This window comes from Podarcis bocagei (genome assembly GCF_964188305.1).
Source record: "Podarcis bocagei genome assembly, chromosome: W".
Classification (NCBI taxonomy): Eukaryota; Metazoa; Chordata; class Lepidosauria; order Squamata; family Lacertidae; genus Podarcis; species Podarcis bocagei.
In genome coordinates this window covers 34,403,644-34,475,732 of record NC_138131.1, presented here as the reverse complement: position 1 = coordinate 34,475,732, position 72,089 = coordinate 34,403,644, and the positions used below count along the sequence as shown (strand labels likewise).

Here is a 72,089-nt window from a genome sequence, read left to right as displayed (position 1 = left end):
AGCGACGAAGCAATGAGCTGTCAGTGGAGCTGTCAGTTGAGCTGTCAAACATGTTTGAGGTGTAGTTTGATGGCGGTTGTGTCCAGGACAACTTCGGAGGTCCAGATGGGCTCAGAGGTGGTATCTGGTCCAGTCTGTTGGGCCCAATCCTGACTCTGATCTGGTCCGGTCTGTTGGGCCCGATCCTGACCCCGATCTGGTCCGGTCTGTTGGGCCTCGTCCTCGTTGATGTAGGAGGTTGCGGCAGGAGGCGGGGCATCAAAGGTGTAGTCCTCTCCCTGGCTCTCCTGCGCCTCCTGGGGCAGTGGTGCTGCCTTGCACCTAGTGTGATGTAGTTCGGCGTTCTTTTCTCCCACCTTCACAGCAGTAGGCGAGGTTAGAAGTACTTGGTACGGGCCCTCCCAGGCAGGTTGAAGGGGCAGCTTCTGGTACACTTTAACCAGGATCCAGTCCCCCAGGTGGAAGGAGTGTGCTGGGACGTTGATTGGTAGATTCTGTCCCTCTATGGCAGCATACTTGTGGAGATGTTGTAGCTGTTTTTGGAGCTGAATGACATAATTAGTAAGTTCTGCTTCCCCCACCTCAAGTTCCAAGAGGGGAAATAAAGTGTTATAAACAGAGGGAGGGGGTCTCCCAAACAGAAGTTCAAAGGGGGACAGTTTTAACGGTCCAGTGGGGGCACTCCGAATATTATGGAGAACTAGTGGGAGTGCATTTACCCATTTTAGTCCGGTGGTACTACAAAGTTTCCCTAGCTGTACCTTTACCTCTTGATTCATGCTCTCTACTTGTCCTGATGAGGCTGGGTGGTAGGGTGTATGGAATTCCCACTTTATTCGAAGAGCTTGGGCCTCCTGTTGGACTGCCTCTGCAGTCACTGTCCAGTCGACGGGGTACTCCATACCGGGGAATGATATCTTGTAAAAGGGCCCTGGCGAGTACTGAAGCGGTTGCCTTCTTGCAAGGGAATTCCTCCACACAGGAGGAGAATTTGTCCACTATGATTAGGGCATGTTTGAACCCCTGACACTGGGGTAAGTCGATGAAATCCAGCTGTAAACTCTCATGTTATGCAATTCTTTGAGGCTGCTGTGGCTGCAGCCGCTATCCCTGGAGCATACCAGCACCTTTGGACATGGTCTATTAGTCTTCCCTTTCCCCAATGTGTCTGTTGGTGGAGGACCCTCACAAATTTTGGAGTCCAGGCTTTTGGCATGGCGGTTCTGCCGTCTGGGAGGAGCCAGACGCCACCCGTTTTGTTGGCGCCCATGGATTCCCACATTGTTTTTTCCTCTTCAGTGGCCGATTGGTACATTTGTTTGAAGTCAATGTTGGCAGGGAGCTGTATACCTTGGAACTCAGTCTCGTCCTCTGGGGGATGTAGTGAGGCCATTTGGGCTGCCCTGTCGGCTTGCCTGTTACCTTTGGAGACTGAGTCCCTCCCCTTTGTATGTGCTTTGCAATGGACGATGGCTATTGCTTTGGGCATGTGGATGGCTGTTAGTAACCTTTCCACTAGGGCGGCGTGGGAGAGCTGAGAACCAGCTGCGGTCAGGAAGCCTCTTTGGAGCCATATCTGGCCAGTTGTGTGTACTAGTCCGAAGCAATATTTGCTGTCAGTGTTGTCCTTCTTCCTTCGCTAATCTCACAAGCCCTTATGAGGGCAATTAACTCTGCCGCCTGGGCACTATATTGAGGGTTTATAGGGTTGGCTTCTAAGACTTTGAAGTCAGAGACTACGGCATATCCAGTCTTCCTTTCCCCGTTTATGACTTTGGAACTGCCGTCTGTGTAGAGTATTAGATCAGGGTTTTCTAGAGGGAGGTGGTCTAAATCTTCTCGGGGTTTCTCAGCTTGTTGGACTATCTTTGTACAATCATGGTGCAGGGTGCCATCATCTGGGAGGGTGTAGGAGTGCAAATATCCAGAGATGTAGTGATCAGGTGGGATTGCTATGAGGAATTATAACAGATATAGGGTAAGCCATCTGTGTCAGCAATGAAAGCATTGCGTTGACTGGGTTTATGTTGGATTCTTAAGCCTTATCAGAGGGAAAACTGGCCACTCTCCAGGCACTCGGCTTAAGATCCTTGTTGACCTCCCCGTCTGCGTCTCCCGGCAGGATACAGGCTAGGTCACTATCGGCGATCCCACTCAGCATGAGAGGGACACACCACTCCTCCCTCCTCCCTGCCTCCCTCAGGGAGGGGGAAAGAGACAGACAGAATTCTATTTACATCGCTTTATTTCTGTCTTTGCAGCAGTACAGAGAAACGCGTCTGCACTCATCAGACTCCAACAGTAGAGAGAGAAAACTCCACCCCTGTACTTCCAGTACAGGTCAGATGACACTCTGAGCTAACATCCGGTGCTCAGAACAGTGAATAGACTGCCCCTTCGTTCCCATGGTACAGTCCCAAACATCAACATCCTGTTTTGCTTTGCAGCCACCTGCAGCTCGCTCTCACATTGCTGCTTTTTTCCTGACATATCATATTTTGATATGATTCTTGATCAATCTACACCCCTGCATCCCTGTTCCATTCCTCTCTTCCTCACATGTCACGTACACAGCAGTTGCTTCACCAGGCAGGCATCATGGGCCATAAAGATAGTGGGCAAGTTTCTTTGAAGCAGTTTCTTATATATTAATCTTAGGATGTTAATCTTAGGGCCAGGAAACAGATCTCACATGAAGGTGATAATGATCCGCTGTCCTCCTGGTCATCCTTCTTATCATATGTACTGATTGTTTATTACCTCCGGGGTTGCCATATGCTCTTTGTAGTTCTGTTCTTTGTTTACCCCAGAAATATTTGTGCTTAATTAGTTTTAGTAGTTTAACTTGTCTCCACGTGGGTTTGTGGAAATGCTCAGAAGAAATCTGATTGGTTCTTACGAACACTCTGTAAAAAGTTCTTTTGTGAATAAAACGGCCTGGGCCAGGGGCTGCACATGGACAGGCACAGAGAGAGAGAGAGACGATTTATATGCACCCTTCCCAGAGTCTTGCTGGTTCAAGCCTCTGTGTGTATTCTTATTAATCAGAGTTCAATCCTTCCTTTACTTTGCGAACGCAACAGGAGGGGTAGTAGGGTTGCTGGGTTTAGGGAGTTGACCCGTTTAATAGTGACATTGTATGGAGTTAACAGGAGGGCTTCATAACGGTTTAGACGTGGGTTTGAGAAGTGGTGGCAGCCCCTTAGAGCTAGAAGGGTTGAGACTGCGTGGGGAACATGTATTGTGATCTTATGTCCCAACACTGTCTCTTGAGCCTTTTGAAGGAGGAGTGCAGTGGCAGCAATGGCTCTCAAGCAACTCACTGCTCCCTTTGCAGTATTGAGTTATAGACTGTAATATGCCACTGGCCTTTCTTGATCTCGGAAGGGCTGGGTAAGAACTCCTGAGGCTACCCCCATTTGTTCATGAATGAATAGGTTGAAAGGGATGCGATAGTCCAGGAGGCCCAAGGCGGGGGCAGATCGTAATTCCCTCTTAAGGCTTTCAAAGGTGTTATAGGCTTCCTCTCCCCAAACCAGTTCATCAGGATGATCTTGGCGGGTCATAGTGGACTGGGGTTTAGTTATTTCGCTGTAGCCGGCAATCCAAGCTTGGCAGAAGCCTGCCATACCAAGGAAGCCTGGCAATTGTCTCTTTGTTTTGGGGAGGGGGATTTTGGTGACTGCCTCTATTCTGTCAGTTGCTAGGCTTTGGGTGCCTATCCCCAGGATATGTCCGAGGTATTTTACTTCCTGCTTGCAGTATTGCAGCTTCTTAGGGGACACCTTGTGTCCTTTATATGCTAGCTCGAGAAAGAGGTGTTTTGTGTCTAATTTACACGCCTCCTCGCTGGTAGAACATATTAAAATGTTGTCTACATAGAGCAGATAGGTAGACCAGACAGATGTACATCCTGTAAATCCTGGTGTAATATTGCAGAAAATATAGCGGGTGATTCCGCATAACCCTGGGGTAGTCTGGTCCAGGTTAGTTAACTAGGTCCCCAGGTGAAGGCGAAGAGGAATTGACTCTCAGGGGCTAGAGGGAGACTGAAGAATGCAGAGCATAGATCTGCAGCGCTGTACCATGTAGTTCCTGCCAGGAAGGGAATTTAGAAGGGAATTTGGGTTGCCCACCACTGTCTCAGGTCCTGAACAAATTGTTCATTCACCCACAAATAGCAAAGCGAAGTGTAATAAGGCTAAACAAAGCAAAACAGGTTGTTTTGGGTTCCATCTACATAGAAAGAAGAATCCTCTGTGGGCCTGAGGTGTTTGAGATGGCCTGAGCATTGCTTGCACCTGAAGCAGCTTGCACCTGAAGCAGTCCAGGCAGCTCCGTGGGACACGATTCAAGAGAAGCTCCGCAACCACTACGCGCCAAAGCCATCCGAGATTGCTGCCCGCCATGCGTTTTACCACCGGAACCAGGCAGCGGGGGAGTCAATCAACAACTACACCACCACCCTGCGACAGGCTGCAATGCACTGCAAGTTCTGAGACTTAGACGATGCCCTGATGGATCGATTCGCCTGCGGGGTCCGGGACATCTGTCTGCAACGGTGTCTCCTCGCCAAACCAGACCTCATGCTGCAGAAAGCCATTGAGGAGGCCGTGGCCTCGGAAGCTGCTGATCCTCAAGCCAGCAGCCCACGTCTTGCTAGGAAGCCAGTTCCAGTGCATCATGAAGAGGCCAGCAGTGATGAGGCATCCTCCAGTGAAGACGATGACGTGCACCAGATAAAGCGGGAGCGCAGGAAGTTCCAACAGAAGTCCAAAGGTCAATCGGAATATGCCGGCTGCGGAGGCAACCATTCCCGTGCCAAGTGTCGATTTAGAGATGCCATCTGTCGGAAGTGTTCCAGAAGGGGCCACATTGCTAAGGTCTGCCGATTGGCTCCGTCCGGCACCCCCCCTTCACTGCCTCACAAGTCCAAGTCTTCACTCCAGTCCGCCAAGGAAAGCTGTTTCGCTCTCACCAACTGCCACTGCCCGTCTGGAACCACTATTGGCCAAACCGACTCGCCTACGCGACGCAAGCTAAACGTCACGGTGCTCATTGAAGGAGCTCCATGTGACATGGAGATTGACACTGGGTCTGCCCTGTCCATCGTGTCTTGGAGCACCATCAAAAGACTGGTACCCAGAGTGTCTAAAAGGCAACTCGACTCTCACCGTGTACACCTGAGACTACCAGGGAAACAACATTCCCGTGGTAGGCGTTGGCCGGTTCCAGATCACCTTCAAGGATTTTTCAGGCCTGCTCTGACTGGTGGTGGTCGAAGGTCAGCGGCCAAGCCTCCTAGGGCTAGACTGGTTTGATGGAAGTCACCAGCATCAACTGCATCTCTAACGCAGAGACTGAGGATCTGGTCAAAGACTTTGCTGAGGTTTTTGACGGCACTTGGGGCAATATACAGGTACGCCCATCTCCTTTAGCCTTAATCCACAAGTCGCCCCCATCAAGCTAAAGCCACGCCGGGTTCCCTTTGCTCTCAAGGCTAAGATGGATGAACAATTGGACAAGCTGATCGCCCAAGGAGTTTTGGAGCCAGTTGACCACGCCAAGTGGGAAACCCCCATCATCACGCCTGTCAAGCCGGATGGGTTGGTGAGAATCTGCGCCGACTACAAGTGCACAATCAACAAGGCACTTCAGCAGCACGCTTACCCGGTTCCTATTGTTCAACACCTGCTGCGTTCCTTGGATGAGGGTAAGGTCTTTGCTAAGCTGAACCTTGCCCAAGCCCATCAACAACTGCCTGTCGATGATGCCACCGCTGAAGCCCCGACAATCGTCACCCACCGAGGGGCATTCTGTTGCCGCCGTTTGTAGTTCGGAGTAAAGGTGGCTCCTGGGATCTTCCAAAGCCTTATGGAGCGTCTCCTGCAAGGGCTTCCGGGCATGGTACCATATTTTGATGATGTCTTGGTGTCCGCAGACTCACACCAGCAGCTGTTCGAGCGCCTCCACACCGTACTGACCAGGTTCCAGGAGGCCGCGCTCAAGGTAAAGAGGGAGAAGTGCCAGATCGCCGTTCGCAGGGCAGCAGTTGAAGAAAGAGCAAAAAGGGTTTTCTTGTGTGTGTGTGTTTCTTTGTGGCTGATTAGCTGTTCTCCCTGTGCAAAGGTCAGAGGGGGCAGGGTTTCTGTTGAGGCAGGTGATTAGCTGTGGGAAGAGCTTATCAGAGCTTGCAGGGCAGCAGCACGCGCAGTTTGATCCATCGTGTAGATTTAGGGGAGCTAGTCTCAAACGTTCGTTGGGGGAGACCTAGGGTTTTTTTGTGGGAGGAGTTATTTGTCCTGTCTTCACGCTTTTTATGATGGAGGACCGCTGTAGCCACCCCCAATGACACATTCTCAAGATGGAGGGGGAGGGAACAGCTGCAGTCGCCTGCGGTTCCTGCGCAATGTTTGCCATCTTGCCAAAGGTTGCAGGCAGCTTTACCTGTAGCAATTGCATGTTGATTGCCCTCTTAAAAGACAAAGTCCAGCAACTGGAAGAACGTGTAGCTACGCTCCAAAGAATTAGAGAGCTGGAGCTCTTCTTGGAAGCAACAGAGCACACCGTCTCCACCAAGGAGGAGACAGGGGACTCCCCTGAGAAGGAGGCTAGTTCACCAACACAGGAGCCAGATATATGGAGAAACGTGACTCAAAGAAGTAGGAGGCCCAGGGTTCGCTCTGATTGTTTAGAAATACACAATCGCTTTGAGGTCCTCTCCCCTAGCATGGAAGACGAAGAGCAGACTCCATTTGAGGATCTCTCCCTCATTACAGTCGATCAGGTATATGAAGACGAGCAGCAAAGTCAGTCCTCAGGGAATGTGCAGGCGACCTTGGAACGGACAGCTCACGGAAGAACCCCGACCAAACCTAAGAGGAGGCGTGTAGTGGTGATAGGGGATTCCCTACTGAGGGGAACAGAAGCAGTGATCTGTGGGCCTGACAAGATGTCTCGGGAAGTGTGCTGACTCCCCGGGGCTAAGATCCAAGATGTAACTGAACGACTGCAAGGAATCATAAAACCCACTGACAAATACCCCTTCCTCTTGGTTCATGTGGGAACCAATGACACTGCAAGCAATAGCCTCCAGAAGATCAAAAGAGACTACGAGGCCCTCGGCAGGAAATTGAAGCAACTAAATGCACAAATTGTCATCTCATCTGTCCTCCCAGTTGAACGACGTGGCCCAGGGAGAGAGGGAAAAATAGTGGAAGTGAACAGCTGGCTTCGCAAATGGTGTAAACAGGAACGGTTTGGATTCTTAGATCACGGACTGCAGTTTCTTGAAGATGGACTTCTGGCAAGTGATGGGCTGCACCTCACAACGGTTGGGAGAAATGTTTTTGCCAAGAATCTCAGAAACCTCATCAGGAGGGCTTTAAACTGACTAATGTGGGGGAGGGAGACAGTGCTCCTGAAGGTAGGAGTCTATCAATTGATGAAGATGATCATCCAAATGTCATAGACCAATGGAGCAAACAGCACGCAGACCTAGTGGTGGGAGGAAAAAATCCTTAAATAAGAGACACGGGGGAATGATTAATGGACTTCAATGTCTGTACACTAATGCGCAAAGCATGGGAAATAAACAAGATGAGCTTGAGCTCTTGGTACAGCAAACTAAATATGACATAATAGGCATCACTGAAACCTGGTGGGATAAGTCCCACGATTGGAATGTAATAATGGGGGGATACAATCTATTTCAGAGAAACAGACCAGACAAGAAAGGAGGAGGAGTGGCGTTATATGTCAGGGATGTGTATACCTGTGAAGAGATCCAAGATTTAGAACCTCAAAGCCAAAGTGAGAGCATTTGGGTCAAAATTAAGGGAGAGAAGAATAACAGGGACCTCATTGTGGGAGTTTACTATAGATCCCCAAGCCAAACGGAGGACATAGATGATGCCTTCCTGGAACAGATGGCCAAGCATGCAAAAGGAAGGGAGATAGTAGTAATGGGGGACTTCAATTACCCACATATTTGTTGGATGTCAAACTCAGCCAAGAGCATACAGTCAAACAGATTCCTCACTGGCCTTGCAGACAACTTCATTGTCCAGAAAGTGGGAGAAGCAACAAGAGGAACAGCCATTTTAGATCTGGTCCTAACCAATATTGATGACCTGGTTAGTGGGGTAGAAGTGGAAGGATCATTAGGCGCGAGTGATCATGCTCTTCTGAAGTTTACTATACAGCGGAAAGGAGCAGCCAAGCATACTAGGACTCAATTTTTTGACTTTAAGAAAGCCGACTTCATAAAACTTAGGGAAGTGCTGGGTGAGATCCCATGGACAGTAATACTAAAAGGAAAGGGAGTTCATGATGGCTGGGAGTTTGTTAAGAGGGAGATACTAAAAGCACAACGTCAGGCAATACCAATGAGACGGAAACATGGAAGGTGCCTAAAGAAGCCAGGGTGGCTATCTAAAGAACTTTTAACTGAATTAAGATTAAAAAAGCATGTGTACAAAAAATGGAAAAGGGGGGAAACCACCAAAGAGGAATTCAAACAAATAGCCAGCACGTGTAGACACAAAGTCAGAAAAGCTAAAGCACAGAATGAACTCAGGCTTGCTAGAGAGGTTAAAAGCAACAAAAAAGGCTTTTATGGGTATGTTCGTAGCAAAAGGAAGAACAAAGAAACAGTGGGGTCACTCAGAGGAGAAGATGGTGAAATGCAAACAGGGGACACAGAAAGGGCTGAACTCCTCAATGCCTTCTTTGCCTCAGTCTTCTCTGATAAAGAAAACAATGCCCGACCTAAAGAATTTGGAGCAAATGATTCAGCAAAGGAAACACAGCCCAGAATAACTAAGGAGATAGTACAAGAATACTTGGCTAGTTGAGATGCATTCAAGTCTCCAGGGCCAGATGAACTGCATTCAAGAGTATTAAAAGAACTGGCAGATGTGATCTCAGAACCACTGGCAGTCATCTTTGAGAATTCCTGGAGAACAGGTGAAGTCCCGGCAGACTGGAGGAGGGCAAATGTTGTCCCTATTTTCAAAAAGGGGGAAAGAGAGGACCCAAATAATTACCGCCCAGTCAGTCTGACATCAATACCAGGGAAGATTCTGGAGCAGATCAGCATGGATTTCTGAAAAATAAGTCGTGTCAGACTAACCTGATCTCGTTTTTTGACAGAATTACAAGCCTGGTAGATGAAGGGAACTTATTTTTCAGACTTATTTTTCAAACTTATTTTTCAGACTTATTTTTCAGAAATCCATGCTGACTATTGGTGATCACAGCATTCCTTTCTAGGTGCTCACAGACTGTTTGCTTAATGATCTGCTCCAGAATCTTCCCTGGTATTGACCAGATCTAAAATGGCTGTTGATCTACTCCAGAATCTTCCCTGGTATTGACCAGATCTAAAATGGCTGTTCCTCTTGTTGCTTCTCCCACTTTCTGGACAATGAAGTTGTCTGCAAGGCCAGTGAGGAATCTGTTTGACCTTATGCTCTTGGCTGAGTTTGACATCCAACAAATATGTGGGTAATTGAAGTCCCCCATTACTACTATCTCCCTTCCTTTTGCATGCTTGGCCATCTGTTCCAGGAAGGCATCATCTATGTCCTCCGTTTGGCTTGGGGATCTATAGTAAACTCCCACAATGACTTCCGGAGGCGGCGCGAAACGAGCAATGGCGGTCCTCTTCAGTCTCTGAAGAGGGGCTCCGCAGGAAAGGATCGTTCGCTACGGCACAGCGACGATCCACCAAGATAAACCACGAGCAGAGTGAGCTCGTGGCCGTGGGACTCGGCGGGCACCTGGAGCGACCCCCAAAACGAAGAAGGGACCCCGTAAGGGGCTCCGGAAGCGCGGAGGGGAAGCGGTGCTGAGAGTACATCGCTCTTTCTGCGGGAGCGAAGCCGCGCGGCTGTTGCCGATGAGCGCCGACCTTTCTTCCTTAAGCATTGGATCCTAAATCATCTACTCGTGAGTAAGAAGAGTATTAATCTGGAACTGTAAATTAGAAATTTGGCTGAAAGCGGGAGACGAGAAAAAGGAAGTCCGTCTCCCGGTAGTGCTTAGTGATCAAAGGCAAAGGATCAGACAAGCTGGAAGCAATAGAGACTTTAAAAAGGGATGTTTCATGCGTCTGGTGGAGTTAGCAACTGAAGGGAAAGGCAAGCTCTCTTTTTTCTTTTTGATTTAACTTGGAGATCCTCTCCTTTTGTGGATTCTAAAAACTTTAAAAAAAAAAAAAACCCAGTCCCGGGCTGGCAGGGGGAAGAAGGGTCGCTTTGCGGATACTTTTATAAAGTTGAAATGGATACATAAAGGCACCATTGGAAAGATACAATTAAACAACTGTATCTTGCACTTTCGGATACAATATTGCGGTAACATTGAAAGGGCTCTGCCAGGGGAAAAAAGTTTTTTAAAGACTATTGTTAACTTATTCAGCTGCAGGAACTTTAATGGCGGCTAAAACTTTATTCCTTCTTTCCTGAACTGCAACAATACTCCCTCTAGTGGATTTTGGGACTTACAAACTCCTGAGAACTAACTTTGTTTTGACTCTCTGTGGTTTGGTTATTTACTTTGAGGCCTGTCTTTCCCATGGAACATTTGACAGTTTGACCTTGAATCCAAAGACAGGTGGGGAATGAGCGGCCCTCCAAAAACAAGAGCTGCGTCGAAAGCAGGGAAAGGCCAATTTGTACAAACAACTTTGATCTCCCAGTCTCGCAGATCTTCGGTCCCTGCTGTCCTACAGGGAGCTGCACCTCCAACAACAGCCCCATCTAAGGCAGCTGACCAGCCAACGACTGAGGATATGGCAGCAGGGGGATCTGGCACTCTTCTAGATGAAATGCTACAACAATTTGCAATTTTGAATAAGAAGGTTGATGACCAAACAGCAAAAATCGACTTAGCCACATCCTCAATTACTAAACTATCTGAACAAGTGGCTAAGCATTCACAAGAAATTGGGAATTTAAAAGACGCAACATCTGAGAATCGGAAATTGGCCGAGGCTGCAAACGAAAAAGCAAGTCAAGCAATTCAGAAAGTGGATGAATTGAAAGGAGAGGTAAGGCCGCTACACAAACACATCAGCGACCAGCAGGCCTACCTGTCTATGGTGGAACTGAGAAACAGGGAAAATAATTTAAGATTACGCTCTATCCCAGAGATTGAGAAAGAGGATTTGACCGGCTTTTTGACAGCAGAATTCTCTAAATTCTGGGGTATAGAGGAAGATACAGACTTTAAAATAACAACTGCATTCAGATTGGGAAGAGTTGCCAGGAAAGACAGGCCTAGAGATTGCTTGATCATCTTAAGGACCAAGCAGGAGAGAGACAAACTACTTGACCTACATTTTAATAAAGCACTTGAGATCCAGGACAGAAGAGCACAAATCTACAAGGATATTCCTAAACAACTACTAGATCTCAGATCTAACTATACTGATCTAGCTGGACTTCTGAGAAGCAACGGAATACCTTACAGGTGGGAGTTTCCACAAGGCCTATCATTCAACTACACAGGAAAGAAGATTAAAATCAAGACGAAAGAGGACAGCCAGAAGTTTCTACACGACCACGGAGAAGACCTGCAGAAGGGAGTAGCTGTTCCTTGGCCTCCACCTGAGTCTGGAAAAGAGCCAGCACCCTCGGATTTGGATAAGAAAGAAGACGCCCCATAAAGAGCAACAACAGATTGTTACAGGATGTCTCTACAGCTGTATAGCTGGAATATTAATGGCGCAAATTCCCCGGAAAAACGCAAAAGGATTTTTCACATTTTGAAGAAGGAACATTTGGATATAATCTGTCTGCAAGAAACTCATGTGACTAGGCTTCACAGGAAAGTGTTAATAAACAAAAGATTAGGCCAAGAATTTATCTCATCAGACAGAGTTAAAAAGAGAGGAGTGGTGATCTATGCAAAAGAGAATTTATCACCAAAATTTTTGTTTAAAGATGAACAAGGAAGAATCCTGGCAATTGAAATACAAATCCAAGGAGAAAAAGTTTTGATCTTAGGAATTTACGCACCAAATGAGGGGAAATCAGAATTCTACAAGAAGCTTCATGAGACATTACTGGACTATCTGGACTATTCTAACATCATCATGATGGGAGACATGAATGGGGTGGTCTCTACCTATATGGACAAGTCACAGAACCAGAACCTGACCAAAGATGGAAGACTACCAAAAACTTTTTTCGAACTAACTGACAATATGGATTTGATTGATCTATGGAGGACGAGAAACCCCCTAGGTAAAGAAGGAACTTTCTTCTCTGAGGCTCACCTGTCATGGACAAGAATCGACCAAATTTGGACAACTAGAGGGCTGGCACCTAAGACCACAAGAGTAGAAATCTGCCCAAAGACCTGCTCCGACCACAACGCTCTGAAAATGGAAATGAGATTTACTACTGCCGACTCCTTCAGATGGAAAATGAATGACAACCTGCTAAGAGATCAAGAGATTGTAAAGAAGGCCCAAAAAGCTTTAAAGGACTACTTTGAAATTAACCTCAACACCTCGGTGGAAAAAAGAATAATCTGGGACGCAAGTAAAGCTGTTATGAGAGGGTTTCTGATACAACAAAACACGATCAAGAAAAAATTTTGGAATGGGAAAAAGGACAAGATATTAGAGAAGATAAGAGATGGAGAGAAAAAATTAAGATTGAATCCAAAATCAAAAGAGACTTTAAGAGAAATTAAATTCCATCAGTCACAATATATGAAATTGATCAACCAAGAAGTGGAATGGAAAATCAAACAAATGAAACAAAGATCTTTTGAATCTGCGAATAAATGTGGGAAACTGCTAGCTTGGCAGTTGAAAAAGAGACAAAAACTAAATTATGTTACCAACTTAGAAGTTGAAGGAAAAAATATTCAGAAACCGGGAGAAATTAGAAAGTGCTTCCAGAAATATTTTAAAAAACTGTACACCCAAGGGCCCGAGGAAGTGACTGAGATAGAACAATTCTTGAAAGACAATGGCCTACCAGAACTATCCCAAGAGAAGAGATCAATCTTGAATTCTAAAATAACACAACAGGAAATCGAGGTTGCCATCCAGAATATGCAGCTAGGCAAATCTCCAGGCCCTGATGGACTTACCTCCAAGTACTACAGGATGTTAAAGGACTACTTGATACAACCATTAATGGAGGTTTGTAACCAGATTATGGGGGGAGGGAGGGCACCAGAAACGTGGAAAGAAGCATTCATCACACTGATACCTAAAGTGGAAACTGAAAAGACTCAACTTAAGAACTACCGTCCCATCTCACTCCTAAACGTGGATTACAAAATATTTGCAGATATTTTGGCAAACAGATTTAAAAAAGTATTAAATGAAGTAATTCATAAGGACCAAGCAGGTTTTCTCCCAGGTAGACATTTGTTTGATAACACTAGGAATATTATCGATATTCTGGAACTTTTACAAACAAATATTAATACTAAAGCAGTGTTAATTTTTATTGATGCGGAGAAGGCCTTTGACAATATTTCTTGGAAATTTATGAAGAAAAACTTGGAAGGGATGGGAGTGGGAAGGGGGTTTGAGAACGGAATAGAAGCAATCTATTCCGAACAAAAAGCTAAGTTGATAGTGAACAATGTGGTGACAGAAGAACTTCAGATTGAAAAAGGAACACGTCAGGGGTGCCCCCTTTCCCCTTTATTGTTTATTTCAGTCCTGGAGGTTTTGCTGAATATGATAAGGAAGGATCGGCAGGTACAAGGAATACGGGTCGGAGTGAAACAATATAAACTGAAAGCATTTGCAGATGACTTGGTTTTAACATTACAGGAGCCAGAATCTAGTACAAAAAGAGTTTTGGAATTGATCCAGAAATTTGGTCGGGTGGCGGGCTTTAAGTTGAACAAACAAAAAACTAAGGTGTTAGGGAAAAATTTGACAACTATTGAAACAGAGGGGTTTCAGAAGGAAACAGAACTAAATATTGTTAAAAAAGTGAAATACCTGGGGGTCAATCTCTCTTCCAAGAACTTGAATCTATTCAAAGATAATTATGAGAAATGTTGGTCAGAAGTTAAAAAAGACCTAGAAATTTGGTCAAGCCTGAAATTATCCTTGTTAGGCCGAATTGCAGCTATAAAAATGAACGTTTTGCCAAAAATGTTGTTTTTGTTTCAAGCCTTGCAGATTGTGGACAGAGTGGAATGTTTTGGAAAGTGGCAGAGGGATATTTCTAAATTTGTTTGGCAGGGCAAAAAGCCCCGAATAAAGTTTAAAATATTAACTGATGCAAAGGAGAGAGGGGGGTTTGCCCTGCCAGACTTAAGGTTATATTATGAAGCTGCGGCCTTCTGCTGGTTGAAAGATTGGATTTTGTTAGAAAACACTGATGTCCTAGATCTGGAAGGCTTCAATAATTCGCTAGGTTGGCATGCGTATTTGTGGTATGACAAGGCAAAAACATATGGAATGTTTAAAAACCATATTGTCAGAAAAGCAATATTTATGGTCTGGAAAAAATACAAAGACTTGTTAGAAAGCAAAACTCCGAGGTGGGTATCACCAATAGAGGCCAAGGCTCGGAAAAAACCTAATATGGAGGCCGGTTGGCCGAAATATTGGGAAATAATAGAAAACATTGGAGACAACTGGAGGTTGCAGAGCTTTGAAAAATTAAAGGGTAAAGTGCAAGACTGGCTTCATTATGCCCAAATTAATGAGGTTTTTAAGCTAGATAAAAAAACAGGATTCCAGGTGGAAAAATCGAAACTTGAGACAGAATTGTTAGAACCAAAGACCAAGCTATTATCGAGAATGTATAACTTGCTACTTAAATGGAACACTCAGGATGAGACAGTTAAATCAGCCATGATAAAATGGGCTCAGGACATTGGTTATAACATCATGTCTGAGGACTGGGAAAGGTTATGGACCACCGGTATGAAGTTTACGGCATGTAATGCCTTGAAAGAAAACATTATGAAAATGGTATACAGGTGGTACATGACCCCAGTCAAGCTTGCTAAGATTTACCATTTGTCCGATAATAAATGTTGGAAATGTAAGGAGGCTGAAGGGACATTCTTTCATCTCTGGTGGACTTGCCCAAGAGTGAAGGCCTTCTGGGAAATGATTTACAACGAGTTAAAAAAGGTGTTTAAATACACCTTTCCTAAGAAACCGGAGGCATTCCTCCTGGGCATTGTCGGCCAGAAGGTGTTAAAGAAGGACAGAACTTTTTTCATGTATGCCACCACAGCAGCAAGGATCCTTATCGCCAAGTATTGGAAGACTCAAGATTTGCCCACACTGGAGGACTGGCAGACGCAATTGATGAACTACATGGAACTAGCTGAGATGACTGCCAGGATCCGAGATTTGGGAGAAGAAGCAATGGAAGAGGACTGGAAAAAATTTAAGGACTATTTGCAAAAGTATTATAAGTTATATGAACTGTGAGATGCCGTATGATTTGGAAGGTTAGCCCCAGCAATGAGAGTGGATTATATAAGAAATTGGATAATATTCATGAAAGAATCAAAGTTTAAATGGGTAAAAATGACAATATGCTATATTTTTAGAGTAAATGGAAAATAAGGGATTTAAACTTAAAATTGCAATTGAAAGTACAAAGAAACACAAGAAACAAGGGTATAACTTGCTGATAATTTTATTGTTAAGAATGCACTGGGCGGGAGATGTGGGGAAGTCCGATAGAAATTTGAAATAAGTTGTTGAAATGGTTTGAATTTTCTGTTCTTTTTTCTTTTCTATTTTCTATGTTTTTTCTTTTTTCTGTTGTATTTGTAATTGGAAAAAATGTAATAAAAATTATTATATATAAAAAAAATATATAGTAAACTCCCACAATGAGGTCACTGTTATTCTTCTCTCCCTTAATTTTGACCCAAATGCTCTCACTTTGGCATTGAGGTTCTAAATCTTGGATCTCTTCACAGGTATACACATCCCTGACATATAACGCCACTCCTCCTCCTTTCTTGTCTGGTCTGTTTCTCTGAAATAGATTGTATCCCCCCATTATTACATTCCAATCGTGGGACTTATCCCACCAGGTTTCAGTGATGCCTATTATGTCATATTTAGTTTGTTGTACCAAGAGCTCAAGCTCATCTTGTTTATTTCCCATGCTTTGCACATTAGTGTACAGACATTGAAGTCCATTAATCATTCCCCCGTGTCTCTTATTTAAGGATTTTTTCCTCCCACCACTAGGTCTGCGTGCTGTTTGCTCCATTTGGTCTATGACATTTGGATGATCATCTTCATCAATTGATGGACTCCTACCTTCAGGAGCACTGTCTCCCTCCCCCACATTAGTCAGTTTAAAGCCCTCCTGATGAGGTTTCTGAGATTCTTGGCAAAAACATTTCTCCCAACCGTTGTGAGGTGCAGCCCATCACTTGCCAGAAGTCCATCTTCAAGAAACTGCAGTCCGTGATCTAAGAATCCAAACCGTTCCTGTTTACACCATTTGCGAAGCCAGCTGTTCACTTCCACTATTTTTCCCTCTCTCCCTGGGCCACGTCGTTCAACTGGGAGGACAGATGAGATGACAATTTGTGCATTTAGTTGCTTCAATTTCCTGCCGAGGGCCTCGTAGTCTCTTTTGATCTTCTGGAGGCTATTGCTTGCAGTGTCATTGGTTCCCACATGAACCAAGAGGAAGGGGTATTTGTCAGTGGGTTTTATGATTCCTTGCAGTCGTTCAGTTACATCTTGGATCTTAGCCCCGGGGAGTCAGCACACTTCCCGAGACATCTTGTCAGGCCCACAGATCACTGCTTCTGTTCCCCTCAGTAGGGAATCCCCTATCACCACTACACGCCTCCTCTTAGGTTTGGTCGGGGTTCTTCCGTGAGCTGTCCGTTCCAAGGTCGCCTGCACATTCCTTGAGGACTGACTTTGCTGCTCGTCTTCATATACCTGATCGACTGTAATGAGGGAGAGATCCTCAAATGGAGTCTGCTCTTCGTCTTCCATGCTAGGGGAGAGGACCTCAAAGCGATTGTGTATTTCTAAACAATCAGAGCGAACCCTGGGCCTCCTACTTCTTTGAGTCACGTTTCTCCATATATCTGGCTCCTGTGTTGGTGAACTAGCCTCCTTCTCAGGGGAGTCCCCTGTCTCCTCCTTGGTGGAGACGGTGTGCTCTGTTGCTTCCAAGAAGAGCTCCAGCTCTCTAATTCTTTGGAGCGTAGCTACACGTTCCTCCAGTTGCTGGACTTTGTCTTTTAAGAGGGCAATCAACATGCAATTGCTACAGGTAAAGCTGCCTGCAACCTTTGGCAAGATGGCAAACATTGCGCAGGAACCGCAGGCGACTGCAGCTGTTCCCTCACCCTCCATCTTGAGAATGTGTCATTGGGGATGGCTACAGCAGTCCTCCATCATAAAAAGCGTGAAGACAGGACAAATAACTCCTCCCACAAAAAAACCCTAGGTCTCCCCCAACAAACGTTTGAGACTAGCTCCCCTAAATCTACACGATGGATCAAACTGCGCGCGCTGCTGCCCTGCAAGCTCTTCCCACAGCTAATCACCTGCCTCAACAGAAACCCTGCCCCCTCTGACCTTTGCATAGGGAGAACAGCTAATCAGCCACAAAGAAACACACACACACAAGAAAACCCTTTTTGCTCCTTCTTCAACTGCTGCCCTGCTAGGTCTGATAAGCTCCTCCCACAGCTAATCACCTTCCTCAACAGAAACCCTGCCCCCTCTGTCCTTTGCACAGGGAGAACAGCTAATCAGCCACAAAGAAACACACACACACACACACACAAGAAAACCCTTTTTGCTCCTTCTTCAACTGCTGCCCTGCAAGCTCTGATAAGCTCTTCCCACAGCTAATCACCTGCCTCAACAGAAACCCTGCCCCCTCTGACCTTTGCACAGGGAGAACAGCTAATCAGCCACAAAGAAACACACACACACAAGAAAACCTTTTTTGCTCCTTCTTCAACTGCTGCCCTGCTAGGTCTGATAAGCTCCTCCCACAGCTAATCCCCTGCCTCAACAGAAACCCTGCCCCCTCTGACCTTTGCAAAGGGAGAACAGCTAATCAGCCACAAAGAAACACACACACACACACACACACACACACAAGAAAACCCTTTTTGCTCCTTCTTCAACTGCTGCCCTGCTCATTGATGTTTTGTAATGTGTTCCTAATGTTGTACACCACCCTGAAATCTTTTGCTAAAAGATTATAAAAAAATTGAATTATTAATATTAATAATAATATTTCACTCGTGCACTTGCAAAGAGGTTGGATAAAGTTGGCTGGAAGTGCTGTAAAAATGATACATGGAGCAAGAGCAGCAAACAAATGAGAGAAAGGAGGTCAGCTTAGTTCCCATCTGGTTTATAGAAGAATAGAATAGTGGGAAAACATTCCTGTTACAGGATAAATAATACATTGAAAAAAGGCAGTTTAGAGCCTGGTTCTTACGCATTCTTATTGTGAAGTGAGTGAGTTCAGTGAGTCTTCTTCCCAAGAAAGTGGTTTTTGGCTTGTGGTGCTCATCTAGATTAGGAGGAGAGAGCTAAGAACCAGCATTTCTCTTAGAGGAAATTCTGTGTATGTGTTGTGGGCAAGAGGCACCCTCAACCTTGAGACTGATGTGAAGTGCCATAATTTCACCACCAGCAGACAAGACAAATAACATATTTGCTGGCAGGAGACAAACTGTAGCAGAACAGAAATGGTGCTGCATGCAACAAATAAGAGGTTAGGATAGAAAACGATACCTAAGCAGCCCAGTCTCACTCTCCCTTTCATACATTGAATCACCTGGGTATGGAGGGGGAAGGGATGCACAGAGCTCATAAACATAATCAATGTAGCCTACATTTATCAATTGAGAGCATAATGAATGTGGTTTGATGATAGGCATGTTAGAAGGTACATTAGTCATCCCAAGCTGACAAAATCCAAAACTGCGATCTAAATTGGATTTATTTATTTACTTACTTACGCAAAGCAAGTAACATGTAAACAAGTTACATAGACTGCCCTATAAATTCACTCTTTGGAAGGCTCTTCAATATACACTGGTAAAACACAATATTAAAAACAGCTCTCTCATTTTGCATTTCATTCTCAGTGTAAATAGAATAGTAGCAAGGAAAATAAATATTTATGGAGCTTTGTAAAAAAAAAAGGTAATACTTATAAAATTATAAAACTATTTCTTATATGAGCAAAAAGAGCATCTTAGCCTTCTTCCCAATAATCTTCTGTAACAGAAAGCGAATTAAGTGGTGGGGTGAGAAACACTTCACTAGTAATGCACACTGGAAGGAGGAAGGATAGAGAAAGGATTTTGCCAAGAACCAAACTGCTGGGAAACTGCCAGGGAGATAACGTCCATCTGAGCCCCCAAGCCGGAGTTCTGGACATCCATCGGCCTCCCGTAGTCACGCAGATCCAACAGTTAGGGACACGAAGCCTTAGAAATTCCTAGCCAGGCTGCATTCCTAGGCTGGTGCACCCTCTTTCAGCAGAAAGCACAGTCAAAAGCTTGCATCACAGAAGAGCATAATTTACAGACTTTATTTAGCGTTTAACAGAACAAAAGAAAACACGTCCATTCTGTCAGCGTGTCTTTGAGCCGCCTGAACAAAAAATGAAAGGAATATCTGAACGTAAACATCCTGTGAAATAGGACATGCGCAGACTCTGTGACTCCCAAAGCCTGCTCCCTTTAAGGTGGAACGGAAATATCCTAACATCCTCCCCCTTTCCGTGTAACCTGTAGTACCTGTGGTTCAACCCAATTGCAACTTTTGTACATAAACCTTAAGTTGTTCTTTGTTAACAACCTTAGACAACAGATCAGCAGGAATTTCATTTCCTGCCATGTAGGACACCCGAATCAGTCCTTTCTGAATACACTCTCTTGCACGATGTAGCTTAATCTGCAAGTACTTGGTTCTCTGCTTGCAACTCTCGGAGTTCAGCAAAGCCAAACATGATCTATTGTCTTGATACACTTGTACAGGACATTTCACAGACACCCTGATGTCCTTAAACAGTTGCATCAACCATTCACAATCCATGAGTGAAAATGACAGAGCATTGAGTTCTGCTTCACAGGAACTTAGGCTCACTGTTGTCTGCTTCTTGCACAACCAGTCAAACAGGCAGTGGTTGTACATGTAGCATACTCCAGAAGTGCTTGTACCATCCGTGGTGTCACTTCCAAAACTAGCATCTGCAAAGATTTCAAGACCTGCTGTCTTCTGACTGGTGAACCTCAGCCTGTAGTGCATAGTCCCTTTCAAATAGCGGGCTATGTTGGAATTCTGCCTGGGTCAGAGGAATGTGCCACAGCGTAGGCACCGGCAGATATTCCTGTCGACCTCCCCGCGTCTCCACTCTGCTGATAAGCAGGCGAGGTCCCGGCGATTCATCTCTGATGTGTGAGAGGAACACACCGTTCTCCCTCTCTCCCCTTTGGTGTCCCCCAGAGAGGGGAAAGAAGCAGACAGAAAACTATTTACATCTTTTATTTCTGTCTCTCATATCAGTATAGAGAAACATGTCTGCACTCGACAACAGCAAGAAGAAACTCCTCCCATGTACTTCCAGTACGGGTCATATGACACACACACTGAGCTAACATCCGGTGCTCAGTACGGATTGGACTGCCCCTTTGTTTCCATGGCAACAGTCACAAACATCCTGTCTGGCTTTCCAGCCACAAGCAGCTGACTGAGCTGCTGGAGCCTTTGCTTGCTGCAGCATTGGTGCTTTATGGTAACATACTCCCCCTAAAGTATCAATGCGTGCTGCGAGCAAAGCGTCATCCAGAGAAGAAAACAAACAGTTGTTATACTTATAACATTCCCCTGTTGTTTCAGATCCACCCTTGGAACTACCCGCCACTGGTTTTACCAATGTACCTCTCTGGTTGTGTGACTTCACATTACTTTGGTTAACAAGTCTCTGTTGTACCTTTGTCTCTGACTCAGACACAGCTTCAATCTGTCCTTGATCATTTACAACAGCAACATATGCAAGGTTAGCAAACTCCTTTGAATACCTCTTGGGTGGTACACCCTTCGTTGCTCTCTCAGACCTACGTAAGATCTGCTGCTCTTCTCTGCTTTCTGGTTCAGCCTCTGAACTCTCTGGAGAACCAGTACTAAGCTTAATCAGTGGTTTATCCTCCTTTTCTGAGGGTCTAGTCATTATTTGAGATTTCCTCTCAATGACTGTGACAACTGAGCTGTCTGAGCTATCAGTGTCATCATCATCAGTACCACTGAACTCAATAAGATCAAACTCATCATCAGAATCATCAGAATCCTCTGTGGAAAAAGTGTTAACTATCACTCTCTCCCGTTCAGGAGCACTCTCTAGAAACTTTGTGAGAATCACCTGACCCGATTCAGACAAAATTACTCTGTAGAGACCTTTTTCATAACCTACGAAGATGCCTCTGGCATTCTTTACCCCACTTGGAGCTTCTGTTCTCACATGAGACCCGAAAACCTTGAAATAGGCAACAGAAGGTTTTCTATTAAACAGCTTCTCAAAAGGAGAACATCCCAACTCTGTTGAGACTTTTCTCAACCACACATGGAGATAGGACGCTAGCGACTCGGCCCAATATTCATGTGGCAAATGTGAACTCAGCAATTGTGCATGCATCCCCTTTTGCAATTCTTTGTTCACCCTAACACAGACACATTTCTTCCATGCTTCTTCGGAAGTAGCAAGTTTGTGCCTTATCCCTTTCTCATCCAGGAACCTCTGGAAATCCTGTAAAAGAAAAACTGGCTTGTCATCTGTGAAAAGACAATCAATGTTTGCATCATGCATACTTTTAACCTTGTCACAAAACTCTTGAAACTTTTCTAAAGTTTCCTAGCGGTTTCTCCATCAAGTAAACCCAAGAATAATTAGTGTAACAATCAACACACACAAGGTAATATTTTGCACCGCCTCTGGATGGTTCTAGAGGACCAATCACATCAGCATACACCCGCTGAAAAGCTCTGTTGACCTTCTTGGACACCTTCCTGGTGCTCATACTGGTCACACCTGCAAGAGAAATTTCGTTAGAATCAGAAGTATTACATTTCATGTAATCACTTTGATCAAAAGTCAACAAATACAGTCCATCTTTCTCTTTGGCAGTAAGAAACAGTTCTCCATCTTTGTAGATTTTGCATCTTTTTGCATCATAGTACAGTTTTAGTCCCTTCTTTGCAATCTGCGAAGCACTCAGCAGACTAAATTTCAGTTCTGGAACCAGGTAAACATCGCTTATAGTCAAGTTCAGACTCTCAAGATACACAGTTCCAATTCCGGTTGCTTCCAGTTCTTGACCGTTGGCTTGTTTCACGGTGAAGCTTTGCTTCTTCAACGTCGAAAACAGTTCTCTGTGTGGGCAGAGATGCTTCGTGGCGCCCGTATCGATTATGAATGCGTTCCCAACATCTGGCGTGGTTCCTTTCGCCATCATAGCCTTTGCAGGTTTCATCTGGCACTTGGTACGGCTTTTGCTTGACGCCTCAGGCTTCGTAGAGCTGTTCTTGGCTCCTTTTGACTGTCGCGGCTTCCTACAATTTCGCTGTAGATGCCCAGTCTGTCCACAATTATAGCATCGGACGGCACTCAAAGCTACGGCATGCTCTCCAGTAGATTCAGCAGTGGGAAGATTTGAACTCTGTTCTTGCCTCCCTCTGTCTTTCACTTCCAGTGCAGCAAGTCTGTCGTGTTCGTTCAGGACGACGGCACACACTCTTTCCGCGGTCAGATCCTGAGCAGGTAGCGAACCAAGCTGACTGGCAACAACCTTGTAGGTCCGGTTCAGGCTGTTTATCATCATGAAGCAAAACACTTCCTCCTGTAGACGGAAATTGCGTTCCACCATCTGTTGACGCAGGAACTTCATTTCTGTCAGGTGCGCTTGAACATCTCCATCAGGCGCTAATCTCAGATTGGTCAACTTCTCAAAATACAGCAACGCTGAAGAACCAGCATCTCTCTGATGCGTTGTACGCAGCGCGTTCCAAACCTCTTGCGCAAATTCCAAATGCTGTATATGCACAAGCTGCTCATCTGAGACACACAGAATTATAGCAGTCCTAGCCTTCACATTCTGTGACTCCCAAGCACGCGTTGGTGCTGCAGGGATGGGATTCTCAATCACCCCAAACAGTCTCTGATTCTGCAGCAGGGCCTTCATCTTTACAGACCAAGATGAATAATTGTTATTGGTCAGGAGGGGTGGAGAAGGCAAGCCTCCCCCCTTCTTGGCATCCATTTTGAATCCTTGCATTGACTCTAAAACACAAGCCTCTAAAATCCAATAGCTGGCTTGTTTACACTCTTGACACCTGGCAACTCTGACACTGGCTGCGTTGGAAAGTCCCTTCCAGCAGTTCGTGAGGACCTAGTCATAACAAAACTTTGTTTTCGCCTCTCTGAGGCATAGTCTGACTGTCCAGCCCTCTCGAGTAGCTTTCCATTTCTCCTCTCTGAGGCACAGCCTTGTGAAGGACGTTGCTTAGCAACAGCGCATTCCTTTCCTTGGACAGGAAACCACAAAAATGCCTGGTATGCAGGCCTCTTCTAAGTTGGAGCTGCTTTCCCACACTCGCTCTCCGTGAAGCAGAGAATGAATCAATCTGCATTCACACTTTTAAGCCCTTAAAAGCCTCATACCTTGAGCATCGGCTTGGCTGTCAGCTTCTTCTGGTCAGCTTCTGGCTGCAGAGAATCAGCCTCTCAAATCAGGCTTCCATGGAGCAGAGGAGGACAATTCACCAGCCTCTCATGCAGATGTCCGATGGATCGAAGAAAACAGCAACCATCCGAAGGCTGCCACTGTTGGAATTCTGCCTGGGTCAGAGGAATGTGCCACAGCGTAGGCACCGGCAGATATTCCTGTCGACCTCCCCGCGTCTCCACTCTGCTGATAAGCAGGCGAGGTCCCGGCGATTCATCTCTGATGTGTGAGAGGAACACACCGTTCTCCCTCTCTCCCCTTTGGTGTCCCCCAGAGAGGGGAAAGAAGCAGACAGAAAACTATTTACATCTTTTATTTCTGTCTCTCATATCAGTATAGAGAAACATGTCTGCACTCGACAACAGCAAGAAGAAACTCCTCCCATGTACTTCCAGTACGGGTCATATGACACACACACTGAGCTAACATCCGGTGCTCAGTACGGATTGGACTGCCCCTTTGTTTCCATGGCAACAGTCACAAACATCCTGTCTGGCTTTCCAGCCACAAGCAGCTGACTGAGCTGCTGGAGCCTTTGCTTGCTGCAGCATTGGTGCTTTATGGTAACAGGCTATGCGCTTCAGAGCTTTCCAATCCTGAATCGTAGGATTGTTGGCATGTCTGCTAAGCAGATTACAGCTTACAGCTATGTCAGGTCTTGAACATCTGGCAATGAAATTCAGCTTGCCTAGAATGCATCTGTATAGCGTTGTGTCAGAAAACGCTTCAGCAGTACTGTCTACCTGGTAACCTGTAACCATCGGTGTGTCTGTTGGGTTTGCATCAACCAAATTCAACCTGGTTAACACATCAGCAATTTTCTGTGTTTGGTGTACCAGAAAATTACCTGCTTGGTCCTTCTCCACCTGCAGAGAAAGATAGTTGGATACCTCACCAAGATCCTTCATGTCAAAGTGCTCCTTCAGCTGAGCTAGGGTGCTTTGATAAAAAGCCTGATTCTTCCAAAACATCAGAAGATCATCAACAAAACATAAACAATACAGTTTGTTTTGTCCCTCCTCTTTGACAAACACACATGGATCAGCTTTGCCCTGGTGAAAACCTAGAGAAAGCAATGTCTCAGTGAGTTTTGTGTTCCAACACCTGGCACTCTGCTTGAGACCATATAAGGATTTCCGCAGTTTACAGACCATTCCCTTCTGTATCTGCATCCCATCAGGTGGAAGCATGAACAGCTCCTCCCCCAAAATCCCGTACAAAAAAGCTGTATTAATGTCGTGGTGGGAAACATGCAGTTTCTCCTCCGCAGCGACCTTGAGCATCAGCCGAATGCTCTCATATTTGACTGTGGGTGAGTAGGTCTCGTGGTAATCCTGTCCTGGTACCTGTGAAAAACCTCTGGCAACCAATCTGGCTTTGTGTCTGACTACCTTGCCATTCTGGTCTGTCTTGGCCTTGAAGACCCATTTGCTGCCAACCAGTCTCATTCCTGGGACTACCGGTACCAGTTCCCAAGTTTGGTTCCTGTTCAAGGAATCAACTTCAGCCTTCATGGCATTAAGCCAAGGCTCAGCATCTTTAGAGGTTAACTCCTGAACCTCTTTGAAGCTTGAAGGTTCCCACACCTTCTCTGAGCTACTAAGAACAGCAGTTGCCGTCTTAGCAAACTCATCAGCATACCTCTTTGGAGGTCTGCCTTTGGTCGCCCTTTCAGATCTACGTACTAGACGCAAGTCTTCTGGACTCATCTCCTCTTTCTTAGGAGAAAAGTGACCAATGGTGAACAGTGGTTCTTCCAGTTCATTGTCAGACGCATCAGATGGTCTGACTGAGGCCTGTGCGCTCTTGTAGTCTGCTGTGTCATCACTGTCACTGACACCAGCAGCAGCAGCAGCGCCGCCCACTGAACTGGAATCCGAACTCTGATCATCATCATCATCATCATCATCATCCTCATCAGCAGCATCATCAGCTTTAGCTGCTTGCTTGACATCACCTTCATCCTCCTCTGGGTAACTCTGGAAAATTCCCACATTTTCCCCCCACTTAGGATTGTACTCAACACTCCTTGTGAACTTAATGGACTTAGAGTCAGTCATCCATACCCTGTATGCACCTTTTTCGTACCCCATGAACAAACCATGTGCCCCACGCTTCCCAAGCTTGTTGGTTTGTTGTGTGCGTACCCACATGTCCGAACCAAAGATTCTCATGTGTTTGGTGTTGGGTTTCTTGCCAAACATCTTCTCATAGGGGGTACAACCAATGGGTGATGACAATCTGCGATTATAACTGTAAACCAAATTCCCCAAAGCTTCCCCCCAAAACTTATCAGGGAGATTGGCATCATGCAACAAGGTTTTTATTCCTTGCAGCAATGTTTGATTTGCTCTCTCCGCAAGACCATTCATCCATGGCGATCTGGGCGTTGACATGTCATGCTGGATTCCCTTCTCAGTCAGGAAAGCTTCAAACTGCTGAGAAGTAAACTCCCCGCCCCGATCAGTAAATAGAGAAGAAATACGTTTACCGTGCGCATTCTCCAACCAAGCACAGAATTCCCTAAACTTCGGAAACGCTTGCGATTTCTGTTCGAGCAAATACACATGAATGTACCTGGAAAAAGAATCAATCAGAATCATGAAGTACCTTGCTCCTCCTATAGAGGGCGCAAGTGGCCCAACCAGGTCCGCATGCACTAGCTGGTAGGGCTTGGAAGCCTGCCTGCTAGACTCCTTGCCTTTGGGAGCAACCTTCACCTTGTTCTCTGCACAAGATACACATTTCATGTGAAATTTACAGGGTTTGATGTTCAAACCTTCAACCACCTCTGGCATCTTGGCCAGTGCCTTCCAAGAGAGGTGACCAAACCGTCGATGCGCATCGTGAATGCAACCTGCATGAAGAACTTTGTTAGTTTGTGCAACACAACAAGAATCAGCATTAGACACAACAGCAGTGTCATCATAAGTTATATGGAACAAACCATCCATAAACTTTGCATGCAAATAGTCCTCTTTGCCTTTACTGATGACACAGACGCTCCTCTTGAAGGAAATCTGAAAACCACGTCCAGTAAGCTGTGGGACGCTCAGCAAGTTGCTCGCCGCTCCTGGAACAAAAAGTACACCGCTGATGGTTGTATGCAAACTTGCAAGTTTCACAGTCCCTTCTCCTGCAATTTGCAACGTCCTTCCATCAGCCAGGTGGATCTCACCTTCCTGAGGCTTGAAGGAGATAAAGAGACGCCTGTCCTTGGAAACGTGGCGGGTGGCACCTGAATCCACAATAAATCTGCCTTTGGCTGTTGGAGCAGTCCTTACAGCAAGCAAACCCTTGTTTTGCACTGGTGTGGGCTTTTGCAGCTTGCCCCCCTTCTGCTCCTGGCCAGCTGACGTGCCTTTAGCCTTTGGTGAAGCTGTGCCAGCAAGCAAAACCTTGCTTTCCACTGGCGTGGGCTTTTGCAGCTTGCCCCCCTGCTTCTGGTCAGCAGACGTGCCTTTAGCCTTTGGTGAAGCTGTGCCAGCAAACAATGCTTTGTTTTTCCCTTGCGCGGGCTCTTCACCCTCCCTCTGCTCCTGGCCATCTGCAGGTGTCTGCCTGTGGCTGTGTTTACCTTTGCCTTTCCGGCCTCTGCAAAGGCGATGGCCTTGGTTCCCATGAGAAACAGAGCTCTCAGCTGCCGACTCCTTGGCTCCCCCTGGAGGCTGGAATGCTGCCTGGGATGACGTGACGGTCAGCTCCCCCTGCAGCTTGCAACCGGTGCCCTCAGCATCCCTGCAATCACCCGCATTCTGGGAAACAGCTAGGACCTTCGATGCAGTCAAACTCTGGGCTGGGATTATTTGTTTGTGAGCTTTCATCAAAGCAGACCACATTCCACGTGCAGTGGTGTTGCCAGCCAGCGTCTTAATTTCCTCAAGAGATACGGATGGGACTATTACGTCAATCGCTTTCGAATTCTGCGATTTCCATCTCTCTGTCAGAGGAACTGGGGGGGCTTCAGAAACAACATGCCACACCCCAAACTGACGCAGGAAAGATTCACACCATTTTGCCCAGGTTTCATAATTCTGCCCATCCAACTTAGGGGATTCAGCATTTCCAGAAGCTTGGAAAAACTCCATTCCAGCTTTTACTTTAGCCGTGAGTCTTATGCCTTGAAAGACTCCTTATCTTGGCAGCCCATTAATCACGAACTCTTTGGCTCGGCTCCCAGGCCAATTAATCCTTGCGAGGTAAACAGAAAAGCCAAAAGCCTCCCTCATTTCTTTCGCTTTTCCCACCGTACCTCTTAAACGCAGTCTGTTGCAGCTTTACTCTCCTGTAGGTGCTGTGAATCTGGGCCCGAAACCTTGTTGTTGGGAAACTGCCAGGGAGATAACGTCCATCTGAGCCCCCAAGCCGGAGTTCTGGACATCCATCGGCCTCCCGTAGTCACGCAGATCCAACAGTTAGGGACACGAAGCCTTAGAAATTCCTAGCCAGGCTGCATTCCTAGGCTGGTGCACCCTCTTTCAGCAGAAAGCACAGTCAAAAGCTTGCATCACAGAAGAGCATAATTTACAGACTTTATTTAGCGTTTAACAGAACAAAAGAAAACACGTCCATTCTGTCAGCGTGTCTTTGAGCGGCCTGAACAAAAATGAAAGGAATATCTGAACGTAAACATCCTGTGAAATAGGACATGCGCAGACTCTGTGACTCCCAAAGCCTGCTCCCTTTAAGGTGGAACGGAAATATCCTAACAGGCAGACCCCCTGTCTCACAAAGGAGGGCTATCTAGTCCCCCTCCCCAATTACCTGACCCTGGCATAGCCCAAACGTGTTCAAAGTTCATCAGAATCTCTCCCTCTGAAACAAGCTATTTACACCTGCTTCCTGACACTGTGTCACAATGGAATTATTTGGAGGTGGGTCTACCCAAAGGGGCAAGTCACCTCTGTGGCCTGTGAGTCCACCCTCACTCTTTGAGTAAACAAACTGGAGGTGTGCCATGAGAATACTCAGAGTGACGAATCCCAAGACTGAACTGTGGGGCTCTGGGTTTGTCGGTGGTGACCAGCTCCGCATTGTAGTCAGGGGGTCCTGGTGTATAGTTCTTGCTGGAGGAAGCAAACCTTTGGGAGATGCTGTAGGATGGCTGGTGGCACAGGTAAACATCTGGTTCAGGTATGGTATTCATTGCCGGGCCAGGCCCTCTCACCAGGTCTTTAGCATAGCCCCACACAGAGGCACTGGATGCCATTGAGAGGCAGGGAGCTGCAGGTTTGACAGGCAGCTTTGGACCCAGTGTCTGTGGAAGGGTGTATTGGTTGGGTGCTGGGTTTGGGCTGCTCACCCAGTAGTGCGTTCGAAGGCCCATAGTGTACGCTGGTGCATTCGACTCTTCAAGTGAGTGTATCTTCTCCACGTAGTACTCATTTGGGGCAGGCGTACAAGATATAACTGCAAGCCAAGAGCAGATAGGAGGTGACACCCCTCACTTGGTGCTCCCCACTGTCGAGCATGTGGATAAACCTGTGGATACTGTTGGGAATCAAGCCTTTATCAGGAGAAACTGGCAACTCTCCAGGCACCTGGCTTGATCTCCTGATGACCTCCCTGTCTGCATTGCTAGGTCGCGATAGGCGATCCTTCTCAGCGTGAGAAGAACACACCCCTCTTTCCTGCCCCCCCCCCGGCAGGGGAAAGAGATAGACAGAAACGTATTTACATGCCTTTATTTCTGTCTTTGCAGCGTTACAGAAAAACACGACTGCTCTCTTCAAACTCCAACAGCCGAGAGACAAACTCCACCTGTACTTCCTGTACAGCTCATATTACACTCTCAGCTAATTCCGGCGCCCTCTGCACTGTGAATTGACTGTCCCTCTGTTTCCCATGGAACAGTCCCAACATTCCCATTATGTTTTGCTTTCAAGCTACCAGCTCGCGGCCGCATTGCTTCTATATCGTAACATACTCCCCCATATGAATCAATGTGCGCTGCGAGCAAAGTGTGATCCAGAGAAGAAAACAAACAGTTGTTATACATATAACACTCCCCTGTTGTTTCAGTTCCACCCTTGGAACTACCCGCCACTGGTTTCCCCAGTGTACCTCTCTGGTAGTCTGACTTCCAAGGAATGAGTGCATCTGCATTACCTTGGCTAGGGAATGTAGTGTTACACTTAGCAACTCCCTGTTGTGTCTTTGTCTCTGACTTAGACACAGCTTCAACCTGTCTTGACTTGTCAACAATAGTAACACATGCAACAGCTAAGTTAGCAAACTCTTTTGAATACCTCTTGGGTGGTACACCCTTTGTAACTCTCTCAGACCTACGTATGAGGTGCTGATCCTCTTTGCTCACTGGTTCAGTCTCAGGACTCTTTGGAGAACCAGTTCCAATAGTAAACAGTGGTTCATCCTTCATTTGTGAAGGTCTAGCCATTGTGTGAGATTTCCTCTCAATGACTGTGTCAACTGAGCTCTTTGAGCTATCACTGTCACTCTGAGTACCACTGTAATCAGTAAAATCCTCATCAACATCTGAATTGTCCTCAGTGGGAAATGTGTGAACAATTACTCTCTCCTGTTCAGGAGCACTCTCTAGAAATTTTCTGAGAATCACCTGACCAGATTCAGACAAAATTACTCTGTAGAGACCCTTTTCATAACCCACAAAAATGCCTCTAGCATTCTTTACTCCACCTGGAGCTTCTGTCTTCACATGAGACCCAAAAACCTTAAAATGGGCAACACAAGGTTTTCTACGGAACAGCTTCTCAAAAGGAGAACTTCCCAAATCTTTTGAAACCTTTCTCAATCAAGACTAACAATAACACAATATCGACTCCGCCCAATACTCATGTGGCAAATGTGAACTCAGCAATTGTGCCTTCATGCCATTTTACAATTCTTTGTTCACTTGCACACAGACACTTCTGTTCCATGCTTCTGCAGAAACAGCAGTCTTGTGCCTTGTGCCTTATCCCTTTCTTATCCAGGAAATCCTGAAAATCCTGTAAAAGAAAAACTGGCTTTTCAACTGTGAAAAGACAATCAATGTTAGCATTATGAACATTCTTAACCTTGTCACAAAATTCTTTAAACCTTTCTAAGGCTTCTTGTGGTTTCTGCAATATATATACCCACACATAATGAGAGAAATAATCCACACACACAAGATAATATCTTGCATTGCCTCTAGATGGTGCTAGAGGACCAATCACATCAGCATACACTCACTGAAAAGCTTTGATTACTTGCGTCGTCTTCTGGACGTTTTTTTTTTTGGGGGGGAGTTATTTGTCCTGTCTTCAAGCTTTTTATGATGGAGGACCTCTGTAGCCACCCCCAACGACACGATCTCAAGATGGAAGGGGAGGGAACAGCTGCAGTCGCCTGCAATTCCTGCGCAATGTTTGCCATCTTGCCAAAGGTTGCAGGCAGCTTTACCTGCAGTAATTGCATGTTGATTGCCCTTTTAAAAGACAAAGTCCAGCAACTGGAGGAACATGTAGCTACGCTCCAAAGAATTAGAGAGCTGGAGCTCTTCTTGGAAGCAACAGAGCACACCGTCTCCACCAAGGAGGAGACAGGGGACTCCCCCTGAGAAGGAGGCTAGTTCACCAACACAGGAGCCAGATATATGGAGAAACGTGACTCAAAGAAGTAGGAGGCCCAGGGTTCACTCTGATTGTTTAGAAATACACAATCACTTTGAGGTCCTCTCCCCTAGCATGGAAGACGAAGAGCAGACTCCATTTGAGGATCTCTCCCTCATTACAGTCGATCAGGTATATGAAGACGAGGGGCAAAGTCAGTCCTCAGAGAATGTGCAGGATGTTAGGATATTTCCGTTCCACCTTAAAGGGAGCAGGCTTTGGGGAGTCACAGAGTCTGCGCATGTCCTGATCACAGGATGTTTTTGTTCAGATATTCCTTTCGTTTTTGTCAGATGGTCAGAGACGCTGACTGAGAATGGACGTGTTTTCTTTTGTTCTGTTCATGTTCTAAATAAAGTCTGTAAAAATGCTCTTCTGCTCTTCTGCGGTGCAAGCTTTTGACTGTGCTTTCTGCTGAAAGAGGGTGCACCAAGCCCTGGAATGTGGCTAGGAATTCCAAAGGCTTTGTGCCCCTAACTGTTGGATCCATTAGTGTCCATCATGAGCCCCCAAGCCGGAGTTCTGGACGTCCATCGGCCTCCCGTAGTCACGCAGATCCAACAGTTAGGGGCACAAAAGCCTTTGGAAATTCAGGCTGCATTCCTAGGCTGGTGCACCCTCTTTCAGCAGAAAGCACAGTCAAAAGCTTGCACCGCAGAAGAGCAGAAAAGCATAAAGTCTGTAAAAATGCTCTTCTGCGGTGCAAGCTTTTGACTGTGCTTTCTGCTGAAAGAGGGTGCACCAAGCCCTGGAATGTGGCTAGGAATTCCAAAGGCTTTGTGCCCCTAACTGTTGGATCTGCGTGACTACGGGAGGCCGATGGAATCTCCGAACTCCGGCTTGGGGGCCGTGATGGACGTTATCTCCCTGGCAGTTTCCCAACAACAAGGTTTCGGGCCCAGATTCATAGCACCTACAGGAGAGTAAAGCTGCAACAGACTGCGTTTGAGGTATGTTGGGGGAAAAGCGAAAGGAAAGGGACGCTTTTCTGTTTTACCTCGCAAGGAGCCTTTGATCTCCGGCAAGGCATAATTGGCCTGCGAGCTGAGCCAAAAAGGCTTCGTGATTAATGGCTGCCAAGATAAGGAGTCTCTCGAGTTAAAATAGACTCACGGCTAATTGTAAAAGCTGGAATGGAGTTTTTCCACGCTTTTGAAGCTTCAGAGGCCACTCAGTGCCCAAAGGCAAATGCTGAATGCCCTAAGTTGGATGGGCGGAATTATGAAACCTGGGCAAAATGGTGTGAGAGTTTGCTGCGTCAGTTTGGGGTGTGGCATGTCGTTTCTGAGCCCCCTCCGGTTCCTCTGACAGAGAGATGGAAATCGCATGATTCGAAAGCGATAGACGTAATAGTCCTATCCGTATCTCTTGAGGAAATTAAGACGCTGGCTGGCAACACCACTGCACGTGGGATGTGGACTGCTTTGATGAAAGCTCACAAGCCAATAATCCCAGCCCAGAGTTTGACTGCATCGGAGGTCCTAGCTGTTTCCCAGAATGCGAATGAATGTAGGGATGCTGAGGGCACCGGTTGCAAGCTGCAGGGGGAGCTGACCGTCACGTCATCCCAGGCAGCATTCCAGCCTCCAGGGGGAGCCAAGGAGTCGGCAGCTGAGAGCTCTGGTTCTCGTGAGAACCAAGGCCATCGCCTTTGCAGAGGCCGGAAAGGCAAAGGTAAACACAGGCAGCCGCCTGCAGATGGCCAGGAGCAGAGGGAGGGTGAAGAGCCCGCGCAAGGGAAAAACAAAGCGTTGTTTGCTGGCTCAGCTTCACCAAAGGCTAAAGGCACGTCTGCTGACCAGAAGCAGGGGGGCAAGCTGCAAAAGCCCACACCAGTGTAAAACAAGGGTTTGCTTGCTGTAAGGACTGCTCCAACAACCAAAGGCAGCTTTGTTGTTGATTCAGGCTGTACGCACCACATTTCGAAGGATCGCCATCTCTTTATCTCCTTCAAGCCTCAGGAAGGTGAGATCCACCTGGCTGATGGAAGGACGTTGCAAATTGCAGGAGAAGGGACTGTGAAACTTGCAAGTCTGCACACTACCATCAGTAATGTACTTTTTGTTCCAGGAGCTGCAAGCAACTTGCTGAGCGTCCCACAGCTTACTGGGCGTGGTTTTCAGATTTCCTTCAAGAGGAGCGTCTGTGTCATCAGTAAAGGAAAAGAGGACTATTTGCATGCAAAGTTTATGGATGGTTTGTTCCATATATCTTATGATGACACTGCTGTTGTATCTAAGGCTGATTCTTGTTGTGTTGCACAAACTAACAAAGTTCTTCATGCAGGTTGCATTCACGATGCGCATCGAAGATTTGGTCACCTCTCTTGGAAGGCACTGGCCAAGATGCCAGAGGTGGTTGAGGGTTTGAACATCAAACCCTGTAAATTTCACATGAAGTGTGTATCTTGTGCAGAGAACAAGGTGAAGGTTGCTCCAAAAGGCAAGGAGTCTAGCAGGCAGGCTTCCAAACCCTACCAGCTAGTACATGCGGACCTGGTTGGTCCACTTGCGCCCTCTTTAGGAGGAGCAAGGTACTTCATGATTCTGATTGATTCTTTTTCCAGGTACATTCATGTGTATTTGCTCGAACAGAAATCGCAAGCGTTTCCGAAGTTTAAGGCATTCTGTGCTTGGTTGGAGAATGTGCACGGTAAATGTATTTCTTCTTTGTTTACTGATCGGGGCGGGGAGTTCACTTCTCAGCAGTTTGAAGCTTTCCTGACTGAGAAGGGAATCCAGCATGACATGTCAACGCCCAGATCGCCATGGATGAATGGTCTTGCGGAGAGAGCAAATCAAACATTGCTGCAAGGAATAAAAACCTTGTTGCATGATGCCAATCTCCCTGATAAGTTTTGGGGGGAGGCTCTGGGGAATTTTGTTTACGCGTTTAATCGCAGATTGTCATCACCCATTGGTTGTACCCCCTATGAGAAGATGTTTGGCAAGAAACCCAACACCAAACACATGAGAATCTTTGGTTCGGACATGTGGGTACGCACACAACAAACCAACAAGCTTGGGAAGCGTGGGGCACATGGTTTGTTCATGGGGTACGAAAAAGGTGCATACAGGGTATGGATGACTGACTCTAAGTCCATTAAGTTCACAAGGAGTGTTGAGTACAATCCTAAGTGGGGGGAAAATGTGGGAATTTTCCAGAGTTACCCAGAGGAGGATGAAGGTGATGTCAAGCAAGCAGCTAAAGATGAGAAAGCTGCTGCTGATAATGATGAGGATGAAGATGATGATGATGATGATGATGATCAGAGTTCGGATTCCAGTTCAGTGGGCGGCGCTGCTGCTGATGTCAGTGAAAGTGATGACACAGCAGACTACCAGAGCGCAAAGGCCTCAGTCAGACCATCTGATGCGTCTGACAATGAACTGGAAGAACCACTGTTCACCATTGGTCACTTTTCTCCTAAGAAAGAGGAGATGAGTCCAGAAGACTTGCGTCTAGTACGTAGGTCTGAAAGGGCGACCAAGGGCAGACCTCCAAAGAGGTATGCTGATGAGTTTGCTAAGACAGCAACTGCTGTTCTTGGTAGCTCAGAGAAGGTATGGGAACCTTCAAGCTTCAAAGAGGTTCAGGAGTTAACCTCTAAAGATGCTGAGCCTTGGCTTAATGCCATGAAGGCTGAAGTTGATTCCTTGAACAGGAACCAAACTTGGGAACTGGTACCGGTAGTCCCAGGAATGAGACTGGTTGGCAGCAAATGGGTCTTCAAGGCCAAGACAGACCAGAATGGCAAGGTAGTCAGACACAAAGCCAGATTGGTTGCCAGAGGTTTTTCACAGGTACCAGGACAGGATTACCACGAGACCTACTCTCCCACAGTCAAATATGAGAGCATTCGGCTAATGCTCAAGATCGCTGCGGAGGAGAAACTGCATGTTTCCCACCATGACATTAATACAGCTTTTTTGTACGGGATTTTGAATGAACAGCTGTACATGCTTCCACCTGATGGGATGGAGATACAGAAGGGAATGGTCTGTAAACTGCGGAAATCCTTATATGGTCTCAAGCAGAGTGCCAGGTGTTGGAACACAAAACTCACTGAGACATTGCTTTCTCTAGGTTTTCACCAGGGCAAAGCTGATCCATGTGTGTTTGTCAAGGAGGAGGGGCAAAACAAACTGTATTGTTTATGTTTTGTTGATGATCTTCTGATGTTTTGGAAGAATCAGGCATTTTACCAAAGCACCCTAGCTCAACTGAAGGAGCACTTTGACATGAAGGATCTTGGTGAGGTATCCAACTATCTTTCTCTGCAGGTGGAGAAGGACCAAGCAGGTAATTTTCTGGTACACCAAACACAGAAAATTGCTGATGTATTAACCAGGTTGAATTTGGTTGATGCAAACCCAGCAGACACACCGATGGTGACAGGTTACCAGGTAGACAGTACTGCTGAAGCGTTTTCTGACACAACGCTATACAGATGCATTCTAGGCAAGCTAAATTTCATTGCCAGATGTTCAAGACCTGACATAGCTGTAAGCTGTAATCTGCTTAGCAGACATGCCAACAATCCTACGGTTCAGGATTGGAAAGCTCTGAAGCGCATAGCCCGCTATTTGAAAGGGACTATGCACTACAGGCTGAGGTTCACCAGTCAGAAGACTGGAGGTCTTGAAATCTTTGCAGATGCAAGTTTTGGAAGTGACACCACGGATGGTACAAGCACTTCTGGAGTATACTACATGTACAACCACTGCCTGTTTGACTGGTTGTGCAGGAAGCAGACAACAGTGAGCCTAAGTTCCTGTGAAGCAGAACTCAATGCTCTGTCATTTTCACTCATGGATTGTGAATGGTTGATGCAACTGTTTAAGGACATCAGAGTGTCTGTGAAATGTCCTGTACAAGTGTATCAAGACAATAGATCTTGTTTGGCTTTGCTGAACTCGGAGAGTTGCAAGCAGAGAACCAAGTACTTGCAGATTAAGCTACATCGTGCAAGAGAGTGTATTCAGAAAGGACTGATTCGGGTGTCCTACATGGCAGGAAATGAAATTCCTGCTGATCTGTTGTCTAAGGTTGTTAACAAAGAACAACTTAAGGTTTATGTACAAAGGTTGCAATTGGGTGAACCACAGGTACAACAGGTTACACGGAAAGGGGGAGGATGTTAGGATATTTCCGTTCCACCTTAAAGGGAGCAGGCTTTGGGGAGTCACAGAGTCTGCGCATGTCCTGATCACAGGATGTTTTTGTTCAGATATTCCTTTCGTTTTTGTCAGATGGTCAGAGACGCTGACTGAGAATGGACGTGTTTTCTTTTGTTCTGTTCATGTTCTAAATAAAGTCTGTAAAAATGCTCTTCTGCTCTTCTGCGGTGCAAGCTTTTGACTGTGCTTTCTGCTGAAAGAGGGTGCACCAAGCCCTGGAATGTGGCTAGGAATTCCAAAGGCTTTGTGCCCCTAACTGTTGGATCTGCGTGACTACGGGAGGCCGATGGAATCTCCGAACTCCGGCTTGGGGGCCGTGATGGACGTTATCTCCCTGGCAGTTTCCCAACACAGGCGACCTTGGAACGGACAGCTCACGGAAGAACCCCGACCAAACCCAAGAGGAGGCGTGTAGTGGTGATAGGGGATTCCCTACTGAGGGGAACAGAAGCAGTGATCTGTGGGCCTGACAAGATGTCTCGGGAAGTGTGCTGTCTCCCCGGGGCTAAGATCCAAGATGTAACTGAACGACTGCAAGGAATCATAAAACCCACTGACAAATACCCCTTCCTCTTGGTTCATGTGGGAACCAATGACACTGCAAGCAATAGCCTCCAGAAGATCAAAAGAGACTACGAGGCTCTCGGCAGGAAATTGAAGCAACTAAATGCACAAATTGTCATCTCGTCTGTCCTCCCAGTTGAACGACGTGGCCCAGGGAGAGAGGGGAAAATAGTGGAAGTGAACAGCTGGCTTCGCAAATGGTGTAAACAGGAACGGTTTGGATTCTTAGATCACGGACTGCAGTTTCTTGAAGATGGACTTCTGGCAAGTGATGGGCTGCACCTCACAACGGTTGGGAGAAATGTTTTTGCCAAAAATCTCAGAAACCTCATCAGGAGGGCTTTAAACTGACTAATGTGGGGGAGGGAGACAGTGCTCCTGAAGGTAGGAGACTATAAATGAATGAAGATGATCATCCAAATGTCATAGACCAAATGGAGCAAACAGCACGTGGACCTAGTGGTGGGAGGAAAAAATCCTTAAATAAGAGACACGGGGGAATGATTAATGGACTTCAATGTCTGTACACTAATGCGCAAAGCATGGGAAATAAACAAGATGAGCTTGAGCTCTTGGTACAGCAAACTAAATATGACATAATAGGCATCACTGAAACCTGGTGGGATAAGTCCCACGATTGGAATGTAATAATGGGGGGATACAATCTATTTCAGAGAAACAGACCAGACAAGAAAGGAGGAGGAGTGGCGTTATATGTCAGGGATGTGTATACCTGTGAAGAGATCCAAGATTTAGATCCTCAAAGCCAAAGTGAGAGCATTTGGGTCAAAATTAAGGGAGAGAAGAATAACAGAGACCTCATTGTGGGAGTTTACTATAGATCCCCAAGCCAAACGGAGGACATAGATGATGCCTTCCTGGAACAGATGGCCAAGCATGCAAAAGGAAGGGAGATAGTAGTAATGGGGGACTTCAATTACCCGGATATTTGTTGGACGTCAAACTCAGCCAAGAGCATAAGGTCAAACAGATTCCTCACTGGCCTTGCAGACAACTTCATTGTCCAGAAAGTGGGAGAAGCAACAAGAGGAACAGCCATTTTAGATCTGGTCCTAACCAATGTTGATGACCTGGTTAGTGGGGTAGATGTGGATGGATCATTAGGCGCGAGTGATCATGCTCTTCTGAAGTTTACTATACAGCGGAAAGGAGCAGCCAAGCATACTAGGACTCAATTTCTTGACTTTAAGAAAGCCGACTTCATAAAACTTAGGGAAGTGCTGGGTGAGATCTCATGGACAGCAATACTAAAAGGAAAGGGAGTTCATGATGGCTGGGAGTTTGTTAAGAGGGAGATAGTAAAAGCACAACGTCAGGCAATACCAATGAGACGGAAACATGGAAGGTGCCTAAAGAAGCCAGGGTGGCTATCAAAAGAACTTTTAACTGAATTAAGATTAAAAAAGCATGTGTACAAAAAATGGAAAAGGGGGGAAACCACCAAAGAGGAATTCAAACAAATAGCCAGCACGTGTAGACACAAAGTCAGAAAAGCTAAAGCACAGAATGAACTCAGGCTTGCTAGAGAGGTTAAAAGCAACAAAAAAGGCTTTTATGGGTATGTTCGTAGCAAAAGGAAGAACAAAGAAACAGTGGGGTCACTCAGAGGAGAAGATGGTGAAATGCAAACAGGGGACACAGAAAGGGCTGAACTCCTCAATGCCTTCTTTGCCTCAGTCTTCTCCGATAAAGAAAACAATGCCCGACCTGAAGAATTTGGAGCAAATGATTCAGCAAAGGAAACACAGCCCAGAATAACTAAGGAGATAGTACAAGAATACTTGGCTAGTTTAGATGTATTCAAGTCTCCAGGGCCAGATGAACTGCATCCAAGAGTATTAAAAGAACTAGCAGATGTGATCTCAGAACCACTGGCAGTCATCTTTGAGAATTCCTGGAGAACAGGCGAAGTCCCGGCAGACTGGAGGAGGGCAAATGTTGTCCCTATTTTCAAAAAGGGGAAAAGAGAGGACCCAAATAATTACCGCCCAGTCAGTCTGACATCAATAGCAGGGAAGATTCTGGAGCAGATCATTAAGCAAACAGTCTGTGAGCACCTAGAAAGGAATGCTGTGATCACCAATAGTCAGCATGGATTTCTGAAAAATAAGTCATGTCAGACTAACCTGATCTCGTTTTTTGACAGAATTACAAGCCTGGTAGATGAAGGGAACGCAGTGGATGTAGCCTACCTTGATTTCAGCAAGGCATTTGACAAGGTGCCCCATGATATTCTTGTAAAGAAGCTGGTAAAATGCGGTCTTGACTATGCTACCACTCAGTGGATATGTAACTGGCTGACTGACCGAACCCAAAGGGTGCTCATCAATGGTTCCTCTTCATCCTGGAGAAGAGTGACTAGTGGGGTGCCACAGGGTTCTGTCTTGGGCCCGGTCTTATTCAACATCTTTATCAACGACTTGGATGATGGACTCAAGGGCATCCTGATCAAATTTGCAGATGACACCAAACTGGGAGGGGTGGCTAACACCCCAGAGGACAGGATCACACTTCAAAACGACCTCGACAGATTAGAGAACTGGGCAAAAACAAACAAGATGAATTTTAACAGGGAGAAATGTAAAGTATTGCACTTGGGCAAAAAAAATGAGAGGCACAAATACAAGATGGGTGACACCTGGCTTGAGAGCAGTACATGTGAAAAGGATCTAGGAGTCTTGGTTGACCGCAAACTTGACATGAGCCAACAGTGTGACGCGGCAGCTAAAAAAGCCAATGCAATTCTGGGCTGCATCAATAGGAGTATAGCATCTAGATCAAGGGAAGTAATAGTGCCACTGTATTCTGCTCTCGTCAGACCACACCTGGAGTACTGTGTCCAGTTCTGGGCACCACAATTCAAGAAGGACACTGACAAACTGGAACGTGTCCAGAGGAGGGCAACCAAAATGGTCAAAGGCCTGGAAACGATGCCTTATGAGGAACGGCTAAGGGAGCTGGGCATGTTTAGCCTGGAGAAGAGGAGGTTAAGGGGTGATATGATAGCCATGTTCAAATATATAAAAGGATGTCACATAGAGGAGGGAGAAAGGTTGTTTTCTGCTGCTCCAGAGAAGCGGACACGGAGCAATGGATCCAAACTACAAGAAAGAAGATTCCACCTAAACATTAGGAAGAACTTCCTGACAGTAAGAGCTGTTCGACAGTGGAATTTGCTGCCAAGGAGTGTGGTGGAGTCTCCTACTTTGGAGGTCTTTAAGCAGAGGCTTGACAACCATATGTCAGGAGTGCTCTGATGGTGTTTCCTGCTTGGCAGGGGGTTGGACTCGATGGCCCTTGTGGTCTCTTCCAACTCTATGATTCTATGATTCTATGATTCTATGATTCTACACACCTGCGAAAGAAATCATGTTAGATTCAGATGCATTACAATTTATGCAATCATTTTGATTAAAAGTCAACAAATACAGCCCATCTTTCTCTCTGGCAGAAAGATACAGCTCTCCATCTTTGAAGATTTTGCAGCTTTCTCTATCATAGGACAAAGTCAGTCCTTTCTTTGTGATCTGCGAAACACTCAGCAGATTGAACTTTACATCAGGAACCAAATACACATTGTTTATAGTCAAGTTCAGACTTTCAAGATGCACAGTTCCAAACCCGGTCGCTTTCAGCTCCTGGCCATTGGCCTGTTTCACAGTGAAGCTTTGCTTCTTAAATGTTGAAAACAGATCTCTGTGCGATGTCATGTGCTGTGTGCATCCCGTGTCAAGAACAAAAGCGTTCTCCGTTGAAAATGCGGCTTTTGTTGACAGCAATGCTTTTGCAGGTTTCTTTCTTTTTTTAAAAAAAAATTATTAGAGTTTCCAATTTTTACAAACAAAAAGAAAAAAGAACAAAAAAACCCCAAAACACATAAATTTCACAGCTTATTTTCTCATAACATCTTTCCCCGACCTCCTCATACCTATCCTTCTTGTATATCCAATTCAGATTATTCATACAGCAAATCCTTATCTCAAAGCATTACAGCTTAAAAAGAAAAAGAAGAAAAAAAACCTTATTTTCTTAGATTATTATAACTTTGAATAAAAGAAAACCATTTTATCAAATTCCTTTTACCATTACAGCTGAAAACCGCTTAATTTCAATCCAACATCATTCAACATTCCTTAATTTTGCAATATTTTTGTAAATAGTCCTTAAATTTTTCCCAATCTTCCTCTGCCGACTCTTCTCCCTGGTCACGGATTCTGCCAGCCATTTCTGCCAGTCCCATACAGTCAATCAGCTTCATCTGCCATTCTCCCAAAGTGGGCAAATCTTGCGTCTTCTAATACTTTGCAATAAGTATTCTTGCTGCTGTCGTTGCATACATAAAAAAAGTTCTGTCCTTCTTTGGCACCAATTGGCCAGGAGAAAGGCCTCTGTTTTTTTCAGGAAGGTATACTTAAATACCTTTTTCAGTTCATTATATATCATCTCCCAGAAAGCCTTAATCTTTGGGCACGTCCACCAAAGGTGAAAGAATGTACCTTCCATTTCTTTACATTTCCAACATTTGTTATCGGGCAAATGATAGATAGATTTTTGCGAGCCTGACTGGGGTCATGTACCACCTGTAAATCATTTTCATAATATTTTCTCTTAAGACATTACATGCCGTAAATTTCATTCCGGTGGTCCACAACTGTTCCCAGTCAGCAAAATTAATATTATGTCCAACATCTTGTGCCCATTTAATCATGACAGATTTAACCGTTTCATCCTGAGTATTCCATTTCAACAGCAAGTTATACATTTTTGACAAAAATCTTGGTTTTGGGTTCTAACAGTTCTGTTTCCAGTTTAGTATTTCCCACCTGGAAGCCAACTTTTTTATCCAAATTGTAGGCCTCCATTATCTGATAATAATGGAGCCAATCTCTCACTTTACTTTTTAATTTCTCGAAACTCTGTAATTTCAGTTTATCTCCTTCTTGTTCCGAAATTTCCCAATATTTCGGCCATTTGGCCTCCATATTGAGCTTTTTCTGGGCCTTTGCTTCCATCGGTGACAAGCACCTTGGGGTTTTATTTTCAAGTAAATCTTTATATCTTATCCAGACATTAAACAATGCTCTTCTGACAATATGATTTTTAAATGCTTTATGTGCTTTAACCTTGTCATACCACAATAATAATATAATAATAATAATAAATTTTATTTATATCCCGCCCTCCCCAGCTGAGCCGGGCTCAGGGCGGCTAACAACAATCAAATAAACAATCAAATAATAACACATTCTAAAAATATTTCATTATAAAATTAGTTAAAATCACATTGGTGGCAACCGATTAAACAAAATTCTGTGCAGGTTGCCAGAGGAGGGGGTCAGGCTGCGCCTTGACTAAAGGCCTGGCGGAACAACTCTGTCTTGCAGGCCCTGCGGAAAGATGTCAAGTCCCGCAGGGCCCTGGTCTCTTGTGACAGAGCATTCCACCAGGTTGGAGCTGCAGCCGAGAAGGCCCTGGCTCTAGTTGAGGCCAGCCTAACCTCTCTGAGGCCTGGGACCTTGAGGGTGTTATTATTTGTAGACCGTAGGTTTCTCTGTGGGGCATACCAGGAGAGGCGGTCCCGTAGGTACGAGGGTCCTAGGCCGTATAGGGCTTTAAAGGTTAAAACCAGCACCTTAAACCTGATCCTGTACTCCACCGGGAGCCAGTGCAGCTGGTATAGCACCGGATGAATGTGATCCCGCAGCGAAGACCCCGTAAGGAGTCTCGCTGCGGCATTCTGCACCCGCTGGAGTTTCTGGGTCAGTCTCAAGGGCAGCCCCACGTAGAGCGAGTTACAATAATCCAGTCTGGAGGTGACCGTTGCATGGATCACAGTGGCTAGGTCAGGGCGAGAGAGATAAGGGGCCAACTGCTTAGCTTGGCGGAGATGGAAAAATGCCGCCTTTGTTATAGCTGTAATCTGCGCCTCCATAGAGAGGGAGGTATCGAAGATTACACCCAAACTCTTAACAGACGGTGCTGGCACTAATTGCACCCCCGCAAGAGATGGGAGTTGCCCCCTCGATCCCATATCGTCCCGCCCCAGCCAGAGGACCTCTGTCTTCGAAGGATTTAACTTCAACCGGCTCCCACGTAACCATCCAGCCACAGCTTCCAGACATCTGGTCAGTGTGTCTGGGGCCGAGTTAGGATGGCCATCCATCAAGAGATAGAGTTGGGTGTCATCAGCATACTGATGGCAACCCAGCCCAAAACTCCGGACAAGCTGGGCGAGGGGGCGCATAAAGATGTTAAAAAGCATCGGGGAGAGAATCGCACCCTGAGGCACTCCACACACCAAGGAGTGACGCGATGACAATTCCCCCCCAAGCGCCACCCTCTGTCCCCGATCAGAGAGAAACGAGCGCAGCCATTGAAGGACTGTGCCCTGGATCCCCATGTCGGCAAGGCGGTGGTCCAGGAGTTCGTGATCGACCATGTCAAAGGCTGCTGACAGATCTAGAAGAATCAGCAGCCCCGACCCGCCTCGATCCAGCTGCCTGCGGAGATCATCTGTTAGGGCGACCAGAGCCGTCTCGGTCCCATGGCCAGCACGGAAGCCGGACTGGAATGGATCCAAAGCAGATGTTTCATCCAGAAACCTACCAAGCTGTTCAGCAACCGCTCTCTCAATCACCTTACCCAGGAATGGAAGATTCGAGACCGGGCGGTAATTGGATAGATCTAAGGGATCTAACGATGTTTTCTTTAAGAGCGGACGCACCACCGCCTCCTTCAGTTCCCCTGGGAATATCCCGGTGCCAAGGGACAAATTGATGATATCCCCCAGGGGGGCCCGCACCTCGTCTGGACACGCTCTAATCAGCCATGACGGGCACGGGTCAAGAGGACAGGTGGTGGGCTTTCCAGCTTGGAGGAATCTGTCCACATCGGCTGGAGATATCCGGTCAAAGTGGTCCAATACTGGACCCGAGGACAGTCGAGGGGCCTCCAGTTCCTTTATTGTATCCAAATTGGCAGGGAGGTCATGGCGGAGCAACAGGACCTTCTCCGCAAAAAAGCTCGCAAATGCCTCACAGCTGTGTGTCAGATTGTTATTTAAATTTGGCTGTCCTTCAACGGACGTTAGAGACCGAATTATACTAAATAATTGCGCCGGGCGAGAGCTAGCGGATGCAATGGAGGCCGAGAAGTAAGACTTCTTAGCGGCCTTCACTGCCATCTCATAGGTTTTCATAAAAACCCTATAAGATGTTCTTGAGGCTCCGTCACGGGCACCCCGCCATACTCGCTCTAGCCGTCTGAGGTCCCGCTTCATTTTCCGAAGCTCCTCGGTAAACCAGGGGGCCCGGTTTCTGCGGGGTCGCAGAGGGCGCTTAGGTGCGATCTCATCGATGGCTGCCAGGAGCTGGGTATTCCAGCCCTCAACAAGCTCAGTCAATGAGTCGCCAGGGGGAGCAAGGTCCCGCAAGGCCTGACGGAATCTATCAGGGTCCATCAGCCTCCGCGGGCGAGCCCAAATTGGCTCGCCACCTAAGCGGGGTGGGGGTGGAAAATCAATCCTGGCTTTCAGTGCGTAGTGATCAGACCATGGCACCTTCATCGAGGGAGACATGATCACATCTATACCGGCGCCAAAGATCAAATCCAGCGTGTGGCCTGCTTGATGTGTGGGGCCCGAAACAAACTGGGAGAGCCCTAGTGTTGCCATGGAAGACACCAGGTCCAGAGCCTGTGAGGAGGGAGTGGCATCAGCATGGATGTTGAAGTCCCCCAGTACCAATAGGTTGGGGAACTCCAAGGCCCAGCCGGCCACCGCCTCCAACAGGCCTGACAGGGTGGCTGCTGGTGCGCTAGGTGGCCGGTACACCAGCCAGACAGCCAAGCTCACCTCGGAGCCCCACACTAGGCCAACACATTCAATGCCGGGGATCGATGGCGATGGCAGAGCCCTGAAAGAACAATCTTCTCGGATTAATAGTGCCACCCCTCCCCCCCGGCCCACAGTCCGCGACTGGTGGAGGACGGAGAAACCCGGGGGCGCCATCTCTCGTAAGGTAACAGTTTCCCCTTCGCGCACCCATGTCTCCGTCACACAAGCCAGGTCAACCCCCTGCGAGGTGAAGAAGTCTCGCAGGGTGGCGGTTTTTTTGCCTATAGACCTGGCATTGCACAACACCAGTGACGGAGGTGAGTAATCCTTGCTCACCCTACCTTCGTCCCTCGGGATGGGGCGCAGATTGGAAGGGGTACGAGCATATCCATATCTCGATCCCCTTCGCCTATGACATCTGCCCCCACCGCCATACCTCCCTCGCCCCACTACGGTAGCAATCCCAAGCCTCAAACCAACCTCCATTTACAGAATAGAAACAAGTCAAATCAAAACAATTGTACCAACACAACAAATCCCCACCCCACTCAATAACCAACCCCAAACCAAACTAAAACAGAACAAAATAGAAATACATCAATAAAAACCACCGTTCATGGTGGGACAACAAAGTAAAAAATAAAAACCCCTATAAAACATTTTAAAATATATAAAAACATATTAAGCATTTGCCGCGGCAACATCAGTGTCCTTAAGACAGTAGCGGTGGCGAGTGTGGGCCCCGCCCCCTAGGCCTGGAAGAGTGTGCCTACAGGAGGGAGCGGCCTTCCTCAACCCCCACGGTGGAGCCGCAGCAGTGGTGTCCCGGTGCCTCATGAGGCCTCTTAAGCTGTGGCAGTGGTGAGTCAGTCTGGCCCCGCCCCCTGGGCCTGGTGGAATCAGCCTGAGGAGGGAGCGGCCTTCCCAACTCACAGTGCAGCAGCAGCAGTGGTGTTCCGGTGCCTCGTGCGGCCTCTTAAGCTGTGGCAGTGGTGAGTCAGTCTGGCCCCGCCCCCTGGGCCTGGTGGAATCAGCCTGAGGAGGGAGCGGCCTTCCCAACTCACAGTGCAGCAGCAGCAGTGGTGTTCCGGTGCCTCGTGCGGCCTCTTAAGCTGTGGCAGTGGTGAGTCAGTCTGGCCCCGCCCCCTGGGCCTGGTGGAATCAGCCTGAGGAGGGAGCGGCCTTCCCAACTCACAGTGCAGCAGCCCAAAAACGTTATTAAAACCTTCTAAATCCAAAATGTCTGTGTTCTCAAGAAGCAGCCATTCTTTCAGCCAGCAAAATGCCGCTGATTCATAGTAGAGTTTAAAGTCTGGCAGGGCAAATCCACCTCTATCCTTTGCATCAGTTAATATTTTAAATTTTATTCTGGGCTTCTTGCCCTGCCAGACAAATCTAGAAATGTCTCTCTGCCACTTCTTGAAACAGTCCATTTTGTCCAAAATTTGCAATGATTGAAACAAAAATAACATTCTTGGCAATACATTCATCTTTATAACAGCAATTCGACCTAACAAGGAAAGCTTCAAGTTTGACCAAATTTCTAAATCTTTTTTAACTTCCGTCCAGCATTTTTCATAGTTATCTTTAAACAAATTTCCATTTTTAGCTGTCATATTAATCCCCAAGTATTTCACTTTCTTAACCACAGTCAAACCTGTTTCATTCTGGAACTTCTCTCTTTCCAATGATGTTAAGTTTTTCTCCAAAACCTTAGTTTTTAATTTGTTCAATTTAAATCCTGCCACCTGACCAAACTCTTGAATTAATTCTAATACTCTTTTGGTACTAGACTCTGGCTCCTGTAACGTCAAAACTAGGTTACCTGCAAATGCTCTCAATTTATATTGTTTAGCTCCGACCTGTATACCTTTAACCTGCCGGTCTCTTCTGATCATATTGAGCAGAACCTCCATGACCGATATAAAAAGCAATGGGGAAATTGGGCACCCCTGTCGTGTTCCTTTTTCTATCTTAAATTGTTCCGTAACCACATTATTTACAATTAATTTAGCCTTTTGTTCAGAATATATTGCACCTATACCATTTTCAAAACCTTGGCCTACCCCCATACCCTGCAAGTTCTTTTTCATAAAACTCCAAGATATATTATCAAAGGCTTTCTCTGCACCCACGAATATCAAAACTGCTTTAGTGTTTATATTCACTTCTAACTTTTCCAAAATGTCAATTACGTTCCTCAGATTATCAGATAAATGTCTTCCCGGCAGAAAACCCGCTTGGTCCTTATGAATCTCTTCAATCAGTACTTTTTTCAGCCTCTTAGCCAAAATATCAGCAAAAATTTTGTAATCCACATTTAATAAGGATATGGGACGGTAGTTCTTAAGTTGAGTCTTTTCAGTCTCTGTTTTCGGTATAAGTGGTTCCTCTTCATCCTGGAGAAGAGTGACTAGTGGGGTGCCACAGGGTTCTGTCTTGGGCCCGGTCTTATTCAACATCTTTATCAACGACTTGGATGATGGACTCAAGGGCATCCTGATCAAATTTGCAGATGACACCAAACTGGGAGGGGTGGCTAACACCCCAGAGGACAGGATCACACTTCAAAACGACCTTGACAGATTAGAGAACTGGGCCAAAACAAACAAGATGAACTTTAACAGGGAGAAATGTAAAGTATTGCACTTGGGCAAAAAAAAATGAGAGGCACAAATACAAGATGGGGGACACCTGGCTTGAGAGCAGTACATGTGAAAAGGATCTAGGAGTCTTGGTTGACCACAAACTTGACATGAGCCAACAGTGTGACGCGACAGCTAAAAAAGCCAATGCAATTCTGGGCTGCATCAATAGGAGTATAGCATCTAGATCAAGGGAAGTAATAGTGCCACTGTATTCTGCTCTGGTCAGACCTCACCTGGAGTACTGTGTCCAGTTCTGGGCACCACAGTTCAAGAAGGACACTGACAAACTGGAACGTGTCCAGAGGAGGGCAACCAAAATGGTCAAAGGCCTGGAAATGATGCCTTATGAGGAACGGCTAAGGGAGCTGGGCATGTTTAGCCTGGAGAAGAGGAGGTTAAGGGGTGATATGATAGCCATGTTCAAATATATAAAAGGATGTCACATAGAGGAGGGAGAAAGGTTGTTTTCTGCTGCTCCAGAGAAGCGGACACGGAGCGATGGATCCAAACTACAAGAAAGAAGATTCCACCTAAACATTAGGAAGAACTTCCTGACAGTAAGAGCTGTTCGACAGTGGAATTTGCTGCCAAGGAGTGTGGTGGAGTCTCCTACTTTGGAGGTCTTTAAGCAGAGGCTTGACAACCATATGTCAGGAGTGCTCTGATGGTGTTTCCTGCTTGGCAGGGGGTTGGACTCAATGGCCCTTGTGGTCTCTTCCAACTCTATGATTCTATGAAATTTTGGTAGCAATTTCTCCTTTGCATATATCACCAAGCCTCTCTTTTTAACTTTGTCATACGAAATAAATTCTTGTCCCAATCTCTTATTAATAAGCATTTTCCTGTGTAGCCTCATTACATGTGTTTCTTTTAAACAAATCAAGTCCAATTGTTCTTTCCTTAATACATGAAAAACAGATTTCCTCTTCCGAGGGGAATTCAGTCCATTACAATTCCAGGTTAAAAGTTGCAGAGCCATGGTAAGTTACTTAGCTTTCCCTCCAACTGCACCGAGTTGTTGTTGTTCTTCTGTCGGTGGTGTGTCTTTCCCTGGGCCCGGGAATCCAAATGACAAGTTTGCTATGTCTAGAATTCCTTTTCCTGATGCAGTCAGCTCCTCTCCTGATTCCACTTCCTTCTGTAAGTCCTCCTCGTGATCTTTCAGAAACTTGTCTTTATCATTCACTGTCCTTATTCTTATTTTCCTTCCTTTGTATTTAAAAGATAAACCTTGGGGAAATTCCCACCTGAAGAGTATTTTATTTCTTCTAAGTAGGCCGACAAGATCTTTATAATAAGCCCTTATATCCAAAATGTGTTTAGGTATATCCTTGAAGGACTCAACAAATGAGTCTTCAATTTCCAAGGTTCTTTGGTAGTGCAGATTCAAGATTTTATCTCTTTCTTCTTTTGTTCTTAAGGTGATCAAACAATCTCTTGCTCTGTTCTTTCCTTGTCTTTTGCTGAGTCTAAATGCACTCACCATTTGAATTCATCTTTCCCCAGGTCTTGTTGCCAAAAGTCTGTGAATTCCTTTGTAAGGAAGTCTATCAAGTTGTCTTTCTCACTTTCAGGTACTGCTCTAATTCTTAGGTTTCTCTCCTTTCTTTGTAATTCAATCATAGACAGTGTCAGGTCGTGATCCTCTAATTTCTTATATACCGGTGGTATCTTCTCTTGAACAGCAGTTGCAATATCCTTAGCTTCCTCTGCAATCTGTCGAGTCGAGGCCGATTCCTCTAATAGTTTTTCAATGGACTGTGTATTGGAGTTCACCTTGTTCCCCAGTTCATTAATACTTGGAGTGTTCAAATCTATTTTTGCTGAGGCCCCAGCTACTTGTTTATTTGTCTCTGCAACCTGTTTGGCTAATTTTTCCAAAGATGCATCAATTTTGCCAAGTGCCTGAGCCAATAGCTCTTCAGATGACATAGCTTTTGATTTTACTTGCGAAGCAGCAGCTCCTACTGTGCCTGCCGCTCCGGATGTTGAGGCCCTTCTCTGAAAAGTAATATCAGTCTTGTATTGTCTGCCGGATCTGGTAGTTTTATCCTGTATGCCACTCACCAGCTCTATCTTCCCTTTCCCATCTGCCATAACAAGCCCAAGGTCAGTCACACGCTTGGTGAGTTTGTTTTGCAAAGTAATTTTCCAGAGCTTGGTAACTTGATGACAAAATAGTTGTTACAACGTAGTCTCCTCTAGGGGGACACCCTTCCAACTTCACTATGCAACTGTTAAAAACAAGTATAGTTCTTAAAAGTTCCAATATCCCTCAAAAGCCAGAGTTTCAATGCTTTTAGAAAAGTTTCAGTGTCTCTAAAAAGTTACTTTATAGTCAAAGGCAGATCTATAAACACTGTATCTTTCTCAAAGTGTCAATATTCTTTACCCTTAACATGCAGACAATTCTTCCCACTGGTCGACCTTCCCTGTCATAGGCAGTCCGTTCCCAGATTTCCGAGACAGCAGAAATATATTTACACCCTCTTTTCTTGCAGGTAAAATAATGCTCGGTTCTCCCCCCTCCACTCCTGCAAACCGGAGGGGAGTCGTCTTTTTTGGTGCTGGATTTGACCTTTAAAAGTCGTCTTTCAGGGTTACAGCTTTACAGTCTCTTTACTTTAATCTATTTACAAGTCGGAAGAGGCAGACTTCCTGTTTGTGCCTTTCCCGTTTCGGTGCCAAATTAACTAAATTTTTCTTCCAATTACTTGCTTACTCCTACTCACGGGTAGTTGCTTTAGCTTCCAATTGTCCAGAAAGAAATCAGCGCTCTCCGCGCCACACACCCCCTTTCCGTTCCGGAGCCTTTAAAAAGGGGGGCGCAAACGGAGCCCGCCGAGTCTCCAAGTTCTCAGGCTTCCCCGCCTGAGATTTCTTCGGGTCCCGCTTCGCCGCAGCGGTCAGACCCTGTCCCCGTGGAGCCGATTCCCTCCGGAGCTCAGAGGGAATCCGCCATTTGTCGCTGGTGCTGACCGGAAGTCTTTTGCAGGTTTCACCTGGGACTTGGTACGACTTTTGCCTGACGCTTCAGGGGAGAGAATTGCACCCTGAGGCACTCCACACACCAAGGAGTGGCGCGATGACAATTCCCCCCCAAGCGCCACCCTCTGTCCCCGACCAGAGAGAAACGAGCGCAGCCATTGAAGGACTGTGCCCTGGATCCCCACGTCGGCAAGGCGGTGGTCCAGGAGTTCGTGATCGACCATGTCAAAGGCTGCTGACAGATCTAGAAGAATCAGCAGCCCCGACCCGCCTCGATCCAGCTGCCTGCGGAGATCATCTGTTAGGGCGACCAGAGCCGTCTTGGTCCCATGACCAGCGCGGAAGCCGGACTGGAATGGATCCAAAGCAGATGTTTCATCCAGAAACCTACCAAGCTGTTCAGCAACCGCTCTCTCAATCACCTTACCCAGGAATGGAAGATTCGAGACCGGGCGGTAATTGGATAGATTTGAGGGATCTAATGATGTTTTCTTTAAGAGCGGACGCACCACCGCCTCCTTCAGTTCCCCTGGGAATATCCCGGTGCCAAGGGACAAATTGATGATATCCCCCAGGGGGGCCCGCACCTCGTCTGGACACGCTCTAATCAGCCATGACGGGCACGGGTCAAGAGGACAGGTGGTGGGCTTTCCAGCTTGGAGGAATCTGTCCACATCGGCTGGAGATATCCGGTCAAAGTGGTCCAATACTGGACCCGAGGACAGTCGAGGGGCCTCCAGTTCCTTTATTGTATCCAAATTGGCAGGGAGGTCATGGCGGAGCAACAGGACCTTCTCCGCAAAAAAGCTCGCAAATGCCTCACAGCTGTGTGTCAGATTGTTATTTAAATTTGGCTGTCCTTCAAGGGATGTTAAAGACCGAATTATACTAAATAATTGCGCCGGGCGAGAGCTAGCGGATGCAATGCAAGCCGAGAAGTAAGACGTCTTAGCGGCCTTCACTGCCATCTCATAGGTTTTCATAAAAACCCTATAAGATGTTCTTGAGGCTCCGTCACGGGCACCCCGCCATACTCGCTCTAGCCGTCTGAGGTCCCGCTTCATTTTCCGAAGCTCCTCGGTAAACCAGGGAGCCCGGTTTCTGCGGGGTCGTAGAGGGCGCTTAGGTGCAATCTCATTGATGGCTGCCAGGAACTGGGTATTCCAGCCCTCAACAAGCTCAGTCAATGAGTCGCCAGGGGGAGCAAGGTCCCGCAAGGCTTGACGGAATCTATCAGGGTCCATCAGCCTCTGCGGGCGAGCCCAAATCGGCTCGCCACCTAAGCAGGGTGGGGGTGGAACATCAATCCTGGCTTTCAGAGCATAGTGATCAGACCATGGCACCTTCATCGAAGGAGACATGATCACATCTATACCGGCGCCAAAGATCAAATCCAGCGTGTGGCCTGCTTGATGTGTGGGGCCCGAAACAAACTGGGAGAGCCCTAGTGTCGCCATGGAAGACACCAGGTCCAGAGCCTGTGAGGAGGGAGTGGCATCAGCGTGGAAGTTGAAGTCTCCCAATACCAATAGGTTAGGGAACTCCAAGGCCCAGCCGGCCACCGCCTCCAACAGGCCTGACAGGGTGGCTGCTGGTACGCTAGGTGGCCGGTACACCAGCCAGACAGCCAAGCTCTCCTCGGAGCCCCACACTAGGCCAACACATTCAATGCCAGGGATCAATGGTGATGGTAGAGCCCTGAAAGAACAATCTTCCCGGATTAATACTGCCACCCCTCCCCCCCGGCCCACAGTCCGTGACTGGTGGAGGACGGAGAAACCCGGGGGCGCCATCTCTCGTAAGGTAACAGTTACCCCTTCGCGCACCCAGGTCTCCATCACACAAGCCAGGTCAACCCCCTGCGAGGTAAAGAAATCTCGCAGGGTAGCGGTTTTGTTGCCTATAGACCTGGCATTGCACAACACCAGTGAAGGAGGTGAGTAATCCTTGCTCACCCTACCCTCGTCCCTCGGGATGGGGCGCAGATTGGAAGGGGTACGAGCATATCCGTATCTCAATCCCCTTCGCCTATAACATCTGCCCCCACCTCCATACCTCCCTCGCCCCTCCACGGTAGCAATCCCAAGCCTCATACTAACCTCCATTTACAAATTAGAAAACAAAACAACCAAAACAATTATGCCCAAACAAAACCAATCCCCACCCCACTCGATGTCCAACCCCAAAAACAAAACAAGACGGAACAAACAAAAATACATAGATAAAAACCACCATTCACGGTGGTACAACAAAGTAAACAATAAAAACACCTTTAAAACACCTTAAAATATATATAAACATCTTCAACATTTGCTGCAGCAGCACCAGTGTCCTTAAAGCTATTACGGGGGTGAGCCTGGGCCCCGCCCCCTAGGCCGGATGGAGTGAGCCTGAGGAGGGAGAGGCCTTCTCCAACACTCACGATGCAGCAGCAGGGATGTCCCAGACCCCAATGAGGCCTCTTAACGCTGTGGCGAAGGTGAGCCTGGGCCCTGCCCCCTAGGCCGGATGGGAATGAGCCTGAGGAGGGAGAGGCCTTCTCCGACACTCCGATGCAGCAGCAGCGATGTCCCAGACCCCAATGAGGCCTCTTAAAGCTGTGGCGAAGGTGAGCCTGGGCCCCGCCCCCTAGGCCGGATGGAGTGAGCCTGAGGAGGGAGACGCCTTCTCCGACACTCCGATGCAGCAGCAGCGATGTCCCAGACCCCAATGAGGCCTCTTAAAGCTGTGGCGAAGGTGAGCCTGGGCCCCGCCCCCTAGGCCGGATGGAGTGAGCCTGAGGAGGGAGAGGCCTTCTCTGACACTCCGATGCAGCAGCAGCGATGCCCCAGACCCCAATGAGGCCTCTTAAGGCTGTGGCGAAGGTGAGCCTGGGCCCCGCCCCCTAGGCCGGATGGAGTGAGCCAGAGGAGGGAGAGGCCTTCTCCGACACTCCGATGCAGCAGCAGCTATGTCCCAGACCCCAATGAGGCCTCTTAAAGCTGTGGCGAAGGTGAGCCTGGGCCCCGCCCCCTAGGCCGGATGGAGTGAGCCTGAGGAGGGAGAGGCCTTCTCCGACACTCCGATGCAGCAGCAGCGATGTCCCAGACCCCAATGAGGCCTCTTAAGGCTGTGGCGAAGGTGAGCCTGGGCCCCGCCCCCTAGGCCGGATGGAGTGAGCCTGAGGAGGGAGAGGCCTTCTCCGACACTCCGATGCAGCAGCAGCGATGTCCCAGACCCCAATGAGGCCTCTTAAGGCTGTGGCGAAGGTGAGCCTGGGCCCCGCCCCCTAGGCCGGATGGAGTGAGCCTGAGGAGGGAGAGGCCTTCTCCGATACTCCGATGCAGCAGCAGCGATGTCCCAGACCCCAATGAGGCCTCTTAAGGCTGTGGCGAAGGTGAGCCTGGGCCCCGCCCCCTAGGCCGGATGGAGTGAGCCTGAGGAGGGAGAGGCCTTCTCCGACACTCACGATGCAGCAGCAGCGATGTCCCAGGCCTCAATAAGGCCTCTTAAGGCTGTGGCGAAGGTGAGCCTGGGCCCCGCCCCTTAGGCTGGATGGAGTGAGCCTGAGGAGGGAGAGGCCTTCTTCGACACTCTGATGCAGCAGCAGCGATGTCCCAGGCCTCAATGAGGCCTCTTAAGGCTGTGGCGAAGGTGAGCCTGGGCCCCGCCCCTTAGGCTGGATGGAGTGAGCCTGAGGAGGGAGAGGCCTTCTCCGACACTCACGATGCAGCAGCAGCGATGTCCCAGGCCTCAATGAGGCCTCTTAAGGCTGTGGCGAAGGTGAGCCTGGGCCCCGCCCCCTAGGCCGGATGGAGTGAGCCTGAGGAGGGAGAGGCCTTCTTCGACACTCTGATGCAGCAGCAGCGATGTCCCAGACCCCAATGAGGCCTCTTAAAGCTGTGGCGAAGGTGAGCCTGGGCCCCGCCCCCTAGGCCGGATGGAGTGAGCCTGAGGAGGGAGAGGCCTTCTCCGACACTCACAATGCAGCAGCAGCAGCGATGTCCCAGGCCCCAATGATGCCTCTTAAAGCTGTGGCGAAGGTGAGCCTGGGCCCCGCCCCCTAGGCCGGATGGAGTGAGCCTGAGGAGGGAGAGGCCTTCTTCGACACTCTGATGCAGCAGCAGCGATGTCCCAGACCCCAATGAGGCCTCTTAAGGCTGTGGCGAAGGTGAGCCTGGGCCCCGCCCCCTAGGCCGGATGGAGTGAGCCTGAGGAGGGAGAGGCCTTCTCCAACACTCACGATGCAGCAGCAGCGATGTCCCAGGCCTCAATGAGGCCTCTTAAGGCTGTGGCGAAGGTGAGCCTGGGCCCCGCCCCCTAGGCCGGATGGAGTGAGCCTGAGGAGGGAGAGGCCTTCTCCGACACTCCGATGCAGCAGCAGCGATGTCCCAGACCCCAATGAGGCCTCTTAAGGCTGTGGCGAAGGTGAGCCTGGGCCCCGCCCCCTAGGCCGGATGGAGTGAGCCTGAGGAGGGAGAGGCCTTCTCCGACACTCCGATGCAGCAGCAGCGATGTCCCAGGCCTCAATGAGGCCTCTTAAAGCTGTGGCGAAGGTGAGCCTGGGCCCCGCCCCCTAGGCCGGATGGAGTGAGCCTGAGGAGGGAGAGGCCTTCTCCAACACTCACGATGCAGCAGCAGCGATGTCCCAGGCCTCAATGAGGCCTCTTAAGGCTGTGGCGAAGGTGAGCCTGGGCCCCGCCCCCTAGGCCAGATGGAGTGAGCCTGAGGAGGGAGAGGCCTTCTCCGACACTCCGATGCAGCAGCAGCGATGTCCCAGACCCCAATGAGGCCTCTTAAAGCTGTGGCGAAGGTGAGCCTGGGCCCCGCCCCCTAGGCCGGATGAAGTGAGCCTGAGGAGGGAGAGGCCTTCTCCAACACTCACGATGCAGCAGCAGCGATGTCCCAGGCCTCAATGAGGCCTCTTAAGGCTGTGGCGAAGGTGAGCCTGGGCCCCGCCCCCTAGGCCGGATGGAGTGAGCCTGAGGAGGGAGAGGCCTTCTCCGACACTCTGATGCAGCAGCAGCGATGTCCCAGACCCCAATGAGGCCTCTTAAAGCTGTGGCGAAGGTGAGCCTGGGCCCCGCCCCCTAGGCCGGATGGAGTGAGCCTGAGGAGGGAGAGGCCTTCTCCGACACTCCGATGCAGCAGCAGCGATGTCCCAGACCCCAATGAGGCCTCTTAAAGCTGTGGCGAAGGTGAGCCTGGGCCCCGCCCCCTAGGCCGGATGGAGTGAGCCTGAGGAGGGAGAGGCCTTCTCCGACACTCCGATGCAGCAGCAGCGATGTCCCAGACCCCAATGAGGCCTCTTAAAGCTGTGGCGAAGGTGAGCCTGGGCCCCGCCCCCTAGGCCGGATGGAGTGAGCCTGAGGAGGGAGAGGCCTTCTCCAGCACTCACGATGCAGCAGCAGCGATGTCCCAGGCCTCAATGAGGCCTCTTAAGGCTGTGGCGAAGGTGAGCCTGGGCCCCGCCCCCTAGGCCGGATGGAATGAGCCTGAGGAGGGAGAGGCCTTCTCCGACACTCACGATGCAGCAGCATAAGTCCGATTAAGGCTGTTAATAATCATGAAGCAGAATATCTCTTCCTGTAGAGGGAAATTGCATTCCGCCATCTGCTGGCATAAGAATTTCATCTCTGTCAGATGCGCTTGTACATCTCCATCTGGCACTAGCCTTAGATTGGTCAGCTTTTCAAAATGCAGCTACGCTGAAGAACCAGCATCTCTTTGATGTATTCTACGCAGCTGTCAGAGCCGCTTCCAGGTCCCAGCTCACAGAGCACCACGCTAGCCGGCAGTATTGTACAAACTTCTTTATTGAGCTACAGTTTCCATTTTCAAGCCGCAGCGCGCAGCTCTACGTCTTAGAAGCTAGACCGGCGAAGCTCCGTCTGAGTCTCCGCCTCCTGTACACCAACTTAATACTCTAGCCTTACTCCACCTCTTCCGTCTTTCCTTTCTCCTCTGGGTCCCTCTACCCCCCGTGGTCTCTTCCTTCCTGGACTCTTCTGACGCTGACCCCCCCGACTCTTCTCCCTCCTTGCGGCGGGCTTTAGGACCTGGCTCCCTATCCGGGCTGCTTACTGTGCCGCCTTCCTGTGCATTTGAACTTGGCGCGCGTGCGCAGCCTTCAACCTTCCTCTTGACCGTTTCCTCGCTCCCCGATGGAGGTGTGGCCAATCCTAACTCCTGCCCTCCCGCTTGCGGCGAGCCGCCAGATCCCGATACCTGGGACCCCTCCCCCCTACTGCGCTCTGGTGGGGAAGCTGGTCCCGATTTCCAACTGCTGCTCTCTGAGTCCCCTCTGGTCCCTTCTACCTGGGGTGTCCCCCTAGGCGCCCCCCCTTGCTCTGACCACTGGCGCCCCTTTTTGTGAATCTTCCGACTCACTGGAAAGACTCGGAGATCTCGGGCCGCTGTCATCGCTCATATTACCTCCGGATTCCTCCCCCTCTCTCTCTGTTTCCTCCCTTTCCTGTGCCTCTGCTCCTGAACCCCTGACAGCAGCGTTTGCCAAATCTCACGCACGCATTGCAAATTCTGAATATGCATGAGTTGATCATCTGAGATACACAGAATTATGGCCGTCCTGGCTCTCACATTCTGTGAATTCCAACCTGGCGTTGGTGCAGCAGGGATGGGGTTTTCAATCACCCCAAAAATCCTCTGATTCTGAAGCAGGGCTTTCATCTTTACAGACCATGAGGAATAATTGTCATTAGTCAGTGGAGGTGGGTAAGGTAAGCCTCCTCCCTTCTTGGCATCCATTTTGAATCCAAGCCTCAGCTCTCACTCTCGAGCCTGTAAAATTCCAAGAGTCTATTGGCTGTTTACTGCCTCACTTGGCAGTTAAACACAGGCTGTTTTGAAAGTCCTTTCAAGAGCAGTGAGATATTAGACAAAACAAACGCTGTTTACCAGCCTCTCACAGTCCCAGCCCCTCTTCCGTTGTTGGCCGGTAACTTTCCACTTTACTGACGTTTCGTTGCTTAGCAACTGGACATTCCAGGCTTATCAAGACTCAGGTATGCGAAATATGTGGCTCTCTTTCAGTGCTGGTTTCATCCAAAAGCAGACACTCAGTGAACCGAAGAATGTCTCAATTCGCGTTCACTCTCACAGCCATAAAATTAGCATACCTTAGGGGTTCCGTTGCTCAGCAAAAACACCTCCTCCGGTGCTTCCATCCGCACGCTACCATATCTTCCTTATCTCCTTGCAGAGGATGAAGTACGCTCCATCAACCTCTCTTGTTGCTTTCATGGATCAAAACCATCCTCTGCTACCAGATGTTGGGAATCAAGCCTTTATTAGGAGAAACTGGCAACTCTCTAGGCACCCGGCTTGATCTCCTGATGACCTCCCTGTCTGCATTCCCCAGCAGGATACAGGCTAGGTCGTGATAGGCGATCCTTCTCAGCGTGAGAAGAACACCCCCCCTCTTTCCTGCCCCCCCCCCAGGCAGGGGAAAGAGATAGACAGAAACGTATTTACATGCCTTTATTTCTGTCTTTGCAGCGTTACAGAAAAACACGACTGCTCTCTTCAAACTCCAACAGCCGAGAGACAAACTCCACCTGTACTTCCTGTACAGCTCATATTACGCTCTCAGCTAATTCCGGTGCTCTCTGCACTGTTAATTGACTGTCCCTCTGTTTCCCACGGAACAGTCCCAACATTCCCATTATGTTTTGCTTTCAAGCTACCAGCTCGCGGCCGCATTGCTTCTATATCGTAACAGATACATCATATCCTACAGGAGCACAGGAGGAGGCAGGAATGATGGATGTAAAATCTGACAGGTGAGAAACATTGAGGCTTAAAGAGAAGGAGCAATCTGCCATGCAGGGTTTGTTTGTTTTTTAAGTTGCTGTTTTACTTGCTAATGTTAGGAGTAAAAAAACCCCACTTATTGATCTATTAGTAGATCCCAAACTTCCATTGATGTTTCTCAAATGAAAGGGAAAAGCATTCCCCATGTATTTGCTACAATACTCTGCTCCTCCTTGTAGATGACAAGCCTTGCATATTCTCTCTCTCTTTCTCTCTCTAAATTTGAGAATTCTATTTGTTCTTAAGCTGAATCATTTGTAAACTGTTGTGCTTTTGAGGATGTTGGAGGAAGAGGCACTATCCTCCTTGCCTTGACTGAAAATCCCCCCCACTTTTAAAAATCATGGCATTGTCCTCCAATCTCCTCTTCTAGCAGCCTTTCCAACTAAGTTCATCACCTGTGGAGTTAAGAGTGCACTGCTATTAATCTCTTCCATGACATCTTCCCTTGCAATTCACTGTCATTTACTGTTAATTCCATAGGTACCCTCCAGACTACTTCCTAGATTATGACTCTAAAGCAACATGACCCTCTTGTTTTCCCTTATGCTGTTTTTGGTGGCTCTCCTTTCTGTCCGTTCATCAGCCACATGCTCAACATCTTATGGTCCCTTGGCATCAGGAAGATGAGACTTCCAGCGTGATTGACCAGAATGCTGCAACATGATTGCTGGCAGGAGTGAGACCTTGTCAGCATATAACACCTGTGCTCAAAGATCTGCACTGGCTGCTGATTTGCTACCAGGCCAGGTTGAAGGTGTTACTATTGATATATATAGCACATGGAAGAACCCTTTGGCTAGAGGACTGCCCTCTGTAAAGTAGGACACTTAGACACCCTAATGGTAAAAAGTGTTTTTCAACCCAGTTGACTTGGTGGAACACCAATCAGGAAAACTATATTTCCCCCAGTTCCTTGAATGCCCCTTTATCCAGAGCAGCCCCACTCGGTCAAGGCCAATAGCTGGAAAGCAATAGGGATCACACACACACATGGAATGAATGGAGGGATGGATGGGCGTCACAGACACTTTTAAACTACACTTTGATATCACCCCAGACAATCTCCCACATCAAACAGCCCACTTAGGTAAGGTCTCTGTACATAGCTGGTTTTCCTGTCTGGTTCTTGACACCCCCTACTCAGAAATATTTTTTTTATCAAAGAGTGAATAAACTTTTACAGCCTATGGACAACACTCCCATGCAGTCAACCTTCCAGGGCCTGCAAACCAGTGGGGCTGGGACAAACAGTGAGTGTGGCTGATAAAAAAAGAGGGTGAGGCCACCTGTCTCTTTTTCATATGCTTCTCTCTGTAGTGCCAGATCTAGGGCAGTGCAGGCTGTTCCCCTGCTCAGGGTGCTGAGCCAAGGGGGCATAAAATAATAATAATAGTAATAATAATATTGGTAGTAGCAATAATAATAGTAATAATAATAATAATAATTAATACTTATATTCATGTGGGTACCTACTGAGAAACCCCATTAAAAAGCAACTGTACCAAAAGGAATTACTGTGGAAATAAAATATATTGGGGGAAGTGCCAAATTTTGTCCTCACTTAGAAAACCGTATTACCAAAGTCTACCCCTGCTCTCTGTCATTCATACACAAATCCACATGCATGCAGGTAAAAGGTAAATGTAAGGTAAAGGACCTTACATACATAGTCAAAGGCGTCTATGCGGTGTGGCGCTCATCTCACTTCAGGCTGAAGGAGCAGACAGCTTTCTGGGTCATGTGGCCAGCATTCTGGTGCACCGGGACACTGTGATAGAAGCCAGAGTGCATGGAAATGCCGTTTACCTTCCCCCTGGAGCAGTACCTATTTATCCACTTGCACAGGTATGCTTTCAAGCTGCGAGATTGGCAGAAGCTGGAACAGAGCAACAGGAGCTCACCCTGTCTCAGGGATTCGAACCACCAACCTTCTGCTCAGCAAGCCCAAGAGACTCAGTGGTTTAAGACCACAGCTCCACACATAATGCTCCCACACATCCATTTTCATGCATAACACACCTGCTCATTCACTCACACTCATTCTTTTTCATTCCCTCTCTTTCATGTTCAGGGATTGACCAACAAGCCTTCTTTGCACAAGGTGAGAAAGAAACATTTTCATCACAAAATTGCACAGATGCCACTCCAGCCCCATCTTGACCATCATAGTATCTCTCATCTTTCAACTTACATGCCCGCTTTCTCTCTTGCACCATGCGGAATGAAACTGGTCTCCATATCCCTAGACGGGAAATGCTTGGGTCCACATAGTAGCAGGGCCCAGGACTCTCCGTGATCGAGATCACTTGCAAAGGAAAGAAGAATTGTCTGCATGAGGCATGGTGTGGATTCTGAGCTATTTAGCTTGGTTGCAATGACTGACTTCCTATCCGATATCAATTAAAGGCACCCACTAGCTAGATAGCAGTGAATATGTTAAGCTCCGCCCCCCTGCACCTCCATTCCTGTTATCCTTCAACATGGCTTAAGTGTAGATCATCCTCTTCCCACTAAGGTCCACAGCTGTACAACTGAGAACCCTGATTTTTGTGCAACCATAATAATCAGCAGTATAAGACCCTCCAGCCCTTGCTGGACTACAACTCCTATCATTCTTGACCATGCTGACTGGGGCTGATGGGAGTTGTAGTCAAGAAACAACTACATTAGCCCCCTACATGCAGTGCCATTGATCCAGTTGGAATGGAAACTTTGGAAAGCCACCCAGCTCTTGATCATGGATCACCCAGGTCCCATCAACTGTGGCCCCGATAATTAGAGAGTCCCAAAAACACAGGTTGTCAATCTCTGTTCAAATGTTTTGCCAGCAAATTTAACAGTTGTTTAGCCAGCTTCACCCTGTGGGTCAGTTAATGCTGTTGGGAAAACCCAAATAACACAGAACCTAACTTGTCAGCATCTTACATCTTTCACTGGATTTCACACGCATTGTGTAGGCTGGCTCAGCATACTTGGTGAAGTCATGGTCCTTAATGCCAGTGAGAGGCTACCTACCATACTTCCCAGGTCCTGGCCCTGCAAGAGAACCACAAGGGGGGGAGGAGGAATAAAATAATGGGAAGACAACCCGGAACCATTAGCATTTGCAGATTATGAGCTGCCACACTGGGTAAAAGGGCAAAATGGAATAATATATTGTGTTGAATAATATATTGAATAATATATTGGGTTTTGGAGCTACAGCTCTCTAGGTGTTGTTGTTGTTGTTTAGTAGTTTAGTCGTGTCCGACTCTTCGTGACCCCATGGACCAGAGCATGCTGGGCACTCCTGTCTTCCACTGCCTCCCGCAGTTTGATCAGACTCATGTTTGTAGCTTCGAGAACACTGTCCAACCATCTCATCCTCCGTCGTCCCCTTCTCCTTGTGCCCTCCATCTTTCCCAACATCAGGGTCTTTTCCAGGGAGTCTTCTCATGAGGTGGCCAAAGTATTGGAGCCTCAGCTTCACAATCTGTCCTTCCAGTGAGCACTCAGGGCTAATTTCCTTAAGAATGGATGTGTTTGATCTCCAGGTGTTGCTGCACTGCAACTCCCATCATCTCTGACCATTGAACCAGACTGGCTGGGGCTGATGGAAGTCCCACAACATACTTTTCTTCTCCCTCTGGTAAAATCTCGCTAGCCTTGGGCCAGGATATTTGCATTGCAATAGGAAGTGAGCATTACAAGGCACCTGAATTCTTCTGTGGCTCGGACTATAATTCAAGCCAGAGAAGATTTCCCATTTTACTCAACCACCTATGCTCTGCCTGTACTTTCCCAACCCCCTTCCTTCATCCCCTTTAAACAAGCGTTACCCTGGTAGGACAACAGCAGTGGTGACATACCAGCCACAGGAAAAGGAAAACAAAAGAAAAAAAATATTATTAGCCTGACTCCCTCCTTTGGCAATCTTCACAGAACTCTAGCCCAATGGTTGCCATCAATTTGATTTGAATAAATTTTATAATGAAATGATTTTAGAATGTTGTATTATTTTATTGTTGTTAGCTGCCCTGAGCCCAGCTTCGGCTGGGGAGGGCCGGATATAAATAAAATTTATTATTTATTATTATTTATTAACAAGGAAATATGCACTGTCTCGCATGCTAGCAGTACTCTTGGAAGAAAGTTCTGATGGTGACTGAGAAATGTAGATCAGTTTCCTTCTTTGGTTTCCACAAGAACAAAAAAGGAACCCTGATGGATCAAGCCAGCCAGCCACCGAGTCCAGCATCCTGTTCTCACAGGGGCTAACCAGATGCCAGAGGGTCTTTCAACAATGCTGTTGAACACATCCAGACTGGCAAAGATATGGGTACCTCTGTATTCCTGATCTCCTTCTCTCTCTTGCCCCATCTATTCCCACAGCTCACCTTTATACTTGGCACTGATGGACGCATACTGCTTCTTGATGGCCGGCACTCTGGCTGGATGCTTAGAGATACCAGAAAGACAACTAACAGGCTGAGCTGCACCTTTGGCTCTGGAAGTCGGCATTGGAGTGTGCCCACTGCAGTGGGGAGTCGTATGTGTCACCAGTGTTCTGGGGAATGAAAGTAAATGAATGAATGCAAGTCCAACCTGCAATAAAATGTTGCACCATGGAGTGTTGCAGCTCAGGGTTCCAGCTACTCCGTTCTACCCCACCCCAAACAGTATTCAATTTCCACTAAGTATGCTAAGTTCACATTGGGCTATTTGGGGAGGGGGGAGTGTTCTCCTCTGAGGGATCTTATCCTATCCTATCCTATCCTATCCTATCCTATCCTATCCTATCCTATCCTATCCTATCCTATCTTCAAACCTTGCCGTTTTCTCCAGGCTTGCTGAGCCCTCCGTCTTGCACAGATGGTGCTGTTTTGGCCACATAAGGACCATAAGTGCTAAAAGAATGGAGATTGCTGCTTGTTTATGTGATTTAACGGCATGTACCTAGGCCAGGGTAGCCAACATCCCAAGAGCTTGTTGGACTCCAACTCCCATCAGCCCCAGTCACCATGGGATGATGGGAGTTTTAGTCCAACAACAGACAGAGAAGAGCCCCTTTGCAGCCCCTGCACTGTAAGGGCTAAGGGAATGAGGGTGAATCCAGAGGTCTGTGTGCCTTTGTTTATTTAAACCAGGAATGGGAGGCTCAGCCCAGGAGCCACATGCCACCAACCAGACCTCTCTCTCTCTGACCATTAGCACTCTCTCCAGGTCACAAGCCTCCCTGCCCCTGCTTTGTGCCCTCTTCAAGTGCTTTTGCCTGGCTGGAATGTGAGATCAAAGCCTCTTGCTTTCCTGAATGAAGATGGGGGCAGGGGTAGGTATAGAAACTTGGAGGGTATGTGGAGCTGGATTATAGCCTAATGCACAAAGAGTCCCTCCTGTTGCTCCACCCAGTTTTTGTATCTAACCCCATTCAACACTGGTACATGGCCCTCAGATGGTTATCAAATATGGCCCTTGCACTAAAAAAAAAAGCTTATCGACCCCTGATTTTACTGCCCCCCCCCCAGCCTGCCTTTCAACAACAAGGTCCCCAAGGCAGCTCAGAACAATTTAAAATGAACAACATGGAATGAAATTGCAACCATAAAATATAATTGCAAGCAGCTCAAGCAACAGTACCACGATCCCAAACAGCAGAAGGAAAACAATAGAAATGATTAATAGCAAAATAGCCATGTAGAAAACACACCAAAAGAAACATGCAAGGGGAACCAGCAGGCAGGAGTTGGGGAAATAGTTTCATGTGTGTTGATAGCATTAAGCAAAGCCCCAATAAACAACGCTTAGTTTAACTATGGAACTCCCTCCCACAGGAGGCAGTGCTGACCACCAACATGGATGGCTTTTAAAGAGGACTGGATAAATTCACAGAGGAGGATAAAGCTATCAATGACAACTAGTCAGGACAACAGTGGAATTTGCTGCCAAGGAGTGTGGTGGAGTCTCCTTCTTTGGAGGTCTTTAAGCAGAGGCTTGACAACCATATGTCAGGAGTGCTCTGATGGTGTTTCCTGCTTGGCAGGGGGTTGGACTCGATGGCCCTTGTGGTCTCTTCCAACTCTATGATTCTATGATTCTATGATTCTATGATTCTATGACTATGTCCTGCTTCTGAATACCAGCTGCTGGAAACATGGGAGGAGAGTGCTTGGATCCTGCTTGCAGGTTTCCCACAGGCATCTGGTTGGTCACTGTGAGAACAGAATGCTGAACTAGATGCCCTTTGGCCAGATCCAACAGATTCTTATGTTCTTACGTTCTTATTTGTTCGCAGCAAAGCACACTCACCATTGATGTGTGGAATTTGCTGCCACAAGACTTGTTGAACCTAGGATAACTCAGTTGGTGCAGCATGGGACTCTTAATCTCAGGGTCATGGGTTCGAGCACCATGTTGGGTAAAAGATTCTTGCATGGCAGGGGGTTGGACTAGATGACACTCATGGGCCTTCCCAACTCTACAGTTCTGTGATTCAATGATGGACGAAAGGCTAGATAGGGATCTCCATCCTTTTCAGTAACATGCATTTGGGGACCCATTTCTTCATCATTGACCATATATTTGCATGTTGGAAGTATTGGTGGAAGTCCTGACCCACCAGCTGAAGACCTAGATGGCATTGAAGGGGGAGTATTTATTTAGCTAGTTGTTTTCTTACATTTATATCCTGCTTATTTTTGGCATGAGTAAGCTGTCGCCTGCCCTTTTCCAGGTACCAAAATACTGATTCCAGACATTCCAAGCATAAGTCTGACCCTTCCCCCCGGAGAACCACAACTGTGTCCACCCTAATCCCAGAGCCCTTCAGGACAGAGGAGCAGAATGAAGGGAGCACCCCCTCCAGAGCATGAGACCAGGCCTGATCCCTCACCCTGAGCACTTTGGAGGGGGTGGGGAATAAAACTTAAATACAGGGCACAAAAACAATGCCTTTTGTCATCTCCTTGTAGTGGCATGGTCTGTGGGGCAGCATTTGGAGAATACAAACAATTTCTTCTGTGTCTTTCTAATTCTCTGGAGTTTCTAAGAGAGGTGGCAACTGGCCTTTGCATTGCTATGCTCCCTAACCCTAATCATGCTAATACACAGCAAACAAAGGTCTTAGGATTTCAGTTACCAATCAAAGTAGCAATTGGTTGTGTCAGTCACCCATACCGCTGATGCTGCTTCTCTGGATGGAATGGAAATCTGGATGTAGATTTCAATAAGGAGTGGGGATGTTACTCAGCTTTCCAATTCCTCCTCTACCCCCTCCTTTTTGGAACATAAACAATGCCTCATGTCGCAATTCGCTCCCAGGTTGCCCAGGCGATGCTGATGCAAGTGTGGAACCAGACTTGTTTATTTCCATATTACCATGGTTCTGGCAGAATACTCTCCCTCTCCCTCCCTCCCTCCCTCTCCCCCCCCCCTCTCTCTTTGTGTGCTGCTAATACAAGTCCTCCTTCCTTGCAAGTTACCAGCCCGGGGGGGGGGGGGGAGAGCCACAAGCCCAAAATACCACATTTTGTTTCATAAGACCCATGGGCATAGCTAAGGGGGGGGGACAGAGGGCAGCTGCTCCCTATCAAATAAAACAATAGAAATACTTAACTGACCAATCATGTCATTTCTGCCCCGCTAACAAAAGTCCTCGCTATGCCCATGCTAAGACCATGTTCCCCATTCCTTTGCCTTCATATGATATAGTATTCATTGATTTTTTTGGTTCCATTTTTTCGTTTTATTTGCAGCATTTGTATTCTAACCTTCCCCCATTCCCAGGAGCTCAGAGAGGGGTGTTTGCACAGGCTGCCTGGGCAACAATGACCACATCCCAGTTAAAATGAAACAAAAAGTCCAGAAAGCATAAAAAAATGAACCTCAAAGCAAAAGAGAATGTTTCTCAATATGAACAGAGGGATGGAGAGGAAATTCAGTTCCCTTAACATGAAACTGACCCAATTCACCCTTCCTTAAACAAGAGGCACACTGAAACGCAGCTTTCTTTTGAAATTTGCACTTCTTGGAATTTTGCCACATGGTTCTCCAACAAAAAACAATGTGGACATACTGTCAGGGAACTGACATCGGAGCAGAGGGGAGAGGCGAGGCTCCCGGACTCTGCAGGAGAGGGGACAAGTAAGGGAAGAGAGAGAACGTCATCTGGGGAAGGAAGTCCAGGTGACACCAGGAAGAAGGGAGAGGCAGAGAGCAGCTCGGACGTGAGGCTCCGAGACTCTTCCAGTGAAGTCAGTGAGGAGGGTGGAGGACCACCACTCGGCATGCCCACTCTGCGCAGAAGGCTTCCGCGCAGAGAGGCGAGGCGAAGGTTGTCCGTTAAGGAATTCTTATGCTGGAGGAAATTTAGGAGACACTCACTCACGGATTCTGCTAGCGACTGAGCAGCAGCGCAAAGGGCTGCTCAGTCAGAAAAAGACACAACCACACCTAAGCAGTTTGGAACGGCTGGAGATTTACACACAAGCAACCCCATTTCCCGTGACACATACGTTAGGGAAAAGTGTGCATCAAAAATACATATATTTGTGGCAATAACAAACAGAAATGTAGTAGATAGGTAGCCGTGTTGGTCTGCCATAGTCAAAATAAAAAAATTCATTCCAGTAGCACCTTAAAGACCAACTAAGTTAGTTCTTGGTATGAGCTTTCGTGTGCATGCACACTTCTTCAGAAATGTGTTATTTTGGGGAAAATTGCTTGGAAAGAAATTAGGGGAAATGAGAACTAAAATTGTGTGTGTGTGTGTGTGTGTGTGTGTGTGTGTTTATTGGCTTATATAAACAAGAATAACATTATACAAGTTTTCTCATGTCATTAGTATGTCACAAAAATAGCATAATAATTGTGGAAAAATATCTGCAACATATGTTTCATTATTAGTGATCAGTGTATAAGTTCTTGGTTTATGAACTGGTTTAAACAATTAGGAAGAAGAAGAAGAAGAAAAAGACAAAAGAGGGAGAGGGGTGGGGTCGGGTGGTTATGCTTCTCTTATTCTACTTACCGCATTTTTCGCTCTATAAGACACACTTTTCCCTTCCTAAAAAGTAAGGGGAAATGTGTGTGCGTCTTATGGAGCGAATGCAGGCGGGAGGCTCTGCTCAGTGCTCCCTTTTATTAGCCGTGTGGAGCTTGTGTGCGGCTCTTGGCTTTTCCCCAGGGAAAGAGCGCTTCACAGGCTCTTTAAAGGGAGCACAGGTCTTGGGGGAGCCTTAGCCATGCACAAGTTCTCCCGGGCAACAGAAGCCTTCATCCCGCTGCCGGGGGCTGCGTGTGGCTATCCCAGAAGCCAGGACAGCAAGCGGGATCACTGCGATCTCGCTTGCTGTCCTGGCTTCTGGGATTCAGAATATTTTTTTTCTTGTTTCCTCCTCCAAAAACTAGGTGCGTTTTATGGTCTGGTGCGTCTTATAGAGCAAAAAATATGGTAGTGTGTGTGAGGGGTTGTGTCAGCATTACTTGTATGAGTTCTTTTACTATTCACTTGTATGGGGAATTATACTTAAAATTATATAGAACACAATAACTATACAGTGGTACCTCGGGTTACATACGCTTCAGGTTACAGACTCTGTTAACCCGGAAGTAGTACCTCGGGTTAAGAACTTTGCTTCAGGATGAGAACAGAAATTGCACGGCGGCAGTGGGAGGCCCCTTTAGCTAAAGTGGTGCCTCAGGTTAAGAACAGTTTCCGGTTAAGAATGGACCTCCGGAATGAATTAAGTTCTTAACCCGAGGTACCACTGTATATGAAAATGAAAAATGGATATGTAGGTCAACATTTAATTACCCTAGAATCATTTTATCCAATTCATCCGAGCAGAAGCAACAACCACTGGACAGATGATCTTAGGATTCAACATGCTAATTTCCAGCAGTGTTCTCAAACTTGCAATTGCCAGTAGTGTGGCACCTCTGTTTTTGGTTCAATATAACAATTTAAACATTGTATATTTGTCTATTAAGGGTTTTTCCCCAAAGCTAAGTACAACAAAATAAAATACAGATACAGAAGTATGCAAAGGAACACAAATGAAACACAAAAATTTCCTTTGCTGGGGGCAGCATGGAAGAAAAAGAAAAATTGATGTCCTCAGAAGGCATGTAAAAGGTGAGTTCAGGTAAGTGCATCAGTTAGACAAGCCATAGGTTCTGAAAAACCATGGGTACAATTTAAAAAACCTACTTTTTTCTTACAACAGTCTTCCAAGGTAGGCCAGTATCACTTTCCTAACATAGCAGTGAGGTGACTGAGACTGAGAGGGAAGGTTCTTGCATCAAGTTACAAAATACATAAGAAGCTGCCTCGATACTCGCTCAGAATATCTGAATGGAATTAAATCTATCTATTCCGAACAATTCGCTAGATTAATAATGACCGCTCCCCGCTTAAAATGGGGGGCGCCCTTTGCGTGGACGCGTGCAGCCCCTAGATCTGGAGCGGCTCCAACAGCATAGGCTTGGCTTTGCCTTCCCTCAGGTGGGATACCTGGAGGTCTCCACCTACCTCAGTCAGTTGTCCAATCCCACCTGGGGGAAGCGTTGCCAAGGAGACCAGGCCAGGTAGGGGAGGGATTACCTGCCCACACAATAGAGGGAGGATCTTACCTAGGAATCCACACTTGGCTCCAGAGCTTCTCCAGGAAGGACGTCGCTGGACTTCCTCGCTCCAAAAGGTAAGCCTGGGGCCTTTGCCCCCCCCCCCCCACTAGAGGGATCCCAAGGGATAACGGGGGTAATGGACTTCGGGATACCCCTTCAAAAGGGGATCCTTTTCCTTAGGTGGGCCCTGATGCCCTGGGGTGTTGGGTGGTGGCACGGGGCCCCCTCTAGCTGCCCCCCCATGCCTGCGGGGGCGTGTGGGCCGCGGGGGGGGGGAGGCAACGCCACGCGCAGCCCCTTCCCTTCCCCCGCCAGGCCTGGCGGCCCTGGGGTGCGGCGGGTGGTGGAGGGGGGTCCCCGGTCACCTCCCAGGGCCTTGGTGGCCCCCAGATGGCCTTTTCTAGGCCGCAGGGAGGCCCGCGGCGTTTCGTGAGGCCTTACTAGGCCTCGGGGGGGGCTCCTCCGTGTCCCCCAGCCCTGGAGCCTCCCCCGGGCGGCGGGGGCCTTCCCGCCGCCCCCGCGATCGCCGGGGGGGCCCGTGGGCCCCGCCACGCGGCCTCCCCCGTCTCCGGAGGGCTGCCTGGGCCGCAGGGAGGCCTGGCTGGGCCTCGGCGAGGCCTTGCCGCATTTTGCTGCCTAGCCGGGCCTCCGGTGGCCCTGGAGCTTCTCCTGGGCGGCGGGGGCCTTCCCGCCACACGCACAATCGCCGGGGTGGGGGCGCGGGCTGCGGCCCGTGCCCTCCCCGGCTCCGGGAGGCGTAACCGGGCCTCGGAAAGGCTCTGCTGAATAGTGCGGCCTAGCTGGGCCTACAGCGGCTTTGGAGCCTCCCCTGGGCGGCGGGGGCCTTCCTGCCACCCCCCCATTCCGTGGGGGGGCCGCGGGCCACACCGCATGGCCTTCCCCCACCTTTGGTCAGCCTTTAAGGCTGCAGGGAGGCCCTGCCGCCTCATATGGCCTACACCAGGCCTCTGGCGACCCTGGAACCTCCCCTGGGCGGCGGCGGCGGGGGGGACCTCTGCAGCTGGTGGGCATACCTGCCTCCCCCCCCAGATGGCCCCGGGGGACAGTGTGTGCCTCTGCTTGCCCCACCCCCCCATAAACCGTGGTGGGGCCTGCTTAGTGGTGGCCCCAAGTCTGCAGCCATTTCAATGGCGATCGCATGGCAGCAGCCATTGCGCCGGTGGCTACATGGCGGCGGCCATCCTGGATCTGGCTGCAGGGGCGGTCATGCTTTGGTGGTCCTTAGGCGCACCTATGGCCTCATCAGGTAAGTATTGGTTTTGCATCTCACTATCATAGCTTGCCAGCAGGTGCAGTGGACAGCAGGCATCGCGCTCATTATCGACGAGGGGAGACTGCCCATGGACCTCAACTGAAATCTGTGCAGTGATTTTCTAAACTATTGCTTGTTTTATTTTGCAGCCTTTAGTAGCGATCCCTGCTGCGACTCAGTCCTTGCCTTATCTCCTCCCCTCCCATTATTTGAACCCTTACCTTTATCACTAGTGTGTGTTTGCAAATTGATAGCGGGCATTTTCTACCAATCATTGCCCCCCCCTTGTTCTACGGATTCCCTAGCATACCCTACTCTATTAGCCCCACACCATGCCACCAAAGCGTCAGGCTGCTTCTCCGCCCCGCATTAGAAGGGGCACTGTAAGGGGCGCGTCCACCAAGCCTGCCCAGATACAGGCCACTGAACAGCGTAAGGCGCGTGCGACCAGGGAGGAGCAGCCCAAGAAGACCGCGCCCAAGAGGGCAGCAGCACCTAGAGGGTCTTTTGGGTCCATAAGCCCACTAGCCATGGCGAGTTGCGCCGGCAAGGGCTCGGCTGCCAAGCCGAGATGTACAGAGAGCTCCTCCTCTACCCGCTCCTGCCTTAGTAGCAGTCCCTCGCACCCGGTGTGTGGAGACAGTAAGGATAGGACCATTGCCCGGCTGAGGCGCCGCCTGGAGCAGCGGGATTCGCGCACAGGGCGCTCTGGGTCACCTCACAGCCGCAGGCAAGGGCGCAGTAGCAGCTCCGCTGACCGCCGTGTCCAGGAAGGCGCATCACGCTCATCATCCCTAAGTCGCACAGATCGCGTCATCGTGGGAGGAAACACCGCAAATCCAGGAGGAGAGCCACAAGTCCAAGAGGGACTCTTCTGGATCATCTAGTTCCTCAGGTAGGTCCAGCTCCACTGATAGTACACGGGGGGGAGCATCAAAGGCTATTGGGTTACAGGTCCCCACGCCCCAGGGCTGCCGCACTGGGTCTGGCGGTGCCGCAACCGGAGGCACAGGCGTGAACATGGTGCTATTGCGCTGTGTGGTGAGGAGGGCATTGACTCCAGAGGTAGCATTAGGAAATCCAACTTCAAAAGAACTGACCAGCCCCCAGGCCTTCGCCTGCGCGAGAAGTTGCGGGAACGCATCCTTAATGGGGAGTTTGTGGATTTGTTTGATCTGCTATCCCCTGCCTCTTCGACATGCCTAAAATCAAAATCCGCCAAGCAGAGGAAAAAAGATAAAAAAGTGAGTGTTGAGCGTACCTTTCGTAATTGGCTCACTGCATACACCACTTACATGGGTATTATAGTCGCTAGTTACCCTGACAGGGGTTGGCACCTGACCAACTACCTACTTATCATCCTAAAGGCTGAAGCCATGTATGGGGGGGGAGGCGGCACTTGCCTATGACCAGGCATTCAGGGAGCGGGCGGCAGGGGACGACACAGCTAGATGGGATATCGAAGATGATGACGTGTGGTCTGAGTTGGTTGCCCCATTCTTCAAGAAAGGGTCTGACAATGTGAAACAGTCCAAATACCAATCCAAGGCCCCCAAGAGATCTTGCTGGGAGTATAACAACGGTTCCTGCTTCAGAGAAAAATGCCGATTTGCTCATAAATGCGAGCGCTGTAGTGGATCTCACCCCACCACAAAATGTTTTTGGGGGTAGAAGTTTTTTCAAGGCTCCCGCGGATCAGGCGCAGGCACATCTCAAGACAAAAGAGAGGCCGGAGCCTCTACAGGCTCCTCTGGCACACTGCAAAGCAAAAACAATGCCCGCAAATAGTGTTCTCCTTTCCCTAGC

At 47.8% G+C, this 72,089-nt stretch overlaps 1 pseudogene across 1 annotated transcript; it reads right to left on the bottom strand.

Annotated features, from left to right (window-relative positions):
- Nucleotides 1–28,669: 28,669 nt before the first annotated feature.
- On the bottom strand, nucleotides 28,670–62,836 carry LOC308578184 (protein CIMAP1C-like; annotated as a pseudogene). The gene is made up of 4 exons: nucleotides 62,785–62,836; nucleotides 61,334–61,444; nucleotides 60,600–60,713; nucleotides 28,670–29,154 (listed from the first exon to the last, which is right to left on the bottom strand). The product of its transcript is annotated as a protein CIMAP1C-like (transcript).
- Nucleotides 62,837–72,089: the final 9,253 nt, after the last annotated feature.